Source organism: Camellia sinensis, chromosome 7 (assembly GCF_055761805.1).
Source record: "Camellia sinensis isolate YWXY chromosome 7, ASM5576180v1, whole genome shotgun sequence".
Classification (NCBI taxonomy): Eukaryota; Viridiplantae; Streptophyta; class Magnoliopsida; order Ericales; family Theaceae; genus Camellia; species Camellia sinensis.
This window is the reverse complement of record NC_138967.1, coordinates 130,277,939-130,338,832: the sequence shown is the minus strand read 5'-3', so window position 1 is coordinate 130,338,832 and position 60,894 is coordinate 130,277,939. Positions and strand designations below refer to the sequence as shown.

General features: G+C 38.5%; 1 protein-coding gene across 10 annotated transcripts; it reads left to right on the top strand.

The window, feature by feature from the left end:
* Nucleotides 1–38,594: 38,594 nt before the first annotated feature.
* On the top strand, nucleotides 38,595–45,235 carry LOC114288160 (uncharacterized). 10 transcript variants are annotated; one of them, XR_014336094.1, is made up of 10 exons: nucleotides 38,595–38,700; nucleotides 38,804–39,032; nucleotides 39,120–39,186; nucleotides 39,302–39,430; nucleotides 42,594–42,656; nucleotides 43,002–43,099; nucleotides 43,368–43,486; nucleotides 44,397–44,504; nucleotides 44,766–44,817; nucleotides 44,922–45,235. XR_014336094.1 is itself a non-coding variant. In XM_082879382.1 (7 exons), the coding sequence occupies exons 3-6, from the start codon at nucleotides 39,120–39,122 to the stop codon at nucleotides 44,814–44,816; spliced, it is 366 nt and encodes a 121-aa protein (XP_082735508.1). In that variant the 5' UTR covers nucleotides 38,595–38,700; nucleotides 38,804–39,032; the 3' UTR covers nucleotide 44,817; nucleotides 44,922–45,235. The 10 variants fall into 10 exon arrangements, 2 of the variants coding, with proteins under 2 accessions (XP_082735508.1, XP_028087444.2); XR_014336093.1 differs by lacking the exon at nucleotides 43,002–43,099; XR_014336092.1 differs by lacking the exon at nucleotides 44,397–44,504.
* The last annotated feature ends 15,659 nt before the right edge of the window (nucleotides 45,236–60,894 follow it).

Here is a 60,894-nt window from a genome sequence, read left to right as displayed (position 1 = left end):
GGATGAACGTAATAATAATTAATATAGTAGATTTAGCAAACATTAGAGTCCGAAATTGGTGTTTGAATCTCTTCTTAATTTTATTCATGCTTCAGGTTGCTGTATTAGCGGAGCTGATATTGTCTTCCAGAATCACGAATGTATTGATGATGATGTACTTATTTTTCCTGGGTTTTGCAGTCTTAACTATTCTATGCTGCTTGTTACCATGCTCTCGACAGACTAAAATGAACGCCGAAGTCCCTGCATTGGCTTGAGATGCAACTCGCAACCAAGATTTGGTACAACTGCCTTGCATTTCCAGAACTGCTCATGCCAGTTTCAATGTATGTCATGCAACGCTAGCTTGAAATTCTTAATAATTTTGTGATGAATAAGCTTTACTTGTTCTATGTTGTTATGCAAAAAACAAAATTTTGGAAGTTGATTTTTGAGGTGTTAGAAGTTTGTAGTATCATTTCTTCATGGGCAGTGGCATATCACAAAGTGGTCTCACTTGATACAAAATATTTCATAAATGATTTTGAAATTGTTTTGGATATATAGGTTGAGGTAGAGTGACTTATATATTGTTTAATATATTATATAAATATATAATAATATAATAAAATATTAATATATTATTTTCGGGCTGGGTAGGGCTACACATTTGAATAAACTCAGCCCATTTATTAAATGGGCCTAAAATATTGGTTCTGCCTAGCCCTATGGGCCAAACTAGCCTTCTCAAGTCCTGAAAAAAATAGGGGTGGATGGGTTAGGTGGCTTAGGCAAGCCGAAAGGTCAATGTCCACTCCTATCTATGATAGTGTCTTTTTTTCAAACTATTTTAAAGTCAACCTAATAAAAACAATATAAGAAAAGTTGTTGTAAATCCATATTGATGGGTGTGTATGGTATTAAGTCTAAGATTTTGCATGTTTGTTGGTGATGAGGACACATTTATTAAAATACTGGTGAGGACAAGGCACGCAGCCAAAGTCATAGATTTGCTAGAAGGCTGTGCATAGTTTTAAAATCAGTTGTTTAGAATGTGAGATTCATTGTTTGTGAATTTCATGTAATCCAATTCTGTCTTCAGAACTCTTTAATTCATGTTTTGTGTTCAATCAAAGATAACTAGGGTCTGGACTTCTAATCCGCATGGACTTGTGTTATCTTCCATGTAGGAAGGGTGAGACACAGAATAGGAGATTAAGGAGAAGTTTGGATTGATTCACTAAGATACAAAATCGGTAGAACTTTGTTAATCATTGTAATCTTGGGTAAATCCAAACATAGGATGAGTACACCATCCAAAGAAGGGTGAGACACAGAATAGGAGATTAAGGAGAAGTTTGGATTGATTCACTAAGATACAAAATTGGTAGAACTTTGTTAATCATTGTAATCTTGGGTAAACCTGGTTTGGTGATTGTTAGGTCCAAATTTGTCCCTATTTTATTGGTTCAGGGCTTAAATACATCAATTTGATGGTATCCTAGAATGAAATACAATAATTTTAAATCTTATATGTCACGACCCCAAACCGCCCCTAGTAGTTTGGTGCCATGATGGCCAGTAACCCGTGATTACCGAAGGCCAACTTTCCAAATTCACACACAATCGGAATATAATTATATGGGGCTCACAATGCGGAAGCAATAAATATACAAATTTAAGTAGTCCGTAAGAGCTGTGCGTATATCAATGAAATGTCCAACATCAAACCATCTTTGCAAGTCTCACAACTTAGATACAATAAAGAAATGAAATACAAAATACATCTTGACCAAAAGGCTTCTCAAGCCGACATATGCCAAAACAACAAAAGAAAAACATAAGCCGAGAAGCATAATCTTCAAGACGCCACAAAATATGAACCCGAGGAACATCGACAATACATCCAAAAACACATCGGCAAAACATCTAGGCCTCATCGCCTTCTTGCTCATCACCTACATATATATAGAGAGGGTGAGCTTGGATACTCAGTGAATGGTACAAGTAATAAAGGGGTTTGCATGCATGACATCCGAGGTCCTTAACAAAACAATGTATAAATATAGCTTATATCCAAACATGGAATAAATCAAGTTCTTCTACAAATCTAACAAGCTTTGTCAATCAAGTCTTTCGAGACTTCCAAGTTCCAAGGATGATATTTACAAGGTTGTGCTACAAATGCTTATAGTCCCCTAGCACGTACGGACTTCCAAACTTTGTGCTACTAATGCTTATAGTCCCCTAGCACGTACGGACTTCCAAACTTTGTGCTACTAATGCTTATAGTCCCCTAGCACGTACGGACTTCCAAACTTTGTGCTACTAATGCTTATAGTCCCCTAGCACGTACGGACTTGTGTCACAAATGCTTAAAGTCCCCTGGCATGTACGGACTTTCAAGATTATCATTCAAAACAAAGTTCACTTGATGACTTGCCATTCAAAAACAAGACTTATACTTGTCACATAAATTAGAGAGGTCATTCATGCTTAACAAATACTTTTATCAAAACGAGGCAAAGCTTTATCAAAACCTTAAGAACATATCTTTATTAAAAAATACCACTCACCTAGTTCTGCAAATGCCGAGGTTACAGGCAAGTGTCCAAGGCCTACAAGTACATAAGAAATCCCATTGAATGCACAATTAAACAAACTCGTATGCATGCTAATGATCTCGGCATTCATCGAAACTAAGTCGAATCAAGACAAAACACTGTTTCTCCTTTCGGGAGAACATGCTGGGTACCAACCAGGCTATTGCCGAGGTCCCACACCTCCTTGCCGAGGTGTGGTCCCAGCGGCCTCGCTCAAGGAAATAAAGCCGGGAAACCTGGGTTTCCCTTTGCTGAAGAACATGGAGAACATGAAACACATGAATGCTCAATCTCAACTTGTCACTATGAAATCTGGGACTTCATGCTATGAATTTCAAAACATGGACCTGGGTACCCGAACTCAATGATCTTACAAGAACAAACACAAAAGCATAAATCTTGATGCAAACTTTCGGATTAAACGAGGCTTTTATTCAAGGACACATGAACACTACTTATTCTTTCTAAGACCAAACTTTCAATCAATGCATGGCTAGCAAATCAGGTCCGATCATGCAATGCAATTAGGTGAACGTGAGGAATCATAAGAGAAGATCAAGAATCTAACCTCAAGGCACGAATCCAACGGTTTGATCTCTAGGAATCAAGCTCAAGATCTACTTTCTCCCTCTACAACTTCTTCTTCTTCCTAGAGCTTCTCTCTCTAAAAGACAAAGACTTGATACAAAATGATAGGTCCTCATGGCTGGTTCCAGACTTAACCCTCTGCTGGGACACATGGCAGTGACTGGTTGGGTTTCCTCAAAAAGGTGGCTGACAGGCCAGACAAAAGCATGGTGATAGAGTGTTCAACAAGTAAAACGGTATGGCGCTCTGGCAGACGCTGACGTCGGGCGAAATCATCGGCTCCGATAGGTAAGGTATCTATGATCTCGGCTAGAACGGACAACACTTGGCCCAGCTGTGCCACACCTCGGCCTAGATGTGCCACACCTCGGTCTAGGTCGCACCAATCCAGGAACAAGATCACTTGGGTTCAAGGTCAACATCTCGGCCTAGATGATGCACTTCTCGGCCTTAACGAATCACCTCGGCCTAGAAAGTGACATCTCGGCCAATATGTCAGGACGGAAACAAAGGTAAACCTAAGTGGTTTCAAGATGGTTTAGCTTAAAGTAACATCGGCTAGACTTACCAAGAGGAACAAGACCTAACGAGTAATTCACATGAGCACAAACCAAGACAAGAATCTTACTCTAGATAAAACAAGTCAAGGGAATTCATTAATGCAAGCTTACCAAAACAAGATTGTACAATGCTCGTGCCTGAGGCTAAGGTGGGGAATGAGGGTCTCTACAGTCTACCCTCCTTAGAGAAGTTTGGTCCCCAAACTTAAGTCACCTTGCTCTACAAACAACTCCGGATAACAGATTTTCATCTCCTCTTCTTTTTCCCATGTAGCCTCCTTGCCATAATGCTGCTCCCATTCGATCTTCACCATAGGTATCGATTTGTTTCTCAATTGCCTCTCTTGTCTGTCAATAGCTCTCACCAGTTCTTCTTTGTAGCCTAAACTTTCATCGACCACAATCCCAGAATAATCGATTATGTGCAGTGGATCTCGGGTATATTTCCTCAGCATCGAAACATGAAACACGTTGTGGACTTGGCTTAATTCTGGTGGTAGAGCAAGTCTGTAGGCAACGGGGTTGACCTTCTCAAGAATTTCAAATGGCCCAATATAACGGGGTGCTAACTTACCTTTCTTCCCAAATCTTGAAACCCCTGTCATCGGCAAGACCTTCAAGAATACATGATCCCCAATCTCAAATTCTAACTCTCTCCTTCTCTGGTCGGCATAACTCTTTTGCCGGCTCTGTGCGGTCTTAATCCTCTGCTGAATGAGCTTGATCTTCTCGGTTGTATCCTGAACCAGTTCGGGACCAATTAGAACATTATCTCCCACTTCAGTCCAACATATTGGCGATCTGCACTTCCTCCCATACAAAGCTTCGTACGGTGCCATGCCAATGCTAGCTTGATAGCTGTTGTTGTAAGCGAACTCTACTAACGGTAGATGTACTTCCCAATTTCCCTTGAAGTCCAATACACATAGTCTGAGCATGTCCTCAAGTGTCTGAATCATTCTTTCTGTTTGCCCATCGGTCTGGGGGTGAAAAGCTGTGCTAAACCTCAACTCGGTTCCCAAGGCTCCTTGTAAACTCTGCCAAAATCTAGAAACGAACTTCGGATCTCGGTCTGAGACAATGGACATCGGCACACCATGAAGTCTAACGATCTCATTCATATACAGTTCAGCAAGTCGGTCAGCATTGAATGTCGTCTTGATGGGCAAAAAGTGTGCTGACTTAGTGAATCTGTCGACTATAACCCAAATTGAGTTCATACCTTTTTGCGTCCTCGGCAAACCAATCACAAAATCCATGGAGATGTGTTCCCATTTCCACTCAGGAATCGACAAGGGTTGGAGAAGTCCTGCTGGTCTCTGGTGCTCTGCTTTCACTTGTTGACAACATAGACATTGGGACACAAACTCGGCTATTTCTCTCTTCATATTTGGCCACCAAAAAGTCCGCTTCACATCTTGATACATCTTGGTGCTTCCTGGATGGATGGCAAATTTGGAGTTATGAGCTTCTTGCAAAATTTTTCATTTCAGCTCCGGGACATCGGCCACGCACAATCTTCCTTTAAACTTAAGCACTTGATTTTCAATGGCATATCCTGGCCTCGGCCTGGTGACGAATTCATCGATTACCCTCCTGAGGAATTTATCCTCCATCTGTCTGGTCTTCACTTCCTCAATTATGGTCGGCTCCACTGAAATCATTGCCAGGCACGCCAAATTTCCAGCTAACTTTCTACTCAACGCATCGGCTACGGAGTTCGCCTTACCTGGATGGTACTGAATTTCCATGTCGTAGTCCTTTAATAGTTCAAGCCATCTTCTCTGTCTCATATTCAACTCCTTTTGAGTGAACAAGTACTTCAAACTCTTGTGGTCTGTGAAAACCTGGCAAGAAGTTCCATACAAGTAATGACGCCATATTTTCAGAGCAAAAACCACGGCTGCCAGTTCTAGATCATGGGTGGGGTAAGTCTTTTCATTGGGTTTCAACTGACGAGATGCGTATGCTATAACCTTACCTGCTTGCATTAACACACAGCCCAATCCCTTATGCGAAGCGTCGCTATAGATCTGAAATTCCTCCTTGTCTGACGGTAAAGCAAGTATCGGTGCTGTGACTAACCTCGCCTTTAACTCTTGAAAAGCGGATTCCCTATCCTTGGTCCATTCATACGCCACTCCCTTTTGAGTTAGTTGTGTCAATGGTACTGCAATCCTTGAGAAATCCTTCACAAATTTCCTGTAATAACCGGCCAAACCTAGAAAACTACGAACCTCGGACATGTTAGTCGGCGTCGGCCAATTCACGACGGCTTCAATCTTGCTTGGGTCGACCGAAATACCTTTTTCATTAATCACATGGCCCAAAAACGAAATGCTGGAGAGCTAAAATTCGCACTTGCTAAGCTTGGCATATAATTTCTTGTTCCTCAGGACTTGTAAGGCTAGCCTCAAATGCTTCTCATGCTCAACTCCACCCTTGGAATAGATCAATATGGCATCGATGAAAACAACCACGAACTCGTCTAGGTATGGCTTGAAGACCCTATTCATCAAATCCATGAACGCCGCAGGAGCATTGGTCACTCCGAAAGGCATTACCAAAAATTCGTAGTGGCCATACATTGACCGGAAAGCAGTCTTCTCGACGTCTTCGGCCTTAACTTTTAGCTGATGGTAACCCGACCTGAGGTCAATTTTAGAAAAGACTCGTGCCCCTTGTAGCTGATCAAGCAAATCGTCGATCCTCGGCAACGGATACTTGTTCTTAATGGTTACCTTGTTCAGCTCCCGATAGTCGATACAAAGACGAAGTGTGCCATCCTTCTTTTTGACAAACAGAACGGGCGCTCCCCATGGCGAAGTGCTCGGCCTAACGAAACCCTTATCTAACAATTCTTGTAACTGCAGCTTCAATTCCCTAAGCTCGGCTGGGGCCATTCTATAGGGTGTTTTGGAGATAGGTTGGGTTCCCGATATGACGTCAATAGTAAACTCTATCTCCCTGTCGACAAAACAGCCAGGCAATTCACTTGGAAAGACATCGGGGAATTCCTTAACAACTGGGATGTCGGCTAACTCTATACTTCCTCCCAAATCACTTAGTATGCTACATAGATAACCTCGGCACCCTTTTTGGATCAATTTGTAGGCTTTCATGGATGAGATTAGGTAAGGTGGGGGTACCACTCCTTTACCCTGGAAAACAACTTCGGCTTGGTTTGGGGGTTTCAATGTAACATTTTTCGAAACACAGTTAATAGAGGCGTGATTCGCCACCAACCAGTCCATCCCCAGTATGACATCGAAGTGAGTCATGCTTAACGGCATCAAATCAACTAATAATTCCACACCCTCAATTACAACAACACACCCCCTATAGATGGATGCAACAATCGTAGTTCTCCCAGATGGAGTAGCCACATGTAACACATAGTCGAGGGGTTCTTGTTCTCTATTTAACTTCTCAGCAAACTTAACAGATATAAATGAATGCGTAGATCCTGAATCAATCAATATGTATGCATCTTGAGAGCAGAGTGAGAGTATACCTGACACTACTGTCTCGGCATTCGGGGTGTCTCCTGGTACCAATGCAAAAACTCTGCCCTGTCTTGCCTGGGCCCTCCCGATGTTATTTCTCTGTGCGGAGCCCGAGGTGTTCCCATCCTTCTTGCCGTCGTCAGTCCTTGTCTTCGGACAGTCCTTCACGCGATGACCCATTTCACCACACTCAAAACAGGCCCCTGATACCCAACGGAAAACTCCAGAATGCGGTTTCCCACAACTCGCACACGTCGGCTTAGCATTATCTCCCTGGTTCGAGTTGCTGGAGCTACCCACGCTCGCTTTCTTCTTGGCGTTAAAAGGAACTCGGCGATTATCATAGCTCTGCCTCTTCTTCTGACTTTCTCCTGAATTCTGATATCGGTTCAAGTTAGCCTCTGCTAGGATGGCCTTGTCCAACACTCCGGCGTAGGTCGGCATATTGAGCATGTTGACTCGATCCTGAATTGGCCCACGCAGTCCACTTTCAAACTTCCTAGCTTTCCTATATTCATCATCGACCATGTGAGGCGCGTACCTCGCTAGCTCGGTAAAGGCACGATCATATTCTGCCACTGTCCTGCTGCCTTGTGTTAGAGTCTGGAACTCGGTGGTCTTGCGGTCCCTAACGCTGAGGGGAAAGTGTTTGTTGTAGAACAGTTCCAAAAATCTGGCCCAAGTCAGACCTGGGTTGCTTTCTCGAGTCATCATCCACCATCTTCATGCATCGTCATCTAAGGTGAATGTTGCTAATGACACCTTCTGGGCATCGGTACTGGGAAAGATCTCAAACAGCTTTTCCATTTCCAAGACCCACGCTTCGGCCTTCATTGGTTCAATACCCCCAGAGAACCTCGGCGGTTTCATCTTTTTGAACTCTCTGATTAAAGCTATGGTGCCGTCCCCGTATAAGGCCTGCTGCGGAGGCACTTGCGGTACTGGAGGAGGCGGAGGCGAAACTGCATGTCGGCCATTTGTCTGTTCGGCTTGAGTAGAAGTAGTACTAGCGTCTTGAGGTCTAGGTTGTCTCAGTTCACGGACCAGACCTTCGACCAATCTCTCCAATCTATCCAGTCTGTCTTCGGGATGATCTCGGCCAACTGGTGGTCTCCCTCTCCTCATGATGCTAGGAGTTTGCAAAATGTGGCTTTTAAAACAAAACGATCAAATAACAGGTATGCAAGTAACAAATAGTCACGCCGAGATGATGCACACATTGTCAAGTAGCAAGCAACATGATGCAATCCTAACATTCTTCTAAGGAACATCCTATGCTCTTTAGGACTCAAGGTGTGTGAATAACGTACTATAAGGAACGCGTGCTCTGATACCAATCTGTCACGACCCCAAACCGCCCCTAGTAGTTTGGTGCCATGATGGCCAGTAACCCGTGATTACCGAAGGCCAACTTTCCAAATTCACACACAATCGGAATATAATTATATGGGGCTCACAATGCGGAAGCAATAAATATACAAATTTAAGTAGTCCGTAAGAGCTGTGCGTATATCAATGAAATGTCCAACATCAAACCATCTTTGCAAGTCTCACAACTTAGATACAATAAAGAAATGAAATACAAAATACATCTTGACCAAAAGGCTTCTCAAGCCGACATATGCCAAAACAACAAAAGAAAAACATAAGCCGAGAAGCATAATCTTCAAGACGCCACAAAATATGAACCCGAGGAACATCGACAATACATCCAAAAACACATCGGCAAAACATCTAGGCCTCATCGCCTTCTTGCTCATCACCTACATATATATAGAGAGGGTGAGCTTGGATACTCAGTGAATGGTACAAGTAATAAAGGGGTTTGCATGCATGACATCCGAGGTCCTTAACAAAACAATGTATAAATATAGCTTATATCCAAACATGGAATAAATCAAGTTCTTCTACAAATCTAACAAGCTTTGTCAATCAAGTCTTTCGAGACTTCCAAGTTCCAAGGATGATATTTACAAGGTTGTGCTACAAATGCTTATAGTCCCCTAGCACGTACGGACTTCCAAACTTTGTGCTACTAATGCTTATAGTCCCCTAGCACGTACGGACTTGTGTCACAAATGCTTAAAGTCCCCTGGCACAAACGGACTTTCAAGATTATCATTCAAAACAAAGTTCACTTGATGACTTGCCATTCAAAAACAAGACTTATACTTGTCACATAAATTAGAGAGGTCATTCATGCTTAACAAATACTTTTATCAAAACGAGGCAAAGCTTTATCAAAACCTTAAGAACATATCTTTATTAAAAAATACCACTCACCTAGTTCTGCAAATGCCAAGGTTACAGGCAAGTGTCCAAGGCCTACAAGTACATAAGAAATCCCATTGAATGCACAATTAAACAAACTCGTATGCATGCTAATGATCTCGGCATTCATCGAAACTAAGTCGAATCAAGACAAAACACTGTTTCTCCTTTCGGGAGAACATGCTGGGTACCAACCAGGCTATTGTCGAGGTCCCACACCTCCTAGCCGAGGTGTGGTCCCAGCGGCCTCGCTCAAGGAAATAAAGCCGGGAAACCTGGGTTTCCCTTTGCTGAAGAACATGGAGAACATGAAACACATGAATGCTCAATCTCAACTTGTCACTATGAAATCTGGGACTTCATGCTATGAATTTCAAAACATGGACCTGGGTACCCGAACTCAAGGATCTTACAAGAACAAACACAAAAGCATGAATCTTGATGCAAACTCTCGGATTAAACGAGGCTTTTATTCAAGGACACATGAACACTACTTATTCTTTCTAAGACCAAACTTTCAATCAATGCATGGCTAGCAAATCAGGTCCGATCATGCAATGCAATTAGGTGAACGTGAGGAATCATAAGAGAAGATCAAGAATCTAACCTCAAGGCACGAATCCAACGGTTTGATCTCTAGGAATCAAGCTCAAGATCTACTTTCTCCCTCTACAACTTCTTCTTCTTCCTAGAGCTTCTCTCTCTAAAAGACAAAGACTTGATACAAAATGATAGGTCCTCATGGCTGGTTCCAGACTTAACCCTCTGCTGGGACACATGGCAGCGACTGGTTGGGTTTCCTCAAAAAGGTGGCTGACAGGCCAGACAAAAGCATGGTGATAGAGTGTTCAACAAGTAAAACGGTATGGCGCTCTGGCAGACGCTGACGTCGGGCGAAATCATCGGCTCCGATAGGTAAGGTATCTATGATCTCGGCTAGAACGGACAACACTTGGCCCAGCTGTGCCACACCTCGGCCTAGATGTGCCACACCTCGGTCTAGGTCGCACCAATCCAGGAACAAGATCACTTGGGTTCAAGGTCAACATCTCGGCCTAGATGATGCACTTCTCGGCCTTAACGAATCACCTCGGCCTAGAAAGTGACATCTCGGCCAATATGTCAGGACGGAAACAAAGGTAAACCTAAGTGGTTTCAAGATGGTTTAGCTTAAAGTGACCTCGGCTAGACTTACCAAGAGGAACAAGACCTAACGAGTAATTCACATGAGCACAAACCAAGACAAGAATCTTACTCTAGATAAAACAAGTCAAGGGAATTCATTAATGCAAGCTTACCAAAACAAGATTGTACAATGCTCGTGCCCGAGGCTAAGGTGGGGAATGAGGGTCTCTACATTATACTATTACTAGGCTAAAAAAATAAGGATATGGTCCAATAAATCTAAATTCACAATCTAATCTAAATTAAAGGGGAATTATAGATTATGTAAATTGAATTTAATAATGAAAAATGGGTGGGTGCTCGAATTTCGTGGGTCGAAATTTGGGTCGAATTCGAAGAGAGGGAGATAAGAGAGGAGAAGGAGAACAGAGGGAGACGGGGTGCTGGTTCCTCGTCGCCTCGCCATCCTCGCTGCAGCTCCCTCGCCTCGCCGTCCTCGCCGCAGCTCTGCCTCTGCCTCTACCTCGCCGCCACACCTCCGCCCTTGCCTCAGCCCCGAGTTTGTTGGCCCCCTCCCCTCCCCCTCCTTCCCTTCCTCCCCTCCCCTCCCCTCCTCCTCCTTCTTCCTCCCCTCGTCTTCTTCTTCCTTCTGCTGAAAAAAAAAATAAAAAAAAATACAAAGATCAAAACGACGTCGTTTTGATCTTTCGACCCATTCGACCCATGAATTTTCGAGCTACCAACCGGGGTTGTTTAATAATTTTGCTTCTAAAAGTGCTAGAAGAGTAATATTTTACCAGTATGTTCTTGTTATTGGTTTAGTTTTTATTTGGTATGATAACTTGAGATTTTATTTAATGTTTTTTAATTTTTGTAATGATTTCTTTATGTCTTGATGATGAAAGTAAATTTAGTATATAATTTTAGTGATTATATATGCAAATGGAATATAGTCAAGATTTTTAAGCAGAAACCACTCTTTCCCTAGCTATTTCAATCATGAAGATGTGAAAATGCATTTATCTGTGTTAAATTCCAATGACTTGCATGTAACAATTGACAAAGCCAGATTTATGGCAAGCCATTTCTTTGAATTTTAAGCTCAAATGTATTTACTATATGATTTATATTATTTTACGATGGCTTTGAACAAGGAACAAAGATATCATAATGTTGCATTTCAGCAGGTCCAAACTCCTACCAATAAGTGCATTATGGTTATGGTTTTGCATAAATTTAAAAAATGGATAAGCCACTAATGCAGCTCAGTTTCTGGTGATTAAGGATTACTGATTATGAGCCTGTTCTGATTCCGGATGTATTTGGTTACAATCAAATCTTGCTTAAGGTTCAATTTTTTTTTTACAAATTAAAGGACATGGATGAATGTAATAATGAAAAGTAGATTTAGTAAACATTAGAGTCTGAAATTGGTGTTTGAATCTCTTCTTGATTTTATTCATGCTTCAGGTTGTTGTATTAGCGGAGCTGATCTTGTCTTCCAGAATCACAAATGTGTTGATGTTTATGTAGATTTAGCCAACATTAGAGTCCGAAATTGGTGTTTGAATCTCTTCTTGATTTTATTCATGCTTCAGGTTGCTGTATTAGCGGAGCTGATCTTGTCTTCCAGAATCACGAATGTGTTGATGATGATGTACTTACCTTTCCTGGGTTTTGCAATCTTAGCTATTCTGCGCGGCTTGTTACCATGCTCTCGCCAGAAACACCGGAGTCCCTTCATTGGTAGGAAAAAAAGGGCTTGAGATGCAACTCGCAACCAAGATTTGGTACAACTGCCTTGCATTTCCAGAACTGCTCATGCTAGTTTCGATGTATGTCATGCAATGCTAGCTTGAAATTCTTAATAATTTTGTGATGAATAAGCTTTACTTGTTCTATGTTGTTATGCAAACACCAAAATTTTGGAAGTTGATTTTTTGAGGTGTGTTAGAAGTTTGTAGTATCATTTCTTTAGTAGGCAGTGGCATATCACAAAGTGGTCTCACTTGATACAAAATATTTCATAAATGATTTGTAAAGTTGTTTTGGATATATAGGTTGAAGTAAACTGACTTATATATTGTTTAATATATTATATAAATATATAACAATATAATAAAATATTAAATATATTTTTTTGGGGCTGAGAAGGGCTACACATTTGAATACATTCGGCCCATTTATTAAATACCCCTAAAATATTGGTTCACCCTCGCCTTACGGGGCCAAACTAGCCTTTTCAAGTCCTAAAAAAATAGAGTTGGGTTGGGCGTGTTGGGCAAGCTAATAGGTCAATGCCCACTCTTATCTACGATAGTGTCTCTTTTTTTTTTTTTCAAACTATTTTAGAGTCAACCTAGTTAAAAAAATATATAAGAAAAATTGTTTATAAATCCATTGATGGGTGTGCACAGTATTAAGTCTAAGAATTTGTATGTTTGTTGGTGATAAGGACACATTTATTAAATTATATTGGTGAGGACAAGGCGCGTGGCCAATTAAGTCATAGATTTGCCAGAAGGCTGTGCATAGTTTTAAAATCAGTTATTTAGAATGTGAGATTCACTGTTTGTGAATTTCATGTGATCCAATTCTGAGTTCAGAACCCTTCTTTAATTCATGTTTTGTGTTCTTGAGAGAAGTCTGCAAACAAAACAGCGCAAAAATCAATATATCAGGTGGCTCCATTTTTCCAAAAGGCATCCGATTTTTAAGTCAGATGCCTAAACATTGGAGGGAAATTTTTTATTTTTTATTTGTAAGAAATCGAATTAAAAAATATTTGTTAAAAGACAACAAGAATATACTATTTTAGCTATAGGGTTGCATAAGCACCCTACCATTTAAGCATTGTTTGTTTGGGGGTTGACTTTGGGATTGGATATTAATTTAATAAATTACATAATTCAATCAAACATAATTAGAGTCTGGACTTCTAATCCACATGGACATGTGTTATCTTCCATGTAGGAAGGGTGAGATGGGAGATTGAGGAGAAGTTTGGATTAATTTACTAAAATACAAAATTGGTAGAATTTTTTTTAATCCTTGTAATCTTGGGTAAATCCAAATATAGGATAAGATACACAATCTAAAAGAATTGATAATCTCCAAATTAACCGCCCTCAAAATGTTGGGCAAGTTTGGCAATATACTAGCCTTCGTTTAGCTAACTTAGTTGGGTTAAAAAAACACAAAAGATAAAATAGACTAAATAAGCCAGTAAGACAAAATGTCATATCCAAACTATAATCATTTTATTTTTTCTCTCAGAAAAGTCAAAAAAGCCAAATCAAACGAACTTTTTAGTTCAAGCTAAAAAAGTTCAAACTCAAAAAAGCTAACTAAAAAAGTCAATGCCAAACGGCGACTAAACTAGTCAAAAAGTTACTACTAAAAAATTAATTTTACTATTTACTTTTTGCACATTTTTTCGTAAAAAGTTAAAAGTCATCTAAAATAGTTAATTTCCAAAACATCTAGGAGATTAGGATGGAGGTGGGGTTATTTGGTGTTGTGGAGGGGATTAGGATGAAGGAGGTGATATAGATGGAGGTTGGAAGGGGGATTGAGATGGAAGAGGTGGAGATGGTATTAGAAAAATAGTGAGGGGATTAGAAATTTTTTTATTTTTTTTTATTTTTTATATATTGGAATTTTTTTTTTAAATATTAATGTTTAATTTTTTATATTTTTTTATTTGTTTTATTATTTTATATAAAAATAATTTAACAATTCCTACACTGACAACTATCATCAAAACAAACACAATTTTACTTAATCCCCTCACTATCAATCCCCTCACCAACAATCCTCTCACTATGAATCCTCTCCATTCTACCTCTTAAAACAAAGAGGCCTTAGAGAAAATATAGATGCTGCTCTAAAGCAGTAGTAGTTATTGGTTTAAACTATGTGATCTACTACTTTTATGTTAGAGTTTTTGGAGATAATTGATTAGGTGTCAATTTGTAAATGGAATAGAGTATTGCTCCAAAAGTATTGAATAGTTTTTTAACAAACATGATTTACAAGTTAGAGTTTTTTTTTTCAAATAATCCAAAAAAGGAAACTATTTAGTGAATTGACCCGCTTTTCAAACTATTTAGGAAACTAACCTATTTTTGAAATCGCATTTTGAAAATGCAATTTTGAAATTGCAATTGCATTTTCAACATGAAATCGCATGTTCAACATACAATTTCACCACGTCATCTTTTTCAACTTGCGATTTTAAGGTGAAATTGCATGTTCAAGATACAATTTCAATTTAAAAATCGTATTTTGAAAATGCAATTTTAAAAAGTAGGTTAGTTTCCTAAATAGTTTGAAAAGTGGATCAATTCTCTAATTAGTTTTTTTTTTTGGAATATTTAAAAAAAAAAAAAAAAAAACTCTTACAAGTTAACTGTCCTTATCCATATAACTACCATTTTCTACCAAGTGTAAAGACCTCTGAACAAAGAGGCTACATATAACATACTCATAAGGGCACGTTTATGGATTGATAATTTAGGAGAGGAAGTGAAGGATTTGGAAGAGTAGAGTTACTTAACATTATGTGTCAACCTAGTTGGATATATTCTTCAAGAATACTGCTAGTTTTGCTTTGCTTTCTTATTTGATGTAATCTATTTGTACTTCTTAAAGTTTGATTTACATCAATAAATTTATTTTTGCCAATAAAAAAAATATATTATGTTTAATTTACTTTTAAGGGATATAACAGAAATATATGGAAAGTTATGAGGTAGAGAGAATACAAATATTTTAAACACTTCTCTTCCCCTTCAAAATTGGAATTGATGAAACAAAAAAGAAAATGAAATATTTCTTAATAATTGTAACGCCCCTAAAATAATAACAATAAACCCATCAGGTAAGACATGCATTTACATTTAAACTAACTGCATTCCTTTCATTCATTAGAATTCCAAGACATAAGTATTACATGTTAACCTCATAACAAAATGCCCTACGGGCTTACAGCTTTCCAAGTTAATACTTGGTTACAACAAAGAGTTCTAACTCGTTTACACATTAAGCCCTTGGCTTGAAATTACATGTAATACATCAACAGTAAAACGACAAAGCTATGTCCGCCACTAGCCTCCCAGCTATGTCCTTGGAGGTGGCATGCTTCCTGTACCTGAAAATGATATTCCCGTATAGGGTGAGCCACAGCCCAGTAGAAATACACTAAACCAACCATGGACAATGACTAAAACATTAGCAATTGATAGTTGGTCAACACTAATTCAATCACATAAATTACATATTTATGTTAACGACTTACAAGTCCCAATTACTTTTCATTTTCCCTTTTTCAACAGATAAGCATGCTAGCTCTATCATCATTTCCACAGATATGTATAAAAACTATATCTCACATTCAGATAAGCATAAAAGCTATATCCACATTCTCAACAGATATGTATATCAACAATATCCACAGATAAGCATACAAGCTGTATCCACACTTCACAACAGATATGTATATCAACAATATCCACAGATAAGCATACAAGCTGTATCCACACTTCACTTCACAAAGATAAGCATATGAGCTCTATCTTCACTTCTCTAGACAAGCATATGAGCTCTGTCTACGGAGTACATCCCCTATCTCCTCCAAATACCTATCCGGTTTAGAGGTCCATCCCCTATCTTCCCCTAAACCGCGGAGTACATCCCCTATCTCCTCCTCTACACATAACGCATACAAACACATTGGTTCTATATACAATCACACAATACAAACAATTAATGTATTCTAGCAACTGTCAAGTTCCATAACACATTCCATTGATTAGTCTCAGTTTGCCTAATCAACATACATTGTCTACAACAATCACGACTATCCTCCACCGATAGCCCAAAGCAGTTATTTCTAAAACAGAAAATAAATGCACAAATGGATATTCAATCAACATTTCATTTCCTCATTTCTCATCAATTAATTATCCCAATTAATTAAACAATGTAATTAGGCCATTTTCCATAATTACTATTTCAACCCTTAGGTCCCATTTTCATCAATGATTCAACAATCATTCCATTTTCTTCATGCCAAACATGCATCTAGGTTTATTATGAATGAAACCCCAACCTTTGTAAAATTACACAAAAGCCCCAAACTTTCACAAAATTACCCAACCAAGCCCAACATCTCAAAATACCAAAATTTAAAGACAAAACCCATAGAGAGGAGTAGGTTATCCCTACCTCAAATTCGGAGTCCCAAAGGAGAAGACGACAAAACCCAACGTGCTCCAAAACCCGAGATTTTCAGATTAAAATGAAGCCCTCGACGATCAACAACTTTTTTGTAAAGGCCAAAGGCGAGCAAATCACTCCTACTAGATCAAAACCTAGAGAGAAGGTAGTATCTAGAGTGAGAGGCTCAACAATGGTGTTTTTGGAAAAGTAAGAGAGAGAAGAGAAAGTGAAAAAGTGATTTGAAAAGTCACAATTTCGGGACTTAACCCAGTCTTCCGCTCGAGCGTAAAACACCCCGCTCGAGCGTCCACTCACAGACTTCCGCTCGAGCGGCCAACCTCCCGCTCGAGCGCAGAATGCACTCGCCCAGCACTTTTGCAGAACCAGGCCTCCGCTCGAGCTCCCAACCCTACGCTCGAGCTCACAACACTGCACAACAAGATACTGGATGGACGTAATCTACGCTCGAGCGCCAACACCTCCGCTCGAGCGTACAGGCCAAAAATCTGGGCAACTAGTTTTGGTTTCTAAACTCAACCAACCTGTAACAAACCCGCTCAACACATCCTATAACTCACATACAAAGTAAGAAAGGATGTAAACAAGATAATAAACAACTACCAACATCTACGGACACATGTCCGGATCACTATACAACAAGGGTAAACCTGGGATCGCTATAACCTCCCCCCCTTAAAGAATTTCGCCCCCGAAATTAAACACAAGTTTTTCAAAAACAAGTTTTCCTCCATTTTGAACAATGTTACATTTTAACATTCAACAATTCGACCCATTACCGGTCATCCCATCCCTTTAACAAGAGACATATCACAATATGTAAACAACATATGTATTTTCAACATGCATCAACATTATGCACTATCTTTCCAATTTCAACAATATATTCAACACATATAGTGTCACATTCAACTTCCATATGAGGCAAGTTCCAAACATACTTCCAACAACTAAAACATTTTCAATGTTTCACAACTTAAGACATATATAAAAGTTCTTAAGTTTAACAAAATGTAAAATTTAAATACAAGATTACATATCAACAAACAAGTCCGGATATTTCTCTCGGACTTCCAACTCACGTTCCCAAGTGGCTTCCTCCACTCCGTGATGTTTCCACAAGACTTTCACCAAAGGAATGGTCTTGCCACGCAGGACCTGATCCCGCCTATCCAAGACCCGAACCGGTCTCTCCTCATACGAGGCATCCTCATCTACCTCTAAATCAGTCCAATCCAGCACATGTGATGGATCTGGCTCATACTTCCGAAGCATACTCACATGAAACACGTCATGCACCCCGGACAACTGCGGTGGTAAGGCCAATCGATAAGCAACCTCACCAATCCTCTCAAGGATCTCAAAAGGACCAATAAACCGAGGGGATAACTTCCCACTCTTCCCAAACCTCATCAAACCTCGCCTAGGTGATATCTTCAGAAAGACATGATCACCTACCTCAAACGCCAAAGGTCTCCTCCTACGGTCGGCATAACTCTTTTGTCGACTCTGGGCTGTAACAAGCCTCCTACGGATAAGCTCAACTTTCTCCGTCGTCTCCCTAACCAACTCCGGACCCAACAAAGGTGCATCGCCCACCTCGGCCCAACAAACTGGAGACCTACACGGTCGGCCATACAAGGCCTCAAACGGTGCCATACCGATGCTAGACTGAAAACTGTTGTTGTAGGCAAACTCTACCAATGGCAAGTGCCTCTCCCACGTCCCACCGAAGTCCAGGACACAACCCCGAAGCATATCCTCGAGGATCTCCATCCATCTCCTCTGCCTCAAATTCAAGTCTCTCTGTGTAAACAGATACTTCAAACTCTTATGATCCGAGAATACCTCGAACCTTTCACCATAAAGGTAGTGCCTCCAGATTTTCAAGGCAAAGATTACAGCTGCTAACTCTAGGTCATGTGTGGGGTAATTCTTCTCGTGTATTTTCAACTGACGTGAGCCATAAGCTACCACTTTCCCCTCTTGCATCAACACACAACCCAAACCCTCTCGTGAGGCATCACAATAAACCGCATAATCCAACCCTCTCTCCGGAATAATCAATACCGGAGCGGTGGTCAATCTAACTTTCAACTCTTGGAACGACTTTTCACAAGTCTCACTCCACACAAACTTGACTCCCTTCCGAGTCAGTTTAGTCAACGGTGACGCTAACCTGGAGAAATCTTTCACAAACCGACGGTAATACCCAGCCAATCCCAGAAAACTGCGGATCTCAAACACACTCTTAGGCTGTGCCCAATCTTGCACTGCCTCAACCTTGGATGTATCAACAGACACCCCTTCCCCGGATACCACGTGGCCTAAGAATTTGACTTCCCCCAGCCAGAACTCACACTTCCCAAACTTGGCATATAGCCTATGGGCTCTAAGTAACTCAAGCACCACTCTCAAGTGTGCCTCGTGCTCCTCCTCAGAAGGCGAATAGATAAGGATATCGTCCACGAAAACAACCACAAATCGGTCTAAGAACTCCCGGAAAATCCGGTTCATCAAGTCCATAAAGACTGCCGGTGCATTGGTAAGTCCGAATGGCATCACCAAAAACTCGTAATGGCCATACCGCGTACGGAATGCCGTTTTCGGAATATCCTCTTCCCTGACCCTCAACTGGTGGTAACCCGATCTCAAGTCTATCTTAGAGAAACAACGGGAACCCTTCAATTGATCAAACAAATCATCTATACGGGGCATAGGATACTTATTCTTAACCGTAGCCCGATTCAACTTCCGGTAGTCTATACACAATCTCAAGGCACCATCTTTCTTTTTAACAAAGAGGGCCGGCGCTCCCCACGGTGAAACACTAGGGCGAACAAAGCCCTTATCGAGCAATTCCTGGAGCTGAACTTTCAACTCAACCAACTCTGCTGGAGCAAAACGGTAAGGTGCCATAGAAATCGGCGCCGTACCAGGCACTAAATCAATAGAGAACTCTATCTCTCGGTGAGGTGGCAAACTAACAAGATCTTCGGGAAAAACATCCGAATACTCACAAACCACCCTCGGCAATACATGCTGGGTTTCACCACTCCCACCACTCTCAAAGCTAGCAAGTAGACTACTAAGCTCACTTCGCCCTCGCGAATCATACCCCGGTGGCAAAACACTACCAACCCGGTCTCCCAAGAAATGGAACCACTCCCCGCTCAAGGTACACAATGTAACCCTCTGGCGGTAGCAATCAATAACAGCCCGGTATGACGATAACCAGTCCATACCCAAAATAACATCAAAACCCTTCATGGGCATGACAACAAACGGAAAAGGAAGCCTATAATCGGCGACCTCTATAGCACATCCTCTAACACCCTGTTTCAGAATCAACTCACCACCCAAAGGCGATACCACACAAATAGGAGATGCTAACTGTGCTAACTCCAATTCCAAAACAGATGCAAATGCAGCAGATACAAAAGAATGAGATGCACCCGTGTCTATCAACACATTAGCAACTGAGTTGCAAAACAGAAAAGTACCTCTCACTACTGATGGAGCCGGTACTAAATCCTGCGCGGTAACAGCATACACGCGCCCCGTAGGCCCCTGGTCTACCTGCTCACCTCTCGGAGCAAAAGACTGCTGCACAGACTGGGATGACGAAACTCCCGGATTGGCCCTCGAGGCCTGCACAGACTGAGCTGGCTGAAAACCCTGCGTCTGCATAGAACCAGACGCTCCCGAAGTGGCACTCAACTGTGGGCAAAACCTCTTCATGTGCCCAGGTTGTCCACACTGATAACAAATCAAGAGCTGCCCCCTGCCCAAACTCTGACTCTGCGGTCTAGCTGAAGAAGAAGCAGCTTTCTGACCCCCACCCTTCTGCGGGCAAACAGAAACCTTGTGACCCAACTGGCCACACTTGTAACAAGTGAATTCTCCCTGACTGCCTCTCCCCGAGCCTACACTAGGCACTGGAAAGGTCGATCTAGAGACTGCACCCTGAGACTGCCGAGGGTTAGAACCCCTCTGCCTCCTGCCATCACTCTGACTATCCTGGCTCCTCTTGGAGCCTCTCTGACCCTCATCCTCCTCCTGCATCATAAGCTCCATATGAGCTGCAGCATCCACTAGGTGTCTATACTCTCGAATATAAGACCCACCAACTCTCAACTTGAGGCCCCGCCTCAACTTCCGCTCAAACTCATAGCAACGGCGTTCCTCAGACGCCACCAGTTCAGGTGCAAACCTAGACAGACTGGTAAAAGTAGCCTCAAACTCGGCCACTGACAAGCCCTGCTGATTAAGCCGGCTAAACTGATCCCTCAGCTTCTCCCTTGCTACTGCAGACAAAAACCTCTCCTGAAAAGCATTCACAAACGCCTCCCAAGTACCACCAACACGAGCTTTCTCGTATTTCCACCATTGACCCGCATCTCCCTTCAGTTGGAAGGATGCCAAGGTCACTTTCAGTGCTCCGTCCTCGATGCCAAGCATCTCAAACGTCTTCGTTGTCTGTTCGAGCCATTCATCTGCCTTAAGCGGCTCTTTAGGATCCCCGATAAACTCGTCCGGATTACACCGGAAGAACTCCCTCTTCAAGAAGGAAGGCCCTGTCTCAGCTGCCTGATTCCCAGCTCTAAGAATACCCAAAGCTCCCGCTATCTCTCTGGCCAAGGCACCCATAGCCTGTTGACCCACTGGCTCGGCCACATTGGCCTGCCCAACTCCCTCCTGCACTGCCGGAATCTCACCCTGTAACGGTACTTCCTGCCTCGCAGGTCTACCACGCCTAGCACCTCTTCCTCGTCCTGACATCCTAATAAAGGCAACACAGAACGTTAGCACATTCATAAATGTGCCGAAACTAAACACTCACGTCCTAGTGCATGGACAACCGTAATTCACTCCACATAAGCACATAAACACATAAGCACTTACGAACTTCATTTCCGGATAATGATAGTCCCGAGACGTTACTAGAGTTCCGGTTAGAAACAGCATTGATCAAGTGCTTTTCCAACAAGACTCCCAGAAACTCAAGGATCCAATCAATATCCCAGAAATTAAATCCCATACCCACATAGTCACATAAGCATGTTAGCATTTAAGCACATAGCATATGATATTACATCTAAGTCTCTATCAAGCGAGACAAACCCATTGTGATCCTAATCACTTCCCACGTACCCAAAGTATTCGAACCCGGTACGCTCTGATACCAAGTTGTAACGCCCCTAAAATAATAACAATAAACCCATCAGGTAAGACATGCATTTACATTTAAACTAACTGCATTCCTTTCATTCATTAGAATTCCAAGACATAAGTATTACATGTTAACCTCATAACAAAATGCCCTACGGGCTTACAGCTTTCCAAGTTAATACTTGGTTACAACAAAGAGTTCTAACTCGTTTACACATTAAGCCCTTGGCTTGAAATTACATGTAATACATCAACAGTAAAACGACAAAGCTATGTCCGCCACTAGCCTCCCAGCTATGTCCTTGGAGGTGGCATGCTTCCTGTACCTGAAAATGATATTCCCGTATAGGGTGAGCCACAGCCCAGTAGAAATACACTAAACCAACCATGGACAATGACTAAAACATTAGCAATTGATAGTTGGTCAACACTAATTCAATCACATAAATTACATATTTATGTTAACGACTTACAAGTCCCAATTACTTTTCATTTTCCCTTTTTCAACAGATAAGCATGCTAGCTCTATCATCATTTCCACAGATATGTATAAAAACTATATCTCACATTCAGATAAGCATAAAAGCTATATCCACATTCTCAACAGATATGTATATCAACAATATCCACAGATAAGCATACAAGCTGTATCCACACTTCACAACAGATATGTATATCAACAATATCCACAGATAAGCATACAAGCTGTATCCACACTTCACTTCACAAAGATAAGCATATGAGCTCTATCTTCACTTCTCTAGACAAGCATATGAGCTCTGTCTACGGAGTACATCCCCTATCTCCTCCAAATACCTATCCGGTTTAGAGGTCCATCCCCTATCTTCCCCTAAACCGCGGAGTACATCCCCTATCTCCTCCTCTACACATAACGCATACAAACACATTGGTTCTATATACAATCACACAATACAAACAATTAATGTATTCTAGCAACTGTCAAGTTCCATAACACATTCCATTGATTAGTCTCAGTTTGCCTAATCAACATACATTGTCTACAACAATCACGACTATCCTCCACCGATAGCCCAAAGCAGTTATTTCTAAAACAGAAAATAAATGCACAAATGGATATTCAATCAACATTTCATTTCCTCATTTCTCATCAATTAATTATCCCAATTAATTAAACAATGTAATTAGGCCATTTTCCATAATTACTATTTCAACCCTTAGGTCCCATTTTCATCAATGATTCAACAATCATTCCATTTTCTTCATGCCAAACATGCATCTAGGTTTATTATGAATGAAACCCCAACCTTTGTAAAATTACACAAAAGCCCCAAACTTTCACAAAATTACCCAACCAAGCCCAACATCTCAAAATACCAAAATTTAAAGACAAAACCCATAGAGAGGAGTAGGTTATCCCTACCTCAAATTCGGAGTCCCAAAGGAGAAGACGACAAAACCCAACGTGCTCCAAAACCCGAGATTTTCAGATTAAAATGAAGCCCTCGACGATCAACAACTTTTTTGTAAAGGCCAAAGGCGAGCAAATCACTCCTACTAGATCAAAACCTAGAGAGAAGGTAGTATCTAGAGTGAGAGGCTCAACAATGGTGTTTTTGGAAAAGTAAGAGAGAGAAGAGAAAGTGAAAAAGTGATTTGAAAAGTCACAATTTCGGGACTTAACCCAGTCTTCCGCTCGAGCGTAAAACACCCCGCTCGAGCGTCCACTCACAGACTTCCGCTCGAGCGGCCAACCTCCCGCTCGAGCGCAGAATGCACTCGCCCAGCACTTTTGCAGAACCAGGCCTCCGCTCGAGCTCCCAACCCTACGCTCGAGCTCACAACACTGCACAACAAGATACTGGATGGACGTAATCTACGCTCGAGCGCCAACACCTCCGCTCGAGCGTACAGGCCAAAAATCTGGGCAACTAGTTTTGGTTTCTAAACTCAACCAACCTGTAACAAACCCGCTCAACACATCCTATAACTCACATACAAAGTAAGAAAGGATGTAAACAAGATAATAAACAACTACCAACATCTACGGACACATGTCCGGATCACTATACAACAAGGGTAAACCTGGGATCGCTATAATAATATTTTGTAAGACCTAATTAAATATTAACTAACCAAACAAGTGGGACGATACCTCTCCTCCCTTTCCTTAACCTTTCTTCCTTTCACACCCTCTTAACTGGCTTTTTCCTTCATTCTCCTCCGTCCAATCTATATGGAGTACAGAGGAAATAGTGGAACTTGAACAAAGGTTAGTGACCCAATGGATAGTATTTGGGCAAGTCCTGTCTTTGATCTATATATATGGGCTGGACCAGAGCTGAGTAGATATGTGGGCTCACCATGGGCTTACTCTAAAAATTTGATATGCTTCATAAAAAAAAATTGAATTAATTAGATAATTGTAATTATTTGATTTTGTTACATTTATATTTTAAAAAAATTATGCAACAATGTTTTAATCATACTCATATAATTTCATTATATTTATTTTCAAAAAATATGTAATTATGATTTTGAAAAAATATCATTAATTTTTTTTGATGATATATTTGATGAAATTATGTGGCTATGATTATCTAAATGATCTATTTTATTTTATGTATTTATTTTTTATGAATAACCAACCTATAGGAGCCTATAGGGTTAGTTTGTTTTTAGAGTTAAATTGAATGGGATTGTTGTATGAAAATTGTTAGTAAAGATATTATTAGCGTGGTGGGATCACTACAACAAAAAGCAGTTTTGGCGACCAAAAATGTAAATTTCGTCGCTGAAAGTAGGACAATTGGCGACTAAAATTGAATTAGTAGCCAAAAGTGAAGACTTTTGGCGACTAAAACAGTTTAGTAGCCAAATGTGTACTTATTGGCGACTAAAAATCAGATTAGTCGCTGATTACATGGGTTTTAGCGACTAAAACAATTTTAGTAGCCAAAGGTGAAGGTTTTTGGCAACTAAAAAAGATTAGTAGCCAAAAGTATAGGCTTTGGCGACTAAAAAATGGTTTGGTCGCCGATTGTAGGTGTTTTACCGACAAAAAAAAATGTTGTAGCCAAATGTAAAGGTTTTTGGCTACTAAAAAATTTTTAGTAGCTAAAAGTGGACAATTGGCGACTAAAATTGAGTTTAGTCGGCAAAAGTGGCGGTTTTGGCGACTAAAAATCAGTTTAGTCGCCGAAAGTGGTTATTTTTAGATGGAAATTAATTTTTTTAGCGACTAAATTATTGGTAGTAGCCAAAACTAAGGTTTTTGGCGACCAAAAAAAACTTTAGTCGCCAAAAGTGGCTCCCTTTTTTTTTAATAATTAATTTATTTTTTACATAAATTAATATTGAATAAAAATAATTATATTTATATATATAGTTTTAAATTAATACGGGTCAATGTTATAGCGACCCCGGTCTTTTTCCTTTTGGTTGTTGTATCCGGGCTTAGGTTCCTTGGGTTCTCTCAATGTAAAATTGTGGTTGTCATCCTTTATTTTCTCTTTTGAGTTATCGGATGTGTTGGGCAGGTTTGTTTTGTTTTGGTTGGGTTTAGAAACCAGGTGTTACTGTCCAGAATTTGGATTGGTCGCTCGAGCGAGAGTTTGGTCGCTCGAGCGAGGGTTGAGTTTTGTTTCTGGTGGCTCGAGCCAGGGCTCCTTCGCTCGAGCAAGCGTTTGCGTTTAGTATAGACCTGAGAGCAGTGTTTCTTCGCTCGAGCGAGATTTTCTTCGATCGAGCGAGTCTTTCCTGTGTCTGGTCGCTCGAGCGACCAAGTCTTCGCTCGAGCGAGCCTGTCCAGTTTAATTAGGCAGCAACGGGATTTTGATCAGTTTTTCATCCTCTTCTAGTTTCCAAACCCTAGGTCCGACTTCTCTCTCTTTAAACTCATCTTCTCTCTAGGTTTTCATCTACTTCTAGTATGAATCTATCCTAGGTCCTTTGTTAATAAGATAGAGGGCGGCTTGGGCTTCATTCTAATCTGAGAAATAGTGGATTTGGAGCACTTGGATTTTGGGTCATCTTCTCCATTTGTGTTCTTCATTCGAGGTAGGGATTCTCCTTGTTTCTTTTCAATACTTCGTCTATAGATAGACATGTGGTAGTTTTTGTATTGCATAAAAATTGTATCATGTTGGATTTGTGAAAATCATGGGACTGAACCTTGGGTTGGTTGTTGAATTTGGGTTTATTAACATTAGTTGTGATTTGGGCTAATTAGGGTGTTAATTAGCATGTGGTTGTTGAAAGGAGAGGAAACCCTAAATTTTCTTATTTGATTTAATAAATTAATTGAGGGGTTTTGGTCTTTGGGCAAATACTTAGGTATTACGAGTGTTAATTGTGGTTATTGTTGTTTGTTGATGTTAATTAGGCCTTTTTGGTCAATATTGAGAAAGAGGAAGGAAAACCCTAATTTATTGTTTATGACTTAATTTGCATAATTAGTTCGAACTGGCTTTGAAAAGAATGTAGTGAATTTAAATGAGTTATGGCTTTTGTCCTTGGGCATGATTTTGTGAAAACAAAGGAAGTGGAATTCATTTTGTGAAATGGGAAGGGTATTTTGAAACAGGTATAAGAAAATTGGAATATTGTATCTTGAGTGTTGAACACACACATGTGTGGAATTGTATCTTGAACTGCCATGTTAATGATGTTGTTGGGTTTGTGGTCTCATATAATTGAGTCTTTAATAGGTGTACTACATATTTGCATCTAGAGGTTTTATCCTTGGTCATCGGTGGAGGATGACGTGATTGTGTTGGATTGCTGTGTATGTAATACACCATTGTTGATTGAACATTATATGTGATGAAATGATGAATTACATTATTTTTGTATACTGGTTTGGGAGAAGAGAGGGGTTGTACTCCAGTGTGTGTGAGAAGATAGGGGATGGACTCCACACACTTATGTGTTCAGCGCTTATAATCAAAGGTATCATACCCTTCCAGCTAGCGCCTGGAGAACTGATGCGCTGATAATCTAAGGTACCATACCCTTCCAGCTAGCGCCTGGTAAACTGGTAGATTGTGGTGAGAAGTGTATCTTTGGCTTACTACGCATATGGCTAGTAGTGCAGTGTTGTTTTGTTAGTGTTTCAGTGTATCTGGAAACATTGTGGATTGTATTTGTTACAGTGTTGGATGGACGAGTTGAATCATTGATTGATTTTATGTATGTAGTTGAGTTGTTATCTTTTTATAGAGGTGTGCATGGATAATTATGATATAATTGGAATTGCATTGAAATGCCAAATATGTTTTAAAAAGGGCACACATGTTGTATGTGGGGAAAAATGGAAAAGTAATGGGCTTAGTGAATCTATGTTTATAAGTAGTTGTTAATGTTATAAAAGATTGGGAACGGGGGTTAATGAAAGGAAAAAAAAAGGATAAATCGCTTATGGCGGTGAATTAAAGGATTGTTTTCAAGAAAAGTTCATATATATATTGATATATATATTTTGTATAAATTGTCACACTATTATTCTTGTATGAGAGTGGGTATTCATGATCATAGCTATCTGTAATGTTGTTATTGTTAAGGATCATGTTGAGATCCCTACTGGACTATATGTTCATCCCACGTTGTTGAATCTTTTTCAGGTGTTTAGCAGGGTGTGCTACAAGGTTTGGATCTTCTTATTTGTTGGCCACGGGGCTTTAGTTACGTTGGCGGAATGCCATTGTTGTAAAGGGTTACACCCTTCTTCTTGTACTTTTAATGATGTAAGCCCAAGGGCAATTTATTAAGTTAGTTCATGTAATGTTTACTTTGCATACGAATGAGAGTATTGTTAATCATTTCTACGGATTGAATGTATGAGTTTATTTCCGCATGTTATCTCTGAAATTGGATTAAGTTAAAGAATTTGGTAATGACTCCGAGTAATAAAAAGTGGGGCGTTACAACTTGGTATCAGAGCTGCCGGGTTTGAATACCTGGAGCTCGTGGGAAGTGGTTTTTACCACAGTGGGTTTACTACGTGTAGTGAGGACGTTGCATATAGATACCATGAGAATTAGGACTTATGTGTTGCATTTATGTGAGTATGGGATTCAGTCTCTTGGATAGTATTCATAGCCGGTGAACTTGCTTTGAGGTCCTCTTGGAAACGCGCCTGATCAACGTGGTTTCTGATAGGAATTCCTTGAGAGTTCCGGGATGAGTGGCTATCTTTGTGGACTTGATTCGATTATGTGTTTACATGTTTAAATGTTTATATGTATTAGAAATATAAATTTTGAGATTAAGTGTGCATTGTGACCTATTGGTGGTAGAGTGTGCCTCGGAGAAGGCTATTGCGTTTTGCGCTAAGTGTAATTTACCTTTGTGCTTTATAGGATGTCTACACGAGGGAGTAGAGGACGGTTGAATAGTAGGAGTGTCGGTAGGGGCACAGCAGTTCCTTTAGCACCCGTCGTTGCAGCATCGGCTGTCGGCGAGAATGTCGCACGTGAGATTGCGAGAGCAGTGCAGGATGCCCTAGTTCGCACTGAGGGCGGCAATGGGCATGCTCTCAAACTTACTAAGGAGTTTTTCCGTTCCGGCCCACCAGAGTTTGTGGGGGAGGCTAAACCGTTGGAGGCAGAGAGTTGGTTAGAGCAGATTACCAAGACTCTTGATATGCTCAGAGTCGAAGATGAGGAGTTGAGGGTCTCTTTGGCGACTTTTCGGTTGAAGGGTGATGCCAGTTACTGGTGGAAGTATGCTAAGAATAATGTAGGTAGCACGTGGGTTGCTTTTACCGAGGCCTTTTGGGCCAAGTATTTCCCTCCTTCTGCTCGGGAAAGGTTGAGGGATCAGTTTTTGGAGTTGCGTCAGGATGACACTCCTGTGGCACAGTTTGAGATGCGGTTTGTTAGTTTGTCGAGGTTTGCTCCAGAGTTGGTGACAACAGAGGAGCGTCGTTGTTTTGAGTTCGAAAAGCGGTTGTGTGTTGATATTCGGGAAAAGGTAGCTGGATCCTTGTGGAAGGATTACTATACTTTAGTTGAGGCAGCGGCCCATGTGGAGGCCTTGATTGCTAGTGATGATGGGGTTAAGGAGGAGACCATCTCGGTCAGTCTTGTGGTTCCTAAGCGCTCTAGGCTCAGTAAGGGGTGGAGGCAGAAACATGCTCGGTCGGGAGCTGGTTCCTTTCCTTCGCCAGGGGTTTTGGATCCTTCTGTTGGGGTTTCCGGGGAGGTGCAGGTTTCATACCAGTCTCAGAGTAGGGGTTCTGGTGGTTGTTTCGTTTGCGGCCAGCAGGGCCATGGTAGACGTTTTTGCCCTTTGCGTGTGAACTCTGCAAGTGTTTCAGAACCTAGTCAGACTCAGTCGTACCCGTCCAGTCGGGGGCGGTTTCGGTACCAGAAACGGGCAGGCCAGGCTTCGGGAGCCTCGCGAGGGGCGACTTATTAGTTAGCCCTACAGTGTTACCCTGGAGAGGGACTTTTTGTATGTTGGCCGATGATGTATCTTGGTTATTGATTTTGTTGTGGACCAGTGTACTGTTGGATGCTTAGGCATCATGATTATGTAACGCATATGTATGCATAGTATTGTTTGTTAAATCCTCATGTATTGGGGAGTATGTATGGAATTTCGAACCCTCTAGTATTTATATTGAGAAGTTGTTGATGGGATCAGTGATCCTAGTATTGTTGCTTGCTTGGTACTGTATATTGAGTTAGCCTTGTGACGGCCTGTGGGCCTTGTTCACTTTTAGAGTTTATGGGTTGAGAATGGGAATCTGTGAGTGGATGTGATTGATGAGATGGTTTAGAGCTTTGCGTGGTATTGACAAGGTTATGTGGGATTTGTGTCTCAAGTTAGAAGGAATGGTACTTGTATGTTGGTTCGTGTTTTTGGGCCTTGCTATTCAGTGAGTCCGTGGTGACCCCATCGGCTGTGTAGGGGTAGTGTTTGTATTGTGATTAGTTATCAAATTTTGGGTATGGTTTGAGTGGCACATCATTGTGCGGATTACTGGGTGTGGAGTTTATTGAGTTGATTAGTTAGCTCGTTGGTGTTGGGTTTTGATTTGACGTTGGTCACCATGAGGTTAGTCTCGTTTGTTGTAGACTTTGTGTGTTGATTAGGGAAAACTGAAATTAATCATCCGGTTGTGTCATTGAAAATGACGGTTATTATAATACAGCAATTATGTGTATTGAATTATCATTGTGAATGATTGGATTTTTTTTTTTTATACATTATGTGTATGTATATTGTTTGGGAGGAGATAGGGGATGGACTCCGATGATACAACACCAAAATGTGTATCTATTGAAAGATTGATATAGCTCATATGCTCATCTATTGTGAAGTGAAAAATGTTTTAAATGAGTTACTATCTCATTTAATTGTTTGGCCAGGTTCTGAGCCGGGTGTAAGTTATTTAATTGGGTAAGTAAAAAGAGGTGGAATAGAATTGCAAAACCATGAATTTCTTATGCCTTATGTGTTGATAGTATTGTTGTTATTTCTATTAACTATCATTATAGAAATGTTATGTTCTGTATTGGTTGTGGCATCACTGTGTGCGTGATGGTTGTTGATAGTGTTATTTTGGAAAGAATTGGAAAACAAAAATTTTTTCTAGTGTTTGGGCCATCTAAGGGCGTTGTTGAGAAATTGATTTAATTCAAGGGTTTTGAGGAATTCCAAATGAATCTTTTGGCAAATAAAATGTGGATGATTATGTGTTTTGGATAACACCGTGGTTGTGAAAAAATATATATATATATATATATATTTACAAAATTATTGAGTTTCGCATGGAAAATGAAAGATTTATTTTGAAATGTCTATATTGAAAATGTCTACATTGTGAAACGTCTCTTGAACAAGAAAGTGTTTTCCTATAATTTGCTCAAAAGATTTGCTTTGATTGTATGGTTGAGAATTATGTTGTTGAATAGTGACTTAGCTTGTTGTGCTAGTCAGTTGTTGGTCATTGTTTCAGGAAAGGTTTCGGTTATTGAGGTTTTCGTACCTAAGTGTTGTCATTTAGAATGTTTCCCTTGGTTAGTCTTTTCTCTGGTAAGAGTGGATTAAAGGTGTGTTGTGAGATTAATTTCTCCCTTTGGGATTCGGGTGTTGGGGTTGTGTTATCAGTTGGCTTTGTGTTTTGGCGTACCTTAATTTCGGGGACGAAATTCTTTAAGGGGGGGAGGTTATAGCGACCCCGGTCTTTTTCCTTTTGGTTGTTGTATCCGGGCTTAGGTTCCTTGGGTTCTCTCAATGTAAAATTGTGGTTGTCATCCTTTATTTTCTCTTTTGAGTTATCGGATGTGTTGGGCAGGTTTGTTTTGTTTTGGTTGGGTTTAGAAACCAGGTGTTACTGTCCAGAATTTGGATTGGTCGCTCGAGCGAGAGTTTGGTCGCTCGAGCGAGGGTTGAGTTTTGTTTCTGGTGGCTCGAGCCAGGGCTCCTTCGCTCGAGCAAGCGTTTGCGTTTAGTATAGACCTGAGAGCAGTGTTTCTTCGCTCGAGCGAGATTTTCTTCGATCGAGCGAGTCTTTCCTGTGTCTGGTCGCTCGAGCGACCAAGTCTTCGCTCGAGCGAGCCTGTCCAGTTTAATTAGGCAGCAACGGGATTTTGATCAGTTTTTCATCCTCTTCTAGTTTCCAAACCCTAGGTCCGACTTCTCTCTCTTTAAACTCATCTTCTCTCTAGGTTTTCATCTACTTCTAGTATGAATCTATCCTAGGTCCTTTGTTAATAAGATAGAGGGCGGCTTGGGCTTCATTCTAATCTGAGAAATAGTGGATTTGGAGCACTTGGATTTTGGGTCATCTTCTCCATTTGTGTTCTTCATTCGAGGTAGGGATTCTCCTTGTTTCTTTTCAATACTTCGTCTATAGATAGACATGTGGTAGTTTTTGTATTGCATAAAAATTGTATCATGTTGGATTTGTGAAAATCATGGGACTGAACCTTGGGTTGGTTGTTGAATTTGGGTTTATTAACATTAGTTGTGATTTGGGCTAATTAGGGTGTTAATTAGCATGTGGTTGTTGAAAGGAGAGGAAACCCTAAATTTTCTTATTTGATTTAATAAATTAATTGAGGGGTTTTGGTCTTTGGGCAAATACTTAGGTATTACGAGTGTTAATTGTGGTTATTGTTGTTTGTTGATGTTAATTAGGCCTTTTTGGTCAATATTGAGAAAGAGGAAGGAAAACCCTAATTTATTGTTTATGACTTAATTTGCATAATTAGTTCGAACTGGCTTTGAAAAGAATGTAGTGAATTTAAATGAGTTATGGCTTTTGTCCTTGGGCATGATTTTGTGAAAACAAAGGAAGTGGAATTCATTTTGTGAAATGGGAAGGGTATTTTGAAACAGGTATAAGAAAATTGGAATATTGTATCTTGAGTGTTGAACACACACATGTGTGGAATTGTATCTTGAACTGCCATGTTAATGATGTTGTTGGGTTTGTGGTCTCATATAATTGAGTCTTTAATAGGTGTACTACATATTTGCATCTAGAGGTTTTATCCTTGGTCATCGGTGGAGGATGACGTGATTGTGTTGGATTGCTGTGTATGTAATACACCATTGTTGATTGAACATTATATGTGATGAAATGATGAATTACATTATTTTTGTATACTGGTTTGGGAGAAGAGAGGGGTTGTACTCCAGTGTGTGTGAGAAGATAGGGGATGGACTCCACACACTTATGTGTTCAGCGCTTATAATCAAAGGTATCATACCCTTCCAGCTAGCGCCTGGAGAACTGATGCGCTGATAATCTAAGGTACCATACCCTTCCAGCTAGCGCCTGGTAAACTGGTAGATTGTGGTGAGAAGTGTATCTTTGGCTTACTACGCATATGGCTAGTAGTGCAGTGTTGTTTTGTTAGTGTTTCAGTGTATCTGGAAACATTGTGGATTGTATTTGTTACAGTGTTGGATGGACGAGTTGAATCATTGATTGATTTTATGTATGTAGTTGAGTTGTTATCTTTTTATAGAGGTGTGCATGGATAATTATGATATAATTGGAATTGCATTGAAATGCCAAATATGTTTTAAAAAGGGCACACATGTTGTATGTGGGGAAAAATGGAAAAGTAATGGGCTTAGTGAATCTATGTTTATAAGTAGTTGTTAATGTTATAAAAGATTGGGAACGGGGGTTAATGAAAGGAAAAAAAAAGGATAAATCGCTTATGGCGGTGAATTAAAGGATTGTTTTCAAGAAAAGTTCATATATATATTGATATATATATTTTGTATAAATTGTCACACTATTATTCTTGTATGAGAGTGGGTATTCATGATCATAGCTATCTGTAATGTTGTTATTGTTAAGGATCATGTTGAGATCCCTACTGGACTATATGTTCATCCCACGTTGTTGAATCTTTTTCAGGTGTTTAGCAGGGTGTGCTACAAGGTTTGGATCTTCTTATTTGTTGGCCACGGGGCTTTAGTTACGTTGGCGGAATGCCATTGTTGTAAAGGGTTACACCCTTCTTCTTGTACTTTTAATGATGTAAGCCCAAGGGCAATTTATTAAGTTAGTTCATGTAATGTTTACTTTGCATACGAATGAGAGTATTGTTAATCATTTCTACGGATTGAATGTATGAGTTTATTTCCGCATGTTATCTCTGAAATTGGATTAAGTTAAAGAATTTGGTAATGACTCCGAGTAATAAAAAGTGGGGCGTTACAAATGTACTATATAAATAATATATATTGCATATATATTCATGTGATCTTGTGGTGGCATAGTGGAGGGAGTGTGTTGGTAAAGGTGTACAAAGTAGAAGGTTCGTGGTTCGAATCTCAGAAAAAGCAAAAAAGTTGGTTTTTTTTTTTTTTTTCACGAAAGCACCTTTGGCGACTAAAATTATTAGTCGCCAAAAGTCTTTATTTTGGCGACTAAATGGATTAGTCTGCGATTCAGTGAGTATTGGTGACTAAAGGATTAGTCGCTAAATGTATGATTTTGAAAAGTGTAAATCACTATTGGCGACTAAAATGTTGGTCGCAAAAGAGCTGCTTTTTGGCGACTAAAAAAGTTTTAGTCGCCAATACCTCTACCGACCATCTACACGCGACAAAACCAGCGACTAAAAAAATTAGTCGGAGAAAGTAAAAAGTCGACTTTTGGTGACTAAAAACAGACTTTTGGCGACTAAAAATTTAGTCGCCAAAGGTGCTTTTTCTTGTAGTGGATTGTGTGAATGGATTAAAAAAAAAAAATTGTGTTTACTTGATGATGATCGGACTAATAAGAATTCGTGTTTATTTTGACATTCAATAAGTAAAATAGTCAAGGGGTTGGATTTTCTCATATTGGTCATCCAACTTGAAAAAGAATTTTGGCTTGGTAAGCTTGTTTTGGGGCTGATTCCGATAAATCAAATCATTCACTTTTTAGAACTTGTCGAGTGAAATATTTGGTGGTAAGCTTGTTTTGGAGGCGGGAGGCGACGGCAATGGCGCGACGACGACGGCGACGGCGACAGCAACAGCAACGGCGACGGCAGATCTGAAGAAGAGAGAGAGCAAAGAGAGGGAGGGATTGGTTTATTTGGTTCGTGCGTGTATACCATATATATATATAGATATATGCCTGGTTTTTTTTTTTTTTTTGACCATTTTGCTTAATCATGTCTTTGTGAACATAAAAGTTCAGTTCATGGACTTTGGCAAAAAAAAAAACAAAATCAAAATCAAAGTATATATATACCTAAATAATTAAACCAAAATTGTCACATATATTTATTAAGATATATTTTATGAAACGATAAAACTAAGATTATTCTTCTATGTCGTATACTTCGCAATACATATAAATATATATATATATAATTTCACTTAGGTAAACACAAATAATTTAACAAAAAATATTATATATGTTTATTTAAATAAAAATGTTGAAAATAATTTTATATTTATATATAAATATACATATTAATTAATTAATTAATTAAAATTTATAAAATATTATTTATAAAAAAATATAATTTAATTCGTACGTATAACCACTAATTTTTCAATTTGACCCTTAACGTTTGTTTTTGCTCCTTTGGTCCTTCATGTTTTAAGTTTTTTTAGTTCATTTCTAAAATTAATTTGTATTAAAAATTAGACAAAAAATGATACATTGATAATCACGTGATATAAAAATATTTTATTATATGTAATTCACATTTTTGACATAAACTTAAAATTTAATATAATAATATAATTTTTTTATCTTGTGTGGCAGTTATTATGACATTTGTTTGTTTAATTTTGAATAGAAATTAGTTTTAGAAATAAATTAAAAAAAATTTAAAACATAAAGAGTCAATGTGAGACAAAATAAACTTTAGAGATCAAAATATGAAAGTGACCAAATTTAAAGGGGACAAAATGTAATTTGCCAATTATAAAAATACAAGAACAACCAAGCCCTAGTTGTTCCTTCTTGTCTACCTCCCACTGTCTCACACCTGTCCACGGCTCTCTCTCTCTCTCTCTCTCTCTCTCTCTCTCTCTCTCTCCCTCTCAGTATCATTCCGTTCTATGCCCATTGTATTGAGCTCTCGTTTGGCATAAGGCTTTTTTTAAGTTGGGAGCTAATTTAGCTACAAAAAGATAAAATACGATAAAAAGTAAACCATAAAAGTAAAAAAAAAAAAAAAAAACAAAAACAAAAAGCCAAACCCAAATAAACTTTTTAGCTTCAAGTTAAAAAAGTCAAAAAACCAACTCACTTTCCAAATGAACCCTGAATCTGAATATATATGTCTGTAATTAAATAATTAAATAATTTTTTTGTATTCCTCCAATGTCGAAACTGAGTTATTTGCAAAACTCTAAGCTTATACATGTCTATCGTCCTCAAGAAGACGCCATTTATTTAAACCAAAGTTGTTAATCACGTACCAAACAAAATATCATTTTTCAATTGGTACGGTATTTACTAGTATCAATATGTTACTAAGTACTGTTTCAGAGTTATTGCAAAAATATTGTATATGTATTGAAATATTATCTAGTAGCAAATAATTCAAGTATACAATATTATGAAGCGCAAATTTATTTGTAGAAGAAGCTTAAAACATACCATGTCTGCTACATAATTGTTGGGAAGTTCAAATCTGTAGTGACAAGGATGATTCTTAACATATTTGCTTTGTTATATGTATATATATATATTGTATTAAAATACTATAAAATGCTATTATTTAACTACATATATTCATTTTTAATAAAATTCATAATTTTAGATTTGTCTTTTCGAGATCTTTAAATCGTTGCTTATATTGAATATATAAAATTCTAAAAAAAAAAATTAATAAATAGACTAATGACAAAGTAACAGATAGAATTATTTTTGAAGCAAGTGAGGGGGGCAGGGGGGAAACCCACGATAAGGCCGCTATGCATTTGGTAGCATTCAAACTATGGTCCATACAATAAAATTAGAATTTTTCTCACTACGTAGACTGAAAAACATGATTTTCTGGCCTTGTGTTTGATGATTTATGTAAAAAAAAAAAGAGTATAAATTGATAACCAATATATATATATATATATATTGTTGAGAAAATAAGCACGTGAAATAATCTACAAATGGATAGATCTCGAAAAAAAAAAAAAATAAATTCAAAATGGACTACCAAATGCAACGTTCGTTGTTGGGTTAGTGGGCTGGTGATTTCGTTCCCATTATGGGGTAGGTCATTGTAGTTTTTTTACTTCATTTTATTTTCAATAACATTTGTCTTTGAACAATAATATGAAATTCTAAATGGCATTATATCACAAGTTATATACCCGCATCTTGTATAAAATATAACTATGGTGGTTATAATATTGTATTTTGTGTCATTTAGGTCATCAAAAATTTAATTTTATCTGTAAATTTTTTAATTTGAGTCAAATTAGTTTAATTTCAAATGACTCTAAATCATTAATAGTATATATATATTGTCCTAAAGGATGCATTTTGTGTCACTATGTGGTTCTTTGAGTTTTCAGTCTTACCAATTTCATCACTAGAATGTTGTAAGTTATGCTTCATCTTCTTTAATTATCATAGGTCATTTGCAGATTTTACGTTAAATCTTTATCTGAGGTGCCACATGGATGGTTCTGGTTTGGCAAGGTGTAGTTGGATCATACCTGTATCAAAGATAATCGGATGAGGACAAGAGTCTTAGATCATGACAGACTCTCTGTTTGAATAAGTGAGGACTCTTAAGAGAGTTAATCATAATCTAAATTGGATGAGTTCAAGATGAGTGTTATCCCAAAAAGGGATAGAATCTTATAAGTTCAAGATAAGCGTTATCTAATTATTTTTTTTGTTTGATTTAAAAAAGCTAATAACTTCTAACCAAGCTTCTCTCCTTAAATTTTTTTAATTGAGGACAACGTAAAAAATAATTTATACATTATTTTATAATTTAGTGTCTTTTAATAATTTATTTATTTTTTACTTTTTAGATATGCCTAATTTGCATAGAACTAAAAAGTAAAATATTTATAAAAAATATAATATATATCAAATGTATTAAATTTTATATTTTTTTGAATTTAGTATTTTTTAAAAAATTAAAAAACTATAGAAGTATATATAAATTATTTGAATTTAAAAAATAAAAAACTTATTTAAAATATTTAAAAACTTACACTAACAAAAACAAAAAAAAAAACTCCAAAAAATTTTAAGCCATGTTCACCGCTGTTCCTCTCATTCTATCTCTACATGTTGCTCCAAATAGGGGTGTGCGCGGTGCGGGTCGGTGCGGTTTGAGAGAAAAATAGAAACCGTATGGTGGGTGGCGGATTGATAAAAGTGTCACTAAAATTTGCCATTTTCCATATCAAAAACCGGCGGTTCGGTTGGCAAATAATGGCAGATTTGCCTTGGCAGTTCGGGCGGATTGGCGGTTTATAAAAAATATAATTCAAATTAAAAAACTTAAATCAAAGAGTAAAAAAAAGACGAGAGATACCGTGATGTTAAGCATCTTGCGAAACTTTCTTCTGATGCAGCAAGTGTAGCAACAACATGATAATATCAACGACTATGCCATTAGTTCATTACAAACATCTGTGAAGCTACAATGATCAAATACAATAAATAAAATTAATATCATTCAGGGTTTACAATATATTGAAAATGTTTACTGTTGAAAAGTATTTAGATTGAAAAGTAAGCTGATGCAAGTTTGCAACATGGCCAGAAAAAAAAAAAAAAAAAGATTAAAAAGTGAATTGGGATCCAATTTTATTTTGGATTACTGATATCTTGAATTCCCTCCGAGCAGTAATGTAATACTATATTCTAAGGTATAGAACAACAAGCAAACTTAAGTAAAAAAGAATTTTTAGAATCTTATAAAACATGATTTAATAGCGGTACGGGTCGGTACGGTTTGGAAGAAAAATAGAAACCGACGAATTGATAAAAGTGTTACTAGAATTTACCATTTTTCTTACCAAAAACCGACGATTCAATTGACAAATAATAACGAATTTACCTTAGCGGTGCGGTTCGGTGCGATTTCGACGGTTTCCACGGTTTTGACGGTATTATGCACACCCTAGCTCCAAACCCTCTCATTCTCTCCCTCTCGCTTTCTGCGTGCGAGCTCTCGACTTCTCTTCAAGCATTGCCTTGATCGATCGCGCGACTTCTCATGGCCTCACAATGTATGTCATTCACTTTCTCTCCCAATCGATCAATTTTTCTGTCTCTCGATCATTTTTTCCCAAAAGCTTCGAATTCATCAATTTATTTGAAGTTAGGGTTCAGTGAGAGCCATGGAAATGTAGACTACGAAGCCAAATGCATTCTCAATCAATTGATCTCAAACCCTAACTGATCTCTACACACTCCTCTGTATCGAACGATTCGACCTCTCTGCAATCTCCTCTCTGATCGCGAACTTGAACCAGTTGAAGCAATTCATCGATGATTGCAAGTCCAATCCCTCAATTCTCTCCGATCTTTCTCTCTCCTTCTTCCGAGACTACCTTGAAAGGTATGATATAATTCGCTTTCATGTAGCTTGATTCAGAATTTTGATATTTTGTAACATGTATTATCTTATTAATGCTGAATTTTGCAGATGGGAGACTTTTCTATCGAGGTCATGGAAGAAAACCGTGATGCTTCGCAGGAGGCTAAGGTGCAGGGTATGGAAGCAATTTCTGAAAGCATTCTAATTTCATTACATGTACATACACACACGTGGATATATTGTAAACACATTTTTTCATAATTTGACTTTGATGGTTTTGGGTTGATTAGGGAAACTGGAGGAAGCAATAGAGCAGCTCACACAGGCTATTTTGCTCAATCCAACCTCAGCAATTATGTATTCAGGTTCTCTCATCGCGATCGCTTTGGCCGAAGTCTTCTTTGAAGAACTTTATCACGGTACCTTCTCTCTCTCTCTCTCTCTCTAGCTCTTATTTTCTGATTCTTACTTGTTGATTTTCGCTTGCATTTTGAGATTCCTATGATTTTTTGGTGGTTTAGTGGAGTGAATTGATGTTGAATTTGATATTCCTCGCCGAGATTCCTATGATTTTTCAATTCAATTTTTAATTTGTTATTAAATTGTTTAATTTGTTCCGGTGAGCCTTATTGTGTTGATGTTTACATTCTTTATCCTTTTTAGTTATTTAATTCTGTGTATTTACACTTACTTTTCTACTGATGCAGTGATGCACAAGAAAGAGTAGCATTACTTCTGATATCCATTGTCAGCATTAAGTGGATGACCATAATTCTCTCTCACTCTCTGTTTTTCTTTGATATCATTTGACGTTCTCAGTTCATTTTTCCTTGTGTTGGCTTTGGTTAATGCTACTACTGAATTTTCATCACTTGTATTCATTTCTGGCATTGAGACAAGGAGACCAATTCAACTAATTATAGTCCTCATTTTTTTGTTAGAGAGGATGTTTTATTGCTTCACTGCGGATAAGGAATCAGAATGTGATGAATTATGTATTAGTTGAATCCCATCTCTCCTTTACAGTCCATCGGGAATCATGGTTTCTGCTAAACCCCAAATCCTCTTGATGTTAAGCCTTTTGTCATTTCCATATATCTCTCCGACACTAACCCAATCATTTCTCTACCCGTTATAGTTCCATAATTATTGTCCTTGACTTTAATGTATCTACTTGAACACCATTATCTCCTCCCCTGTAACCTACTAAAATGTTTATTGTATCTTAAGTTCGACTTGATAGTGTGGATTTTTTATGTGTGTCTTAGATAATGCAAGTTTGAGGTGAACTTTGTTTTTGGTTGATTGCATTCTGCAATAAGAAACTCATGAATTTTGATTTATTGCATTGAATTTCTGACCAGTTTCTTACTTTATATTTACTTGCTAGAATTCATGAAGTGAAGTTTGTTCTTGAAAAAGAAAATTTAATGCTAGTCTATTTCTTTGGATTGTGCTTATGTGAAGAGGAGAAGGAAGAAAACTCGTTTTAGTTATTTCTATTAGCAATGGTATCAATGATAGGCTTTGTAAACTATTCTTAATATAGGCTTTGACGTTATTTAAAGGTCTAATATATAAGTCACCACCATATAGTGAAGAAAACTCTGCATTCTGCAAGTTTCTGATACTATTGTGTTTCAGCGTTGTTAATTATGATTTGTTTGGAAATATTGGAGAATACTGCTTATAGATTGTGGAACTGTTTTCATTTGGGAGGCTTGGTGCTTGTATTAATTGATTGGCAATGATTTCATGGGAACCTGTTATGTTCTGACGTCTTAATGGCTCCGAGGATGATCGAAATATGATATGATTGTTTGTTAGTAGTACTAACAGAAGATGGAACTTAGACCTGAATTCAGCATTATATAAATTGGCTAGTTGGTGAATAAATGTTTCCATGAAACTGAATTCACTGTTAAATTTAAAAATATCTACTTGAATAAATGTTTATTGTCTTGAATGACAAGTGCAAGTTACAGGAAGATTTATTCAAGTATCTACTTGAACTTGATTCGACTCATTATTGTGAGCCGAATAATTAAAGTGTTGTATCATTATAGGAAGATTGTTTCCCACAAGGCACAAACAGGAGAGGTAAGAGGGGAAGGGAGCATGGTTCCCTCCTCCTTCCACCCACTTTTGAGGGTAAAGCATATGGTAAACTCAAACAGAAAGATCCTTGCCCCTCTTTTCCTTTCCCCTCAGCTTTCCTTATAGGCCCTCCTCCCTTTCCCCCTTCCTTCCATCCAAATAATGAAATCTTTCCTTTCCCTCACTCTTCCCTCCTACCAGATGGACCCTTAAAGTGAATACTCAAACCTTTAGCACATGCAACATCAGAGACATTTAGATAGAATTGCAACTTTTTTTTCCCTTTTTCTTTTTGGGTACTGTTAGGCATTATTAAATGTAAATTCTAGATGTGATGCACCACACATACAATTCTATAAGCTGATTTTTCTTCTCTTAACTGAGTACAAGTAAGCTCTCTCTCTCTCTCCCTTGTGCTGGTGCTGGTGGTTGGGAGGACTATATTTTTATTTTATTTAATGAAGCGGTATTCAATATCGTATCATATGGTATTAGACACATCAATAGTGAGCTTATAGTTATAGCCTTATACGCAGACCCAGTACTAAATGAACACTGCAAATGAGTGAAGATGAGCAGTGGTTAAAGCACAATGATGTACAAAAGAAAAGTATAATTAACAATTGAACTTTTATCTAATTATGAATTAAATAGTATAACAAACTCATGCCTTTCACTTTATATGAAAATAACAGTACACAGGAAGCACCAAAAAAACACTATAGGTGAAGCATTTAAAAATTCAAAAGTAGCAAATTGTCATCATACTCATTGGTACAGTACATCAACTAATAATATTCTTAGGTCATGTTTGATTCACAAGATTAATAGTAAAGTATTAATAATCCGATTGAATTAGTGTGGTATTCACTATCCAATTGGATTAATATCCATTGGATTAATAATCCCGCCCCTACACCATTACTAATAATCCTACAAATTTGTTGGATTAATTATCCATTAGATTAATAATCCTAAACCAAAATATTAAAACAAATATAGGATAATTGGGTCCATGGATTAATAATCCTAATCCCATACTCTAATCCACCCAATCAAACATGCCCTTACAGTATAAAAAAAAAATCTGAGTCACCAAAGGAAAACAGTAACTGAAAAATATAAGGACAACAAACATAAGTGCCCCATTGTGAAAATCTCCATAACATACATACCAATTTTCAATGAAGGCATTAAAGCCTCTAATTGAGTACACTCTTAGCAATACTGATCTACAATTGTTTCTCACTCTAAGCAGCTTCATCAGTTGTCAAGGAGTCTACATCTGCGAAAAGAAGGATTCAATAAAAAGAGAACAAGAAGCAGCAGAAAATGAAGTAACTTATCATTAATTAGGAAACAGGAATCACCCACCATTTGATTCCAGTGACAGGGCACAATGTCATCATGTTCAAGATCTACATGTCTTTTGCAAAACTAGGCTGATTGAAGATTTTACTTTAATTTTCTGTGGTCTTTGTGCAGGACCAGATAGATGAGTCCTAAACATCTTTCAAGCTGACCAGTCATTATCTTCACCCGGAGGAGGTGGGATTTGAATGTCATTTGTTTGTGCTGACTAATTATGTGTTGATTGTGAATGGTTCCATGAAACTGATGTTCAATACTCCAACTTAAACTTGCTTTAAATTTTTTGAGTGATTTGCAATGCTCTGCTGAAAGTATTGGTTCCTATATTTGCAGTATTGTTGCATTTGATTCCAGTTCAAAATTACTAACCCTTTTTTCCCATAAATGAAAATCAAGGGTCATAAAAAAAAATGGAGTGATATTTAGATCTGAAATGTCTTTTGTAACTGCTTTATAACTTTCTCAAAAAAATAAAAAAGAAGAAAAAGATCTGATATTGTTTTGATCTGACATGTCTAACAGGTTTGTACAGTTATGGAGAACTATAGATGAAAGCAATGATTTGTTATTGTTTTGATCTTTAAATTTCAATTGCTTAGTGCGTGAATGTGATACAATTGGTAATTTTCTTCTTTATGTAGCAACAGTTGTACACAAGTACTATAATTAGTTCTATGATTTAGCTGAAGCATTATATGATTTTAGTTTATGAGCTTATTTCAAATCATATATTATGCATGAATAGTGCAGACTTTGATGTGAAAGATTTTTATTTATGTTGCATCTTTGAGTTACTTTACCACAGGTCCATGTTTGAGGACATGGCCACCAATTGTTTGGTTAAACTTCTGAATGCCTATTATCTTGTCAAACTATCCTATTAAACAGCGCTGGGTCAACACTCTTGGGGGCATAAACGAAAAGCTACTATCAAAGATAAAGGTGGAAACAAAAGAACTTATACAATGGAGGTTGAGGAAGAGGAGGAGAGAGATGATGATGAACTGGTAAGACTTGTGTTACCTATCTGAAATGCACTAATCTGTGAGTATTTTATTATCCTTCCATAAGTTTCTCTGGCATGTTCTGTTATTAGATTAAGTTTTTTAACTCAATGCTTGCCTTTTGGAGTCAAGATTGCCCTTCAAAATATCCACCAAATGCACTGTACATAGATGGAGTTAAAACCGAAATATGTTAAATAGGTTTATTGATAAATACTAATAAATCTGGTGATTGTTTTGGTTGATTTTTGTTGGATGGATATTGGTATTAGCTCTTTGCCTTTCCAAGGATATCCACCACTTTATACATCACCATGAAATCAAATTGCTTTCTCATAGTGTAAACTAACCTCCATCTCTTTGTATTCCGCTTGCATATGTTGTTTAGGATACTGTTGAGATAGCCTCTGTTATCCATGCTATCCACGGTAGTTAATTTCTACTAGTTAATTTACATGTTCAATGCAATTATTGGTTGCTTCTTCATGTGGCTGTACTAATTATTTTAATAATTATTTAATGATCATAATGAATATAAAAAATCATAAATCACTCTATTGCAATAATTAAAGATTTCCAATATGCTGCCACATTTCATGATCTCAACAAAATAGGAGTCCCTGTTTGGCTTGGGCTTAAAAAGCTGTTTTTTTTTTTTTACTAAATAAGCCAAAAAGCAAAAACGCGGAACTCCACCCAAGTGTGGAAATGTTCAAATGTGTTTGGGTTAGTTCAGGTATTTGCTGATAGTGCATTAGTGGAGCTGGCATTGTTGTCTAACTGGCCTTAATGATTTTCTCATGAGTAATGATGATTGTTTCATTGTTTGTTTCCTTTTATATATATATTTTTTCTACATTTCTTGGTGATATATGCCAATATTTATATTATTTCTCTGGTTTTACTTGTTGAGGTTGGCTCTTTATCAACCTTGGGGTCAATGTCAGCATAGAATTGGGTCATAGGATATCAGTCCCAATCTTCTTGAAATCTTCAGTGAATCACTGATTGCTTTTTATGGGTAGGTCTTTGCTCTTCAATCTTCTTGTCATTCTCTCTCTCAGATCTCTCCCTCTCTCTGTTTTTCCATTCATTTTAACTCGGATTGCCCCTTTGATGGTTCAAAATGATTCATCTCTCTCTATATAACAATATACAATCCATCTCTTTTAGGTTTTTTTTTTTTTCCTGATTAATGGTCTGTTTGCTTTCGAATTGCCATAGTTCTCTCTCTCTCTCTATTGCTTGTATGACATGTAACAGTGTGCTGTGCAATTTGCAGGATCTGCTACTATTCTTTGCCTTGATCCTGACTCAATCCATCACCTTTTGAGGTATGTATATATATATATATATATATGTTGTTGAAGCTATTGATTTTTTGTTTGTTTATTGAGTTTTTTTTTGTTTTTTGGCGATATCTTTTATTCTGGAATAGGATTGCTGGATTGGGAGTGGGAGTCTTCCTTCTTCTAGCTTGTAGAATCAGCGTGTCAAAGGTTGATTCTTGGAATGTAGTTTTGGTTGTAAAACAAAAGCCACTTTTTCTTCTTTTTTTTTTTAAGAATCTGATGCATCTATCTGCTTTTCTTTTCTTTTGTACTCTTTTTGTTTTCCATTCAAATTTTTTGGAACAATGCATGTTTTCTTTGAAGGATGCAACTTTTTATTTTACTCAGTCTTGTGATCTGTAAGTTTTTGAATCATGTAAAATACCAATGATATATTCTTTGATTTGTTTCTGTTCTTTTATTTATGCAGGTTGTGTTTTTTTTTTCCCTCCCCAAGAAATTAGTAGGTGGAGTTGTATATTTAAAGTCATATTTTGGAAATTAGTGAATCATATGATTTGGATACTTTTCTTGGTTTGTACGGTTGTGAGGTAGTTATTAGCTTGATATGATAGAAGTTGAGGATGGAAGCTAGTATGCAGGTTGTTTGGTGTGTGGATGTTAGTTTTTTTCCTTAATTCATAGTTGCTGCTTCTGTTTGATTTGTTCACAAGTTGCCGCACTTTATAAGCTACTGCGTTTGTTTGGAGGTACATAGGCTAGGCAAGGTTATGTTCTTGTGTGTAATATATATATATATATATTAAAAATAATTTTTTACGGCATGTAAAATTATGTCGTGAAAAGTGTAATGATTTATGGCATGTAAGAAAATGTCGTAAAATATTATATACGACATACAAAGTATGTCATAAATATATTAAGAACAACTTTTTATGACAAAAAAAATTATGTTGTGAAAAGTGTAACGATTTATGGCATGCAAAAAAATGTCGTAAAAGATTATATCCAGCATACAAAGTATGTTATAAATATCTTAAAAACAATTTTTTACGACATGTAAAATTATGTTATGAAAAATATAATAATTTATGGCATGTAAAAATGTTGTAAAAAATTATATATGACATACAAAGTATGTTATTGATGTTTAATTTATTACTTTTTACAACTTTATCTGCATTCCGTAAATGACGATCAATTTTTCACGGCATGTCATATAATGACATTTGTGTGCATGTTGTGAAAGAGTTTTTACGACATGTATTGCAAGCTGTGAAAATTCAATTTTATTGTAGTGTACTAGTCCGCTTATTCAATACCTTGCATAGTTTGTTAAGGCTATGAATCCAGTGGTCCATTTTGTAAATAAACATGATAATTGTGATTCTCACTTCACTATTAGTCCAATCCAAACTCTCATCTCTTAAAACAAACAAGGCCAAAAAATTATAGTATTGATTCATCGAAATAAAGTTTGTGACGGGCTCATGAGACCGGATTACAAGTATTCAATCCAGATAGTGGACTGGTGATAAGTTAAACCTGTCCAAAAGGTTGTTATTAGACTTGACAAGCATACAAAAATATACATTAAAATGTGTTAAAAAATATATATTAATATGTAAATAAGTAGGACTAATAAAATAGAGAAAACTTCCAAAAATTGACAAGGTTGAGTTTGAATTTTATTAATAAAAGGTTTTTTTGGCCCAAATCATAATAAAAAATTACAAATTCGAGTCGGAAATAACTTAATTCCAAAAATAATAGGGTAAATTACGAACATGTAAATTGTACACACTTAATTTGAATTTTGAATTTTGAATTTCTTTAAATAAAATAAAAATAAAAATTTGAATTATTATTTCTCCCGCTAATTTAATCATTATCTTTACTATAAAAGTGAGTGTTCTTTTAGAATTTTTATATTTAACATCAATTTCACATCACGACAAAACTAAAATTATTCTCGTGCATCGTTTATGTTGCAACAAAATTTTTAAAATAATTTAATGTGTTTGTACAAATATATATATATGAGATGATTATTGAAAAGTCCAAAGTAAGGAGGATATAAGGCATCAGGTTCCATGGATATTTTGTTAGTAAGAGGTTCACACTATGTGAAATAGTTTGGTGATAAGTCTTTTTATTGGTTTTAAAGGACGTTTATTTTCAATTTTACCACTTAATTTATCTGTTGACGTTTTTTTATCTGTTGATTTTCGTTGACTATCTGTTCAAATTTTTTGACTATCTATTCAAATTTCTTAACTATTTGTTCAATTTTTTCTCCTTATCTATTCAAAATTTTGCTATCTCTTAAAATTTACCACTTGATTTGTTGAATTTTTACACCAATCTTTTTTTTCTCTCTATCTGTTGAATTTATTCTATTAAAATTTTTCTATCTGTTAAAATTTACCACCTGATCTGTTGAAATTTTTCTATTTGTTGAATTTTATTTGTTAAAAGAGAATGATCTGTTCAAATAACTTTTTCAAAAAATATCTGTTGAAATTATTTGTTAAAAACAATGTATTTATGTGCAAATCTATCTGTTCAAATTCTCTCTATCTCTCTCTTGCCACTATCTGTACAAATAAAATTCAAATTCAACAACAGCAAGAACTATATAATAATAATAATAATAATAATTTGAACAGATGTAGAACAACAACAAAAAAGAAAAAATCTAGATCAATCATAGACAACAAACATATCAACAACAGCAACTACCCTAAATCATCTCTAACAAGCTTACTATTTCATCTCCATCAATCTGCATATCAAGTTTATCTGTTCAATTTTTGAATCAACAACAAAAAATCATAGATCTGTTTGAACCTATGTGTTCAACAACAACAAAAAAACACAGATCTGAGAGACTAAGACTGAGAGAGAGAGAGAGAGACACACACACACACACACAGAAATAGTAGATCGAAGCTTTCACTCAGATTTGTGAAATTGTGCTCCTAGATCTGATAGTCATGGTGATCTATGATCCATCTTCTTTAAAGACGATCATCAACACACAATCATCTGTCTGTGAGTGTATGAGTGCCTGTGGATTACGGATATGGAATAATCGGAGGAAATAAAATTTGGTAAGTCTGGTATCACGATCTTCACTTAAGATCTGAATCCGAACAAATCTGAGGAAATAGGGTGAGGAGATGGAAGAGGAAGACGGAGCGCATGATCCATTAAAAGTGAAGATTAGCGTCGTAGCGAGGCTCGCGGCGGAGAAGGGCTTTCGAGTTGGTGAAGAGCATGGAGAAGTAGGGGGTTCGCCGAGACTAAGGTCCTACAATCTGGCTTCAGAGTAGAGTCCGGCATCGAGGGCGGCAATCCCCGCTGTCTTGTAGCTTAGGAAGAGCTTGAAGTGGCTGAGATCTGGAAACCCTAGAGAGAAGGTTGGAAGCAACGACGGCTTGGAGGCGAGAGGCGACGGCAAAGAGGCGGGGGACGACGGCAATGGCGAGACAGCGACGGCGAATCTGAAGAAGAGAACGAGAAAGGAAAGAGAGGGGAAGGGTTTGGTTTATTTGGTCCGTGCGTGTATACCATGCATATATGGGTTTTTTTTTGGTCATTTTTCTTAATCACGTCTTTATGAACAGAATAATTTAGTGCATGGACATTTGGCTAAAGGAAATTCAAATTTAGACTTTTCCTGAAGTGCCTTATATATATATATATATATATATATATATATATAATTAAACTAAAATTGTCACATATATTTATTAAGATATATTTTATGGAACGATAAAACTAAGACTATCCTTCTATATAGTATACTTAGCAATATATATAAATATATATATTATTTCATTTATCAGTAGATATTGGCAAACGTAAATAATTTAACAAAAAATATTACATATTTTTATTTAAGTAAAAATGTTGAAAATAATTTTATATTCATATATAAATATACATATAAATAAATAAATTGAAATTTATAAAACATTATTTACAAAAAAAAAACATAATTTAACTCCTACATATAACCACTAATTTGTCAGTTTGACCCATAAGATTTGTTTTCTCTTTTGGTCCTTCATGTTTTAAGTTTTTTTTAATTCATTCCTAATATTAATTTATATTAAAAATTAGACAGAAAATGATACATTGACAATCACGTAACATAAAAATATTTTATTATATCTAACTCACGTCTTTGACATAAACTTAAACTTTAATATAATAATATACTTTTTATCTTATGTAGCAGTTATTATATATGACATTTGTTTGTCTAATTTTGAATCGAAATTAATTTTAGAAATAAATTGAGAAAAATTTAAAACATAAAGAGTCAAAGTGAGAAAAAATAAACTTTAGCGACCAAAATATGAAAGTAATCAAACATAAAAGGGGTAAAATGTAATTTGCTAATTATAAAAATACGAGGGTGAACAACCAAGCCCTAGCCATTCCTTATCGTCTACCTCTCACTGTCTTGCACCTACCCATGGCTCTCTCTCTCTCTATATCATTCCGTTCCATGCCCATTGTATTGATCCCTCGTTTGGCATGAGACTTTTTTAAAAGTTTGGGACTAATTTAGTCACAAAGGATAAAATAGAGTAAAAAGTCAATAGGACAAAATATCACATTCAGACCATAATCATTTCACTTTTTTTCCCACAAAAGTCAAAAAAATCAAAAAGCCAAACCCAAATGAACTTTTTAGCTCCAAGTTAAAAAAACTAAAAAACCAACTCACTTTCCAAACAAATTCTGAGTCTAAATATATGTGTCTACAATTAAATATATATATTTTTTTTTGTATTCCTCCAATATCAGAATTGAGTTATTTGCAAAATTCTAAGCTTGACTATACATGTCCATCGTCCTTAAGAAGGCGCCATTTATTGAAACCAAAGTTGTTAATCATGTACCAGACAAAATCTCGTTTTTTAAATTGGTACGGTATTTATTAGTATCAATATGTTTCTAAGTGCTATTTTGGATTTATTACAAAAATATTATACATGTATTGAAATATTATCTAGTAGCAAATAATATAAGTATACAATATGATGAAACACAAATTTATTTGTAGAAGAAGCTTAAAACATACTATGTCTGCTGCATAACACAAATTTAAGTACTTCAAATAGATTATGGAACATAAGTTTTTATTAGTTTAATATTACAAACCACTAATAAATATATTTGATACAATATTATATAATCAGAAATTCAAAAATTGTGTATAGTTCAATTCCACAGATTTATATTTTATGGCCGGTATTGTCCGGTATTGATAGAACTCACCGAAAAATTAGACGGAACATAATTAGCTTGTGTGTATCCCGATTTTTTTTTCTGATATAGTACGTATTGACAACATTGATTCAATGTAACGCCCTCAAAATAATAACAATAAACCCATCAGGTAAGACATGCATTTACATTTAAACTAACCGCATTCCTTTCATTCATTAGAATTCCAAGACATAAGTATTACATGTTAACCTCATAACAAAATGCCCTACGGGCTTACAGCTTTCCAAGTTAACACTTGGTTACAACAAAGAGTTCTAACTCGTTTACACATTAAGCCCTTGGCTTGAAATTACATGTAATACATCAACAGTAAAACGACAAAACTATGTCCGCCACTAGCCTCCCAGCTATGTCCTTGGAGGTGGCATGCTTCCTGCACCTGAAAATGATATTCCCATATAGGGTGAGCCACAGCCCAGTAGAAATACACTAAACCAACCATGGACATTGACTAAAACATTAGCAATTGATAGTTGGTCAGCACTGATACAATCACATAAATTACATATTTATGTCAACGACTTACAAGTCCCAATTACTTTTCATTTTCCCTTTTTCAACAGATAAGCATGCTAGCTCTATCATCATTTCCACAGATATGTATAAAAACTATATCTCACATTCAGATAAGCATAAAAGCTATATCCACATTCTCAACAGATATGTATATCAACAATATCCACAGATAAGCATACAAGCCGTATCCACATTCTACAACAGATATGTATACCAACAATATCCACAGATAAGCATACAAGCTGTATCCACACTTCACAAAGATAAGCATATGAGCTCTATCTTCACTTCTCTAGACAAGCATATGAGCTCTGTCTACGGAGTACATCCCCTATCTCCTCCAAATACCTATCCGGTTTAGAGGTCCATCCCCTATCTTCCCCTAAACCGCGGAGTACATCCTCTATCTCCTCCTCTACACATAACGTATATAAACACATTGGTTCTATATACAATCACACAATACAAACAATTAATGTATTCTAGCAACTGTCAAGTTCCATAACACATTCCATTGATTAGTTTCAGTTTGCCTAATCAACATACATTGTCTACAACAATCACGACTATCCTCCACCGATAGCCCAAAGCAGTTATTTCTAAAACAGAAAATAAATGCACAATTGGATATTCAATCAACATTTCATTTCCTCATTTCTCATCAATTAATTATCCCAATTAATTAAACAATGCAATTAGACCATTTTCCATAATTACCATTTCAACCCTTAGGTCCCATTTTCTTCAATGATTCAGCAATCATTCCATTTTTTTCATGCTAAACATGCATCTAGGTTTATTATGAATAAAACCCCAACTTTTGTATAATTGCACAAAAGCCCCAAACTTTCACAAAATTACCAAACCAAGCCCAACATCTCAAAATACCAAAATTTAAAGACAAAACCCATAGAGAGGAGTAGGATATCCCTACCTTGAAGTTTTAGCCCAAAAGGAGATGAAGACTCCAAGATCAACTTGCTCCAAATCCAAACTTTTTCAGATTAAATCGAAGCTCTCAACGCCCTCTATCTTTTTAACAAAGGCCCTAGGCTAGATTCACACCCTAGGGAGATCAAATCTTAGAGAGAGTGCAAGTTTAGAGAGAGAGGGTGTCGGATTTAGGGTTTAATCAAAGAAAAGGACTGAAAAAGTGATGTTTTAGACGCTGCTGTCCGCTGATATAAAACACCCTCGCTCGAGCGAAGGATTGGTCGCTCGAGCGACCAGACACAGAAAACTCTCGCTCGAGCCAAGAAGTTCTCGATCGAGCGAAGAAAAACCCAGACCGCTCGAGCCACGAAAAGCTCGCTCGAGCCAGAAACTACAACTCTCAGGTCCAGAACCGGGGCAACACTACTCTCGCTCGAGCGACAAACTCCTCGCTCGAGCGAAGGACCAAAAATCTGGGCAGCAACACTAGGCTCCCAAACGCAACCAACCTGTAACAAACCTGCCCAACACATCCCATAACTCAAAATACAAAGTAAAGAGGATGCAAACTAGGAAATAAACAACTACCAACATTCACGGACACATGTCCGGATCATTGTACAACAACGGTAAACCCGGGATCGCTATAACCTCCCCCCCTTAAAGAATTTCGCCCCCGAAATTAAGCACAAGTTTTCAAAAACAGGTTTTCCTCCATTTTAAACAATGTTACAATTTAACATTCAACAATTCGACCCATTACTGGTCATCCCATCCCTTAAACAAGAGACATAACACAAACATATGTATTATTAACATGCACTAACATTATGCACTAACTTTCCAATGTCAACAATATACTTAACACCTATAATGTTACATTCAACTTCCATATGAGGCAAGTTCCAAAACATACTTCCAATAACCAAAACATTTTCAATGTTTCACAACTTAAGACATATATAAAAGCTCTTAAGTTCAACAAAATGTAAAATTTAAATACAAGATTACATATCAACAAACAAGTCCGGATATTTCTCTCGGACTTCCAACTCACGTTCCCAAGTGGCTTCCTCCACTCCGTGATGTTTCCACAAGACTTTCACCAAAGGAATGGTCTTGCCACGCAGGACCTGATCCCGCCTATCCAAGACCCGAACCGGTCTCTCCTCATACGAGGCATCCTCATCTACCTCTAAATTAGTCCAATCCAACACATGTGATGGATCTGGTTCATACTTCCGAAGCATACTCACATGAAACACATCATGCACTCCGGACAACTGCGGCGGTAAGGCTAACCGATAAGCAACCTCACCTATCCTCTCAAGGATCTCAAAAGGACCAATAAACCGAGGGGACAACTTCCCACTCTTCCCAAACCTCATCAGGCCTCGCCTAGGTGATATCTTCAAAAAGACATGATCACCTACCTCAAACGCCAAAGGCCTCCTCCTACGGTCGGCATAACTCTTTTGTCGACTCTGGGCTGTAACAAGCTTCCTACGGATAAGCTCAACTTTCTCCGTCGTCTCCCTAACCAACTCCGGACCCAACAAAGGTGCATCACCCACCTCGGCCCAACACACTGGAGACCTACACGGTCGGCCATACAAGGCCTCAAACGGTGCCATACCGACGCTAGACTGAAAACTGTTGTTGTAGGCAAACTCTACCAATGGCAAGTGCCTCTCCCACGTCCCACTAAAATCCAGGACACAACCCCGAAGCATATCCTCGAGGATCTGAATAGTACGCTCGGACTGCCCGTCAGTCTGAGGATGATAAGCCGTACTAAAGGTCAACTTAGTGCCCAAGGCACTCTGCAAACTCTGCCACAACCTAGCAGTAAAACGAGGATCTCTATCTGAGACAATCGTCACTGGGACCCCGTGCAATCTCACTACGTCCCGAATATACAAATCGGCAAGATGATCTACCGAATCTCTCACGCGCATAGGAATAAAGTGCGCCGACTTAGTCAACCGGTCTACAACCACCCAAATAGCATCACTACCCCGCTGAGTCCTCGGAAGACCCACAACGAAGTCCATAGTGACATGCTCCCACTTCCACTCGGCAATAGGCAAGGGTTGCAACAAACCCGCTGGCCTCTGATGCTCGGCCTTCACTTGCTGGCAAGTAAGGCATTTCGATACGAAAACAGCCACATCTCTTTTCATACCCCGCCACCAAAACTGGCGACCCAAATCCTGATACATCTTAGTACCTCCCGGATGCACCGCAAGGCGCGAATGGTGAAACTCTCGGAGTACTTCCTCACGGCAAGCCTCCGGTACAAACAAACGGTCTCGGTATCTCACACTCAGGTCGGGATACACCGCCAAACCCTTCTCAACTTTCCCACTGGAGATCTTCTCTCGGAGGGATTCTACCTCAAGGTCACCTCTCTGTGCCTCTAACACTCTAATCATAAGTGTAGGCTGCGCAACAACAGAAAACAAGGCCGCAGCCTCGACAGATTCGCCCAGTAGCAAATCAAACTCGCCCAGTGCTCCCAACATCTCCCATTCCCGGATGGCTATACAAGCTACATCACTAATGGTCTTCCTACTAAGGGCATCGGCCACAACATTGGCCTTTCCCGGATGATAATGCAACTCAAAATCATAATCCTCGATGAACTCCATCCACCTCCTCTGCCTCAGATTCAAGTCTCTCTGTGTAAACAGATACTTCAAACTCTTATGATCCGAGAATACCTCGAACCTCTCACCATAAAGGTAGTGCCTCCAGATTTTCAAGGCAAAGATCACAGCTGCTAACTCTAGGTCATGTGTGGGGTAATTCTTCACGTGTATTTTCAACTGACGTGAGCCATAAGCTACCACTTTCCCCTCTTGCATCAACACACAACCCAAACCCTCTCGTGAGGCATCACAATAAACCGCATAACCCAACCCTCTCTCCGGAATAATCAACACCGGAGCGGTGGTCAATCTAACTTTCAACTCTTGGAACGACTTTTCACAAGTCTCACTCCACACAAACTTGACTCCCTTCCGAGTCAGTCTAGTCAACGGTAACGCTAACCTGGAGAAATCCTTCACAAACCGACGGTAATACCCAGCTAATCCCAGAAAACTGCGGATCTCAAACACACTCTTAGGCTGTGCCCAATCTTGCACTGCCTTAACCTTGGATGTATCAACAGACACCCCTTCCCCGGATACCACGTGGCCTAAGAACTTGACTTCCCCCAGCCAGAACTCACACTTCCCAAACTTGGCATACAGCCTATGGGCTCTAAGTAACTCAAGCACCACTCTCAAGTGTTCCTCGTGCTCCTCCTTAGATGACGAATAGATAAGGATATCGTCCACAAAAACAACCACAAAGCGGTCTAAGAACTCCCGGAAAATCCGGTTCATCAAGTCCATAAAGACTGCCGGTGCATTGGTAAGCCCAAATGGCATCACCAGAAACTCATAATGGCCATACCGCGTACGGAATGCCGTCTTCGGAATATCTTCCTCCCTGACCCTCAACTGATGGTTACCCGATCTCAAGTCTATCTTAGAGAAACAACGGGAACCCTTCAACTGGTCAAACAAATCATCTATACGGGGCATAGGATACTTATTCTTAACCGTAGCCCGATTCAACTTCCGGTAGTCAATACACAATCTCAAGGCACCATCTTTCTTTTTAACAAAGAGGGCCGGTGCTCCCCACGGTGAAACACTAGGGCGAACAAAGCCCTTATCTAGCAATTCCTGGAGCTGAACTTTCAACTCAACCAACTCTGCTGGAGCAAAACGGTAAGGTGCCATAGAAATCGGCGCCGTACCAGGCACTAAATCAATAGAGAACTCTATCTCTCGGTGAGGTGGCAAACTAACAAGATCTTCGGGAAAAACATCCGAATACTCACAAACCACCCTCGGCAATACATGCTGGGTCTCACCACTCTCACCACTCTCAAAGCTAGCAAATAGGCTACTAAGCTCACTTCGCCCTCGCGAATCATACCCCGGTGGCAAAACACTACCAACCCGGTCTCCCAAGAAATGGAACCACTCCCCGCTCAAGGTACATAACGTAACCCTCTGGCGGTAGCAATCAATAACAGCCCGGTATGACGATAACCAGTCCATACCCAAAATAACATCAAAACCCTTCATGGGCATGACAACAAACGGAAAAGGAAGCCTATAGTCGGCGACCTCTATATCACATCCTCTAACACCCTGTTTCAGAATCAACTCACCGCCCAAAGGCGATACCACACAAATAGGAGATGCTAACTGTGCTAACTCCAATTCCAAAACAGATGCAAATGCAGCAGATACAAAAGAATGAGATGCACCCGTGTCTATCAACACATTAGCAACCGAGTTGCAAAACAAAAAAGTACCTCTCACTACTGATGGAGCTGGTACTAAATCCTGTGCGGTAACAGCATACACGCGCCCCGTAGGCCCCTGGTCTACCTGCTCACCTCTCGGAGCAAAAGACTGCTGCACAGACTGGGATGACGAAGCTCCCGGATTGGCCCTCGAGGCCTGCACAGACTGAGCTGGCTGAAAACCCTGCGTCTGCCTAGAACCAGACGCTCCCGAAGTGGCACTCAACTGTGGGCAAAACCTCTTCATGTGCCCAGGTTGTCCACACTGATAACAAATCAAGAGCTGCCCCCTGCCCAAACTCTGACTCGGCGGTCTAGCTGAAGAAGAAGCAGCTTTCTGACCCCCACCCTTCTGCGGGCAAACAGAAACCTTGTGACCCAGCTGGCCACACTTGTAACAAGTGAATTCTCCCTGACTGCCTCTCCCCGAGCCTACACTAGGCACTGGAAAGGTCGATCTAGAGACTGCACCCTGAGACTACTGAGGGTTAAAACCCCTCTGCCTCCTGCCATCACTCTGACTATCCTGGCTCCTCTTGGAGCCTCTCTGACCCTCATCCTCCTCCTGCATCATAAGCTCCATATGAGCTGCAGCGTCCACTAGGTGTCTATACTCTCGAATATAAGACCCACCAACTCTCAACTTGAGGCCCCGCCTCAACTTCCGCTCAAACTCATAGCAACGGCGTTCCTCAGACGCCACCAGTTCAGGTGCAAACCTAGACAGACTGGTAAAAGTAGCCTCAAACTCGGCCACTGACAAGCCCTGCTGATTAAGCCGGCTAAACTGATCCCTCAGCTTCTCCCTTGCTACTGCAGACAAAAACCTCTCCTGAAAAGCATTTATAAACGCCTCCCAAGTACCACCAACACGAGCTTTCTCGTACTTCCACCATTGACCCGCATCTCCCTTCAATTGGAAGGATGCCAAGGTCACTTTCAGTGCTCCGTCCTCGATGCCAAGCATCTCAAACGTCTTCGTTGTCTGTTCGAGCCATTCATCTGCCTTAAGCGGCTCTTTAGGATCCCCGATAAACTCATCCGGATTACACCGAAAGAACTCCCTCTTCAAGAAGGAAGGCCCTGTCTCAGCTGCCTGATTCCCAGCTCTAAGAATACCCAAAGCTCCTGCTATCTCTCTGGCCAAGGCACCCATAGCCTGCTGACCCACTGGCTCGGCCACATTGGCCTGCCCAACTCCCTCCTGCACTGCCGGAATCTCACCCTGTAACGGTACTTCCTGCCTCACAGGTCTACCACGCCTAGCACCTCTTCCTCGTCCTGACATCCTAATAAAGGTAACACAGAACGTTAGCACATTCATAGGTGTGCCGAAACTAAACATTCACGTCCTAATGCATGGACAAGTGTAATTCACTCCACATAAGCACATAAACACATAAGCACTTACGAATTTCATTTCCGGATAATGATAGTCCCAAGGCGTTACTAGAGTTCCGGTTAGAAACAGCATTGATCAAGTGCTTTTCCAGCAAGACTCCCAGAAACTCAAGGATCCAATCAACATCCCAGAAATTAAATCCCATACCCACATAGTCACATAAGCATGTTATCAATTGAGCACATAGCATATGATACTACATCTAAGTCTCTATCAAGCGAGACAAACCCATTGTGATCCTAATCACTTCCCACGTACCCAAAGTATTCGAACCCGGTACGCTCTGATACCAAGTTGTAACGCCCTCAAAATAATAACAATAAACCCATCAGGTAAGACATGCATTTACATTTAAACTAACCGCATTCCTTTCATTCATTAGAATTCCAAGACATAAGTATTACATGTTAACCTCATAACAAAATGCCCTACGGGCTTACAGCTTTCCAAGTTAACACTTGGTTACAACAAAGAGTTCTAACTCGTTTACACATTAAGCCCTTGGCTTGAAATTACATGTAATACATCAACAGTAAAACGACAAAACTATGTCCGCCACTAGCCTCCCAGCTATGTCCTTGGAGGTGGCATGCTTCCTGCACCTGAAAATGATATTCCCATATAGGGTGAGCCACAGCCCAGTAGAAATACACTAAACCAACCATGGACATTGACTAAAACATTAGCAATTGATAGTTGGTCAGCACTGATACAATCACATAAATTACATATTTATGTCAACGACTTACAAGTCCCAATTACTTTTCATTTTCCCTTTTTCAACAGATAAGCATGCTAGCTCTATCATCATTTCCACAGATATGTATAAAAACTATATCTCACATTCAGATAAGCATAAAAGCTATATCCACATTCTCAACAGATATGTATATCAACAATATCCACAGATAAGCATACAAGCCGTATCCACATTCTACAACAGATATGTATACCAACAATATCCACAGATAAGCATACAAGCTGTATCCACACTTCACAAAGATAAGTATATGAGCTCTATCTTCACTTCTCTAGACAAGCATATGAGCTCTGTCTACGGAGTACATCCCCTATCTCCTCCAAATACCTATCCGGTTTAGAGGTCCATCCCCTATCTTCCCCTAAACCGCGGAGTACATCCCCTATCTCCTCCTCTACACATAACGTATATAAACACATTGGTTCTATATACAATCACACAATACAAACAATTAATGTATTCTAGCAACTGTCAAGTTCCATAACACATTCCATTGATTAGTTTCAGTTTGCCTAATCAACATACATTGTCTACAACAATCACGACTATCCTCCACCGATAGCCCAAAGCAGTTATTTCTAAAACAGAAAATAAATGCACAATTGGATATTCAATCAACATTTCATTTCCTCATTTCTCATCAATTAATTATCCCAATTAATTAAACAATGCAATTAGACCATTTTCCATAATTACCATTTCAACCCTTAGGTCCCATTTTCTTCAATGATTCAGCAATCATTCCATTTTTTTCATGCTAAACATGCATCTAGGTTTATTATGAATAAAACCCCAACTTTTGTATAATTGCACAAAAGTCCCAAACTTTCACAAAATTACCAAACCAAGCCCAACATCTCAAAATACCAAAATTTAAAGACAAAACCCATAGAGAGGAGTAGGATATCCCTACCTTGAAGTTTTAGCCCAAAAGGAGATGAAGACTCCAAGATCAACTTGCTCCAAATCCAAACTTTTTCAGATTAAATCGAAGCTCTCAACGCCCTCTATCTTTTTAACAAAGGCCCTAGGCTAGATTCACACCCTAGGGAGATCAAATCTTAGAGAGAGTGCAAGTTTAGAGAGAGAGGGTGTCGGATTTAGGGTTTAATCAAAGAAAAGGACTGAAAAAGTGATGTTTTAGACGCTGCTGTCCGCTGATATAAAACACCCTCGCTCGAGCGAAGGATTGGTCGCTCGAGCGACCAGACACAGAAAACTCTCGCTCGAGCCAAGAAGTTCTCGATCGAGCGAAGAAAAACCCAGACCGCTCGAGCCACGAAAAGCTCGCTCGAGCCAGAAACTACAACTCTCAGGTCCAGAACCGGGGCAACACTACTCTCGCTCGAGCGACAAACTCCTCGCTCGAGCGAAGGACCAAAAATCTGGGCAGCAACACTAGGCTCCCAAACGCAACCAACCTGTAACAAACCTGCCCAACACATCCCATAACTCAAAATACAAAGTAAAGAGGATGCAAACTAGGAAATAAACAACTACCAACATTCACGGACACATGTCCGGATCATTGTACAACAAGGGTAAACCCGGGATCGCTATATTCAAACCCTATAGATATAAATTAGGGGTGTGCGCGGTGCGGGTCGGTGCGGTTTGAGAGAAAAATAGAAACCGTATGGCGGGTGGCAGATTGATAAAAGTGTCACTAGAATTTGCCATTTTCCATATCAAAAACCGGCGGTTCGGTTGGCAAATAATGGCGGATTTGCCTTGGCGGTTCGGGCGGATTGGCGGTTTATAAAAAATATAATTCAAATTACAAAACTTAAATAAAAGATTAAAAAAAAGACGAGAGATACCGTGATGTTAAGCATCTTGCGAAGCTTTCTTCTGATGCAGCAAGTGTAGCAACAACATGATAATATCAACGACTATGCCATCAGTTCATTACAAGCATCTGTGGAAGCTACAATGATCAAATACAATAAATAAAATTAATATCATTCAGGGTTTACAATATATTGAAAATGTTTACTGTTGAAAAGTATTTAGATTGAAAAATAAGCTGATGCAAGTTTGCAACATGGCCAGAAAAAAAAAAAAAGATTAAAAAGTGAATTGGGATCCAATTTTATTTTGGATTACTGACATCTTGAATTCCCTCCGAGCAGTAATGTAATACTATATTCTAAGGTATAGAACAACAAGCAAACTTAAGTAAAAAAGAATTTTTAGAATCTTATAAAACATGATTTAATAGCGGTGCGGGTCGGTGCGGTTTGGAAGAAAAATAGAAACCGGCGGATTGATAAAAGTGTTACTAGAATTTGCCATTTTTCTTACCAAAAACCGACGGTTCGATTGGCAAATAATAACGAATTTGCCTTGGCGGTGCAGTTCGGTGCGGTTTTGGCGGTTTCGGCGGTTTTGACGGTATTATGCACACCCCTAGATATAATTATAATTTTACCCTTAGATATCAAGTTGATTTCTTTTTAGACTTTTGTCATCCAAGTTACGTATTCTACATAACAAAACATTGAATAAAAACTGATTTTTTGTTTTTGTAAAGTTGTATTGTGCTCAACTAATGGTGTTTTGTGATTTGTTCAATATTTTTTATTTTTATTTTTTGGGATCACATTAGCATATGGTCCTTGTTTTTGGAAGCGTACACAGCCAACATCATATTCCAGAAAGGCACAATAATTACTTGTGGCTTAGGCTTCTGATGTATTTTTCGAATCATATAACCTTTGTTTTTTGATAGGTACATTGCGGTTTTGATGAACCGCTCTACTTTGTGTTGTCGTCGTCGTTGTTGTTGTTGTTTTTTTTTTTTTTTTCTTTTCGATTTGTTTGTTCTGGATA

What these genes read in the sequence shown, in the direction of transcription:
- LOC114288160 (XM_082879382.1), top strand. Translation starts at nt 39,120, where the DNA reads ATGGGAGACTTTTCTATCGAGGTCATGGAAGAAAACCGTGATGCTTCG. An exon ending in GCAGGAGGCTAAGGTGCAGG is followed by an intron (nt 39,187 to 39,301) that starts GTATGGAAGCAA and finishes TGGGTTGATTAG; the next exon opens with GGAAACTGGAGGAAGCAATA. An exon ending in CTTTGAAGAACTTTATCACG is followed by an intron (nt 39,431 to 43,367) that starts GTACCTTCTCTC and finishes CCTATTAAACAG; the next exon opens with CGCTGGGTCAACACTCTTGG.